The sequence below is a fragment of the Euphorbia lathyris genome, chromosome 7, assembly GCF_963576675.1.
Source record: "Euphorbia lathyris chromosome 7, ddEupLath1.1, whole genome shotgun sequence".
Classification (NCBI taxonomy): domain Eukaryota; kingdom Viridiplantae; phylum Streptophyta; class Magnoliopsida; order Malpighiales; family Euphorbiaceae; genus Euphorbia; species Euphorbia lathyris.
The window spans coordinates 18,922,606-18,994,694 of record NC_088916.1 but is presented as its reverse complement, the minus strand read 5'-3'; the positions used below and the strand labels follow the sequence as shown (position 1 = coordinate 18,994,694).

General features: G+C 36.2%; 2 protein-coding genes across 3 annotated transcripts; both read right to left on the bottom strand.

The window, feature by feature from the left end:
• Positions 1–26,191: 26,191 nt before the first annotated feature.
• On the bottom strand, positions 26,192–28,974 carry LOC136235998 (uncharacterized). 2 transcript variants are annotated; one of them, XM_066026126.1, is made up of 6 exons: positions 28,659–28,974; positions 27,474–27,544; positions 27,315–27,383; positions 27,097–27,223; positions 26,753–27,012; positions 26,192–26,661 (listed from the first exon to the last, which is right to left on the bottom strand). In XM_066026126.1, exons 1-6 carry the CDS (start codon positions 28,872–28,874, stop codon positions 26,472–26,474), a joined length of 933 nt encoding a protein of 310 aa, XP_065882198.1. In that variant the 5' UTR covers positions 28,875–28,974; the 3' UTR covers positions 26,192–26,471. The 2 variants fall into 2 exon arrangements, with proteins under 2 accessions (XP_065882198.1, XP_065882197.1); XM_066026125.1 differs by having other exon boundaries at positions 27,315–27,544; positions 28,659–28,973.
• Positions 28,975–40,954: 11,980 nt separating this feature from the next.
• On the bottom strand, positions 40,955–43,151 carry LOC136201425 (serpin-ZX-like). Its single transcript, XM_065992090.1, has 2 exons — positions 43,003–43,151; positions 40,955–41,784 (listed from the first exon to the last, which is right to left on the bottom strand). The coding sequence occupies exons 1-2, from the start codon at positions 43,108–43,110 to the stop codon at positions 40,990–40,992; spliced, it is 903 nt and encodes a 300-aa protein (XP_065848162.1). The 5' UTR covers positions 43,111–43,151; the 3' UTR covers positions 40,955–40,989.
• Positions 43,152–72,089: the final 28,938 nt, after the last annotated feature.

The following is a 72,089-nucleotide window of genomic DNA, read 5'->3' as shown; positions in this document are numbered from 1 at the left end:
GTCTTTCGCAAAAGCTTCTTTGAAGGACTTCTATTATTTAAATAGACTGCACATGTTACTGCTTCTGCCCAAAACTCTTTTGGCATACCTTTGCACTTCATCATGCTTCGAGTCATGTTAAGAATGGTTCTATTTTTCCGTTCCACGACACCATTTTGTTGAGGAGATCTTGGAACAGTAAGCAATCGACGAACACCATTATAATCACAGTACTGATTGAATTTCTCAGATGTGAATTCTCCTCCTCGATCAGTTCGCAATGATTGAATCTTCAAGCCGCTTTCATTCTCAACTAGTGCTTTAAATTTTTTAAACACTTCAAATGCTTCAGATTTTGCCTTTAAAAAATAAACCCATGTTTTGCGAGTATAATCATCAATAAATAATAAGAAATATCGGCTTCCTCAATGTGAACTTGGATTAATTGGACCACAAATATCTGCATGCACCAATTCAAGTGGTTTTGATGTGCTTGACAAAAACTCCTTCGGAAGACTCCTTCTGGATTGCTTCCCGTACATACACCCTTCACAAATCTGACTAGGATGATTTATAGAAGGTAATCCATGCACCATTTGTTGCTTGCACATTTGCTCCAGTCCACCAAAATTCAAGTGACCCATCTTGAGATGCCACAACCATGCAGAATCTGACGAAGCTTTGAAACACATAGGACGATCACTACTGATTTTTAATTTGAACATCTTGTTTGCAGACATAGAAACTTTTGCAATCATTTTTTTCTTTCCATCTTTCATGACCAGCCCATTCCTGTTCATCTCCATCTCATAACCTTTCTCCAAAAGTTGTCCAATACTCAAAATATTGGATTTCAAAGATGGAACATAATAAACATGAGAAATAAATTGATGATCTCCATTCTTCAGTTTGATAAGAATGTCACCGTTTCCCACAACTGGAACTTTTGTTTTGTCACCGAAAGAAATATTTCCTTTCTTAGATTCATCAAGCTTATAAAAAAGTTCTATATTTCCCGTCATATGATTGCTTGCTCCCGAGTTCAGATACCAAGACTCCTTGCTCCTTGCTTCATCTTCGCTACATGTCAGTAACAAAGTTGATTCTTCATCGTCAACCTCGACAAAATTGGCCTGTTCATCTTTAAAAGGTTCAGATTTACACTCAGCAGCATAATGCCCAAATTCTTGACAATTGTAACATTGCACACGAGATTTATCACGACCATGCCAATTATTTCCACGACCTTGGAAATTGTTGCCTCTACCATGTCCTCTTGCATTCCATTGCTGATTATTTGCGGCTTCATTATTGTGGAAATTTCTACCACCTCTACCTCTTCCATTATATCCACGATTCCAGCCACGGCCACGGCCTCTGCCTCTTGATCTTCCTCTTACTCTTCCTCTTCCATATCCACCTTCAAATTGCTTCTTTTCTTCTTTATCGTTCAAATCAAGTTTCGCTTGTAACACCTAAGCCACGGGTTCTTCTCTGTTTTTTAATCTCTCCTCATGGGCTTGTAACGAACCCAAGAGTTGATCTACAGACATAGTCTCCAAATCCTTTGATTCTTCAATGGTAGTCACCACGTAATCAAATTTCTGAGTCAAAGAACGAAGGATTTTTTCTATCACAAGAACATCCTCCATTTTTTCTCCATATCTCTTCAACTGATTGACAATTACCAAAGTTCTATTAAAGAACTCATCAATTTTCTCTGACTCTTTCATCTTGAGTTTCTCATACTCACTTCTCAAAGTTTGCAAACGCACCTTGACTACTTTATCTTTCCCCTTAAAGGAATTTTCGAGAATCTCCCTTGCCTCCTTCGCTGTTGTTGCATTCGAAATTTTCAGGAACATATTCTCATCCAGACACATGTGGATTAGAGAGAGTGCTTGTTGATCTTTCTTCCTTGTATTCTTCAAATTTGTCTTTTGAGTATTTGACAATTCCTCCTCATTCTGTGGTTGATCATATCCAGTTTCTACCAATTCCCATACATCTTGGGAACCCAACAAAGCCTTCATTCTAATGCACCAATTATCATAATTCTCCTTTGATAATTGTAGATATTTATAAGGGATCATTCCATTCATCATTGTAGAGAATTTTTGCTGGCTCTGATACCAATTTGTTGGATAAAATAAATAAACTTTCAAAGGTAACAGAGGAAGAGTATAATTGATGGAAAAAAATTCTCTTACCTTACTACTTGTATTGATGAGTATTTATAGATTACAGACTTGACTCTTGGTAAACAACATTAACTCTCTGTAAATACAGATACATAAATGACTCTTGGACACTCTATAAATACAGATACAGAAATGACTCTTGACAATACGCTGTACCAAATTAAAGACTATTAATTACAAGTTTATTATTTCAACAATAATAATAAATAGTCCCAAATATCAGTTCAATTAATTATTCTGGAGGACGAGTTTGCTTGACTTCATTTCCATTATATTGTAACACTAATTTCTCCTCAATAAATTCTTGATTTACTAACATTTGGATTCTTTCATTTAACAAACTGAAATCGTCTTGGCTCTTTATAAGGCTGAGACTGACATACCCGTTCTCTGCCCCAGATATGTTTTCTTGGTTAATCTCTTCATCAAATGTTACTTTGAGTGAATGTTAGTGCATATGGATGTCAGCTCTATATTCCATATCCCTTTTCCTTTTAATAAGACTAATATGAAAGCTTTGATCTATTATGTTCTCTGAGTTCATGAAATATTATTAAAATTATGATTTATGTTAACTTGTTTTTTTAGAATACAGTAAAAACAAGCTCTCTCTTGTCAATAGATAAACAAAATTTTATCATGTGTTTCACATGTAATCTCGATAGCTCTATCCTTACTGAACTATCCAATATTTAAAATCCAAACCAAAAGAATATAGGTTAGTAGCAGGTCTAATCCTTTCAATCCAAGCTTGAATTGAATCCCAACAAAATACTCTTCCTAGACTTTAGGCCACATACACCGGTGACATTTTGTGCTTTTTCAATACTGGTATTCAAAATTTCAAGGTTGTAACTCTCCAACTGAACTTTTAACTCTTCTGTTGCCACGTGAATATCGTTTTTAAGATCTTGGATCACAACGCGAATATCCTATGTAATACGAATCGATATTAAATCATATTCATAATTTATATTTACTTTTAAGTTAGAAATATCATTCTTAGGTGTTAACTCACATTGCATTTGCAAGACTCCGTACTAGTTCCATATAAAAGTTTAACCTGCAAACACTAGTACAAAAATGCTTACTTGTGTCTCACTTTTTCAAGTTGTTGTGTCGCACAAAGTGCGACACAACAGGGGTGCGACACAAGAACTTTGCATCGCTTTTGAGAGTGACACAAGCTACTCATCTGTTGTGTCGTTTATCACACGCGCGCGATACAATAGAGCGATACTTCTTGTGTCGCGCTTCAAGGGTGCGACACAAGCTCCCGAGTTAATCTGGTACACTTTGTGTCGCTCCTTCACCACGCGCGACACAAAATATTGATTTAAAAAAAAATTACAAAATTTTCCAGTATCCAGCATTAAATTATAATCAAAATTTACTTGATTCTACATGATATTATAAAACATACACAATAAAACTACAAATACCACATTGCATAAATATATACATATTCAAAATATAATCAAAACTTAATTTCTTCAAGAAATAGTTGTATATAACAATTAATTCAACTTGTCATATTCAAGTTTGTAACCAAAAAAACTAGAAAGATGAACAAACACTAACAACTTCCACAAAAACACTTAAGCAAATATCAGTTCAAGTGTAACCGAATTTGCAGATCGCTTAATGACGACGATATCAGTTTCATCCGTTGAGCAGATGCGCTTCCTGGAGGAAAAGGAAAATATCATTTAGAAGAGAAAAAGGCATCAGACTATAAAAGGGCAGACCGGTCGCATTACGCGTCCCCGCTGAGCGAGGGTCCGGGGAGGGGTCCCACCACAAGGGTGTATTGGGGGCAAGCCTTCCCTTGCCAATTTAATTGGCAAGAGGCCGCTCCTAAGACTCGAACCCGTGACCTCTGGTCACACGGCAACAACGTTTTACCGTTGCGCCAAGGCTCGCCCTCTGAAGAGAAAAGGCATCAGACTATACTGAAGGAAAATTAATGTGGATATAATTGATAATTTATGGTGTTAAATAAAAGAAAGAAAGAAAAGGTTACAGATAGCCAAGTCTTTCCCCAAGAGCTAATAGAAGTTGCTCCACCATGATCAAGAATCTATTTACGAGCTCTTTCACAAGCATTTTGAATTCCACCGTCTGGTCCTTCTCCAAGTATTCTCATACATATATAATTTAATAATGTACTGAACATCATACTATGTCATTCTATGTGTAATCCCCATCCTCCATCTCCGTTTTGCAATTACAATCACTTATTTAGAAATAACAATTCCAGACACAAACATATATAATTTGCAACCCAATAATTTTTCTTATTTTGTTATCATATAACCAAAAATTAAAAACATTCTCATTTTGACACGATTTCATTTTGTATTTTTATATTTATATATATGTCATATTCTCAATTAATTAAGGACATAAATAGGTATTTGACGTGGCCATATAGTTCCTTAAATAAAAAGGATAGGATAGGATATCATATGAAAATAATCATATGGATAATGCTTTTATATATCACAATTAATTAATTAGGTAGAAATTTGATGGAAAGAAGTGAAAAACGTACCTGATGGCAGTATATGTAACGAAGGATCTCTTTGTAATGCTCTCTAGTAAATACAGTATGAAGATGACCTGTAATGTAAAGATAAAATACCAGCAATCCAATCCAATATATGCATAGGAATCAGAGAAAAACAAATGAGAATGAGTATATACCATACCATAGGAGGTACAAAAAGCATAGGCCATGAGTTTTCAGCACACCAATGGCCATCACTAGCTTGCAACGCATAAAACAAGCGAACACTCCTCTTTAATGCAGTTGTGGCTGCCTCATATCTAACTTGTTCATCTTCTTCTATTCTCACTGCTTCTATCGTCTGTTTGAATCTTTTCTCCCTTGGGAACTGTACATGTTTTAGTTACGTTACGTATCACCAACAACAACACAATTAGTTAAGCTAAATTAATGAAACTAGCTACCTGAAATTGCCAAATGAGATCAGAGATAGGCTTAACATTAAATCGATTGTTCCAGAAATTTAGACGAGCTTTTTCAACACCATAAAGCTTCTCCAATAGCAAATGAGAAAGAGAGTGTGACAAACCCGTGCAATGGACTCTACTGAGGGAGTGCCAAGCAAATCTGTTATGATATCCAATTCATGCACTACATTTTTTCCAGGAAACAACGGTTTCCCAGTTAGCAACTCGGAAAATATACATCCAATGCTCCAGATATCAATAGTAGGGGTGTTCTGCCAATTAAAAATTCCACAAAAATGCATTACCATAAAATCTTAAGGGAACTATAGTTTACTCAGAACTGTCAAACTGAAACAGGACAAAAAGAACTTCTTAAAACGTGAAAATGTAATCAAGCTAACATTGATGAATACAGCAAGATGCAAACAACACGTTGGTCATGATTCATGTGCCATGCCACACTATGGACGCATAACAACATGATGGGATAACATGATTTTCCATGTCAAATTCACATAGAAGATAGCAATTTATATAATATAACTGTTGTTAACTTTACTAGTGCCATGGACCCATTTGAACTAAAAGCTCAAGCTTATAGTTCAAGACCCAAATATCTACTGTCATTGGTTCCATTTCAAGAACATTTGCTATAAAATATTGTATGACAAGCAATTATACCAAATTGTCACTAGATACTTTGCTGCTCTGCCCTGTTGAAATTTGAAAATGCTTTGGAGAATTCCTTCACGTTTATACCAAAAAATACAAAATCATTTCTAAACATAAATAAAATCCATGAAATAAATCAAAGAAGATATCACTATTTGATGACAATGACCAGTTCCATCTTCATCATTACTAGCAACTGAACTTGCATAAAATCGATTTAGTCTACCAACCTTGACACTAGCTAAAACCTAACTCCCTCCACCTCTCACCTTAAACAATCACAAACACGCACAACAAACATCAATGCAGTACTCAATGGACTCGATATTACATTAAACAGAACAGGACAAAGTATAATCTCGATAAAGATCGGCTATCAATATGCTCAATTGTCTATCAAAATAACGTCTATGAGTTCACCAAACTTAAATCAGTAGACACTGCACCTCTTTGGAGATATTTACCTTCAGTGAAATAGAACAGATCGATGGAGGAAGAACTGATCGATCGCAATAAAATCAATTATTTCAACTGTTGGTTTACTATTTACAAATTCCAAATACACGAATAGTGAAATGATATAAATATATTGCATACCTTTTCACTCTTAGTACCTCTCATTTTCAAAATCGTGTTGTGAACTTTATTAACAACACTAGCATCCCAAAGTTGTATTGTTGGAATCTCTTGTTTGCTCATTGATAAAATTGGATATCTAATAGATGTATGTGCCAAATAAAAAATCTATAAATTTTATAAAAAATAGCACTATTAATATCAATATTAAATAAAATTTTAGTGTAATACATGCAATAGAAAAATACAACCGTTAATTCTCCGTTTACCATCACTATAATCACTTCCATTGAATTTTGAAAGTCCATCTCGAAGACACTGTAATGTGTACTCAGCCCAATTCATACTTCTAATTTTAGACATGTCATTTAAAAGGGCAAGATTTTTTTAGGGAACGTGCGTACTTGAAGATGGGGCAATAATTGTACTAAGAGCAAACAAAAAAAACTTAGCTTGGAATTCCTCACCACCAGGTAAAATTTTGAGCTCATCGTACAATTCCATGACATTAACCATTTTATCATGAATATTTAAACGACTCAAGATATTAATGCCATAGTCACCTAAGAACTCTTTAACATCTTGACCTTTTGAAGACATGCCTAAAGTTCTTTCAATATCTGTAGCAGCAAGTTTTAATGTGCATCCATGAACATGGAATTCACATTTATCCGCATCAAAACTATTTGGAAGATCTACAATCAATTTATTTTTCAAGCTCTGACTCGGAATTTTAAGAAGACCACCTAGTCCAAGTTGTTTCACGACATTAGTCTTCTGTTTATCAAAACTCAATACAAGTTTCACAAACTTACGGATAGAGCATCGACTTTCGAAATATACCTGAAAATAAATATCTATTTTAATGATTGTCTTGAATTTATTTCTTTAATCATATTAATAACAAATTAAATGTCAACTACATTTCTTATAAAAATACAATCATCTTACAAAATAAAATATATATATATATATATAAAATGTTATACATACCTTAGAAGATTCAATGTCGTGTTTTTTACCGATCATTTTCTTCGAAGGAGTACTACTAGAATCAACATTTATTTTTATCTTACTACTTACAAAAGATTCAAACATATAATTTTGGATTGAAGGGAACTCAACTAAATTATAAATTCAACACATTTGTTATATCTAGACTAAGAGAGAAACATAAATCGTCGATAAAATCACTATCCATGTTCACCACTACTTCAATTTATAGATTTGAAGTTGAGAATCTCGACTGAAACAAACTTGGTTTAATGAAGGTGAAAATAGCTAAGAATCTCGATTGAAACAATGAGCCACATTTTTCAATTTTGTGATATACATTCATTTTCAACTGACTATAACCATTACAAGAAAGAGGGGTTCTAACTACAACCGAATTAGTTGCAATGAGCTTATGTTCGTCATTTGCATCCATATTACCAAAATTAACATACACCAAAAAGGTATCAATGTATCGGTAGTCATTTGCGAACACAAAAATGACTGGACATGTTTTCTAATATCAAAATATAATAAGGGCAACACAAAAATGAGTGCACATGCCTGAACAAGTTTTCTGATATCAAAATTTAATATTCCTAATACATGAAGTTACTTCTTAGTATGAAGATACATCTCCAATAACTATGGGACTTCATTATCGGAAGGACCTTATATTTTCCTATGCACCCTAGTGTTGCATTGAGCAAAGCAAGCATTTGCAGCAAACGCGGATTATAATACCAATTTGTACAAAATTTTAGGACTTGCTAATAGCTTTTACTTTGTCATTATATTGTAAACCATGAAGTTAATATTAATAATTTTAGTGTGAAGTCTTATTGTGGAAAGAATTTTTGACTAATGTGTCCTATTGTAAACATATACTGAAAAGCTTACACACCAGTTATAAGACTTAAAAACATAGATAACTAACAAGAAAGTTTCACAGGTACCTTAGAACATAACAGTGTTATGTAATAAGATGGATCAGGACTAAACTCCCAATAGCTTTCTTTTCAACTTTAATGTAGAAGTATTAAATAGCAGCTTTCTTTCAGAAAGTAATCAAAACCAAGTATGCTCAAAGCAAAGACGAAAATATATAAGCCTTAAGAATAATAAAAACCAATTAAGGAGCTTAAAATTCAGAAATTGAAAATTAATGTAAAAGGATGTCATCAAAAACAGAATTGATGTAGTAATGGTCCACGCATTTACCAAGTTTATACTGATGAACGTGAGAGGGAATTATCCGAATTTACAGGATTTATAACATCCATTGATGCAAAAGACTGTGAATCAACAAATTTACCTCCAATGAGATTCGTGACCCTCTGGCGCATATTAGTCAATAAGTTAAATTGCAGCATAAGCACAAGGATTCCTAACAAGGAACACATAGAGAAAAAGAAAGAAAGACTATCTGACACAATAAGTAATTTTTTCCCTCTCTCATCTAAGCATGTGCAACAAATTTTTCTGATCAAAGGCATATAAACATTACATTAGAACATACCATCGGGTAGTGCTGCCTCCAAGATGACTCATTAACCAAGAGATAGTTGTTCCTTGCAGCAGGTTTTTCAGGTCTCAGTTACCTGAAATGTCTCACTGCAATAAATTTTAAAAAAATAATAATAAGTATTAACATTTATCAGGAGAAATAATGTTTAAATTCTTCGACGAACCTAACAATAACAATTCATTGCCACACAATTCAAGAATATGAAAACATATCTTCATGTAGTATTTTAGTTATCTACTCCCAGGGCACTTGACATCAAAAATCCATCCATTTTTCACCTCATTAGATCAGGATATGCATACAAGTAACGTAGAATCAGAACATAAACCTTGGAGTTAGCTGCGAAAATTCGTATCCTATAGGTGAGTTATCAGTAATTATGGCATCACATGGAACTTAGTGAGCTTAATAACAATTAGTAATTACACACTTCAAGGAGAATCCACAATACATTGGGTAATACAAAAGCATTCTTCAGTCTTGCCAAGATTCTGCCAAAGAAAGCACTCTAAAAGCTCTGTATGCAGATTTCATCTTCAAATTACATGGCTGTACAGAGAAGGGAGGTCTTTCAAATGACATGAAAGAAGTTTAGACATAAAAATTGCACCAGATGCATTGTTCAGATCTAAGAGCGATAGGGAAACAAATCTCAATGAAGGATAACAAAGGATGACCAATCCCTTGCCATGAGAGAGCCTAAGAACTTATTTAGGATTCATCATCAAAGTTCACCATTTTCTTTAGAAGATATGGTTACTTCTCTATTGTGGTTATCCATCTGGATGAGTTGGTATCATGCTAGGTTCTTCTAGGGTAAATTCAGAACACTTTAAGCAGATTCTACACAATTAGTCTTATCTTAAGTGATGCACTTTGTTTGCTTATGGATACATGATATGTCTTGTTTCCCCGTAGGTGATTTCTGGAATGTTTAGATCTGTGCTGGTCAGGTTCTGGAAGAGGAAGCTATGCACCATTCATTTTGTGGATTGAAGAAGGGTTTTCACTGCTCAGCCTATGCCTTATTTATTATTGATGTTATCATGCTATTTTGAATCTGATTGACAGAGAGATTATAAATGAGCGTTGATGGTGTTGGGGACAAATTGAGGGGACTGAATCATCAATTGCAGGGTCAGAACAAGACAGTTGAGGATGAAATAAAAGATAGGCATGAAGGGCCTCTCCAGGCCCCTCCAACTGCACTGCAAATATCTCAGCAACAACAGTCTCAAGGTTCAATAGTTTGTTGGGAGAGGTTTCTCCATCTGAGAACCCTCAAGGTTCTTTTGGTGGAAAATGATTATTCTACACGCCATGTTATCACTGCCCTGCTTCGTAGCTGCAGTTATGAGGGTTTGGATTTTGACTCATTGTGACTGAATAGTTTATGCTTTGTTCAGCTAATGATTATAATGAAAATAGAGATATGCATACAGAATTATAAGCTTATTATTCCTTCTCAATCTTTATTTTATGTTTTTTTTAACCAATTGTGAAGAATGAGCTCATCAGAGATTAAGAATGAGAGAAAATGAAGCTGAAAAAAAAGAAAGATCTAAGAATAACAGTTTCACTGCTTGAGTTAGATAATAACTGCTTTTATTGTCAAATTTATTTGATGCTGCTACTGGTTATTGTCGGATATTGGACCTTTAACTATGGGCTTAAGCTTTTAGTTGAAACGGTTCCATGACATGGTATCAGAGCATCATTGATCAAGTGGTCAAGATTTCGATTCCTAGGATGCTGGGTTTGAAATCTAGCACTTGTTCCCTCCCTCATACTATAAGGAGGTGTTTGGTTCAGTGAACAACACATCAGGAATCGGAAAGGGAATCAAGTAACTCCATTCCTGTTGTTTGGTTAAACAAATTAGTTATGGAAAGGGAATCCAATTCCCATCAATCTTGGAATGACTCATTCCCATCCACACCCACGTTAATCACTTTTGATTCCCATCCGGAATCATGTAAACAAAACAACATGAAATTTTTCTAGTTCCGTAAATTTTCCCGAATCACTTTTGTTGCAGAAACTTTCATCTCCCTAGTTGCATAAATTATCCTTAAGCTGTCTGTCATACATTTTTTTTTCTGTTAGGAGATTTATTCTACGAACAGGTTCCTTTAGAATTGTTAGATTTAATTTCTAGAATGGGAAAAGATATAGATAAGAAAGAAAATTTGACAATGGTGGCTGAATTTTTTTAAAATCATTATGAACCGGAAATGTTGGTATGCGGATTTACCACATCTGGAAAATCTAAAAGCCATGAAATCTTGCTCAACGTCCAGGTTTTAAAGGTTATTGATGTGAATTAGGATAGATAATAAGTTGAAAAACTTTATTTGAATTATAAAATTTATATTATTTTGAAACTAGGTAATTAAATCTTATCAAATCTAAATATTGAATTCTGATTTTGAATTAAACCAAACAAAGGAAATAAATTTTCATTCCAATTCCAAATTAAACCAAATAAAATAAATAAATAGTGATTCTGATTTCGTGACATTCCGATTCTGATTCCAATTCTGATTCCGAAGTTTGAACCAAACGCTCCCTAAGGGAAACATACTACCCAAGAACCAATTTGCTAAACCTATCTAGATCATGAGTATATACAACTCTCTCTTTGAATTTTTATTTGTTCTGCTTCGTGATCAGGTATTGCTTAATGACTTGGTGTTAGGCATTTTCCATGATGAGGTATTGCTTCTTTCCTACTTCTAAGTAATTATTACGCCACCATTCCTCCAAAATTTCGAAGTTTATTTTGGTCCCTGTTTTTATTCAAGTTCGGTTCAATTAGGTGTTTAATTCCTACCGTTATGAATTAAAACTCTATTTCTAATTCCTATCTTTTGTCTAACCCAAACTCTGTTTGCTAAAAGTCCAACCAGTAAAGATTTGATGTGCACATTTGAGCTGAATAGCTGATTAGGCTAGATGATATGATGTGTTAAGCTAGCTCAACATGGGCGATTATCTACTTTTGACATCAATATGTTCACGTACAAAATAAATGTACAATGTCTTATGAATTCTAATATTTTTATCTTTACATATGATATGAGTGTTCTTCTCATTATTGTTCTTGTGTCAGTTACTGAAGCAGCAAATGGATTACAAGCGTGGAAGATACTAGCAGATATGAATAATCAGATTGACCTTGTCCTATTAGTGGTGGTTATGCCTAGGTTATCTGGGATTGGTCTTTTGTACAAGATTATGAGCCACAAAACACGAAATAATGTTCCTGTCATCAGTAAGTGCTCAGTCTCATTTTTTTCATTGATTGTTCTGGTATAGAGTCATCACATCAAATGCCTTTTCCTATAGATAGAGTCATCCACATTATTTGAAGCCCCTATTGAACCTACTGAACCTTCAACTTCAATCTAAATGAAGCCTTATAGAACCTATTAAGTATGTTCTCCTAACAAATTAAAGCCTAATTGTACAATCACTGCTTGAGTTAGATAATAACTGCGTTTATTGTCAAATTTATATGATGCTGCTACTAGTTATTATCGGATATTGCACCTTTAACTATGAGCTTAAGCTTTTAGTTGAAACGGTTCTATGACATGGTATCAGAGCATCTTTGATCAAGTGGTCAAGGGTTCGATTCCTAGGATGCTGGGTTTGAAATCTAGCACTTGTTCCCTCCCTCGTACTATAAGGGGAACATACTACCCAAGAACCAATTTGCTAAAAGTACAACCAGTAAAGATTTACTGTGCACATTTGAGCTGAATAGCTGATTAGGCTAGATGATATGATGTGTTAAGCTGACTCAACATGGGCGATTATCTACTCTTGACATCAATATGTTCACGTACAAAATAAATGTACAATGTCTTATGAATTCTAATATTTTTATCTTTACTATGATATGAGTGTTCGTCTGATTATTGTTCTTGTGTCAGTTACTGAAGCAGCAAATGGATTACAAGCGTGGAAGATACTAGCAGATCTAAATAATCAGATTGACCTTGTCCTATCAGAGGTGGTTATGCCTGGCTTATCTGGCATTGGTCTTTTGTACAAGATTATGAGCCACAAAACACGCAATTAATGTTCCTGTCATTTGTAAACGCTCAGTCTTATTTTTTCATTGACTGTTCTGGTATTGAGGCATGATTATTTAGTTATGACATCTATTTGAATTGATCGGAGTTTACAAATCCATGTGATATGTCTGGGAAGCTTTAAAGCCATACATATTAGCTTAGCTCACATTTAGCCTTAGGAAAAGAGAAAGGATGGCCCAGGAATTGGTTTGGTTTTCTCACAGGAAGAGACGATATGGCTGGCAGGTTAGCAGGTATGTCTAAAAACCAAGCTTGAGGTAATGAATCTTTCACTCCAAGCAGCCTATAGATAGAGTCATCCCATTACTTAAAAGGATGCTTGCTGAAGCTAAACAAAAGGTTGATCTTCTATATGAAGAACTTCTTAAATATTTAGGCGTTGAGTTCGAAAGAAAATAATTGAATTAGAAGAAACCCGAAAGTTGGAAGAGGCCTTTTCTAGAACGGACTGTCAAGCCGAAAAAACACAGAATTTTAGGCAAAATGCTGTTTTAGAGCAACTGGAAAAGCAAATGAAAGCACTCGATCAAATGCCTTTTCCTATAGATAGAGTCATCCACATTATTTGAAGGCATACTTAATCTTCAATTTCAATTTCAATCTAAAAAGCCCTATAGAACCTACTAAATCTGTTCTCCTAACAAATTAAAGCTTAATTTTACATTCAAATGCAATGTAAATGAATCCCATAAGATTAAAATCAATTGCTCAGATTTCTTACCTTCGTTTTGGAGTACAGGATGATCGAAGGGGCCTTTTCACGCTGAAATTACAGAAGAGGATGCTATCGAATGTGCTCTTGTCACAATTGAATCAATAGTCAAGATACCCACGATTATTATTCCCACAGAAGGAGCTCTTAATGTTTTTCACCTTATTTGCTGCTCTAGATGTCACACCCGATCCTAAACGACCTCAATCGGCATCGAGCGTGAAATAGAAAGATCATAATCAATACTTAGGAGTCTCCAATTTATCCAAATATCATTATATTACAATTGCAATACCAAAGTTCTAACCATAATTCTAACAATAAGCAGCCAACTTCCAAACCTCGCCTAATCGGTCGGTAACCTTCTCTATATCCTGTCATTTCTCACCTAAAAACATTAAAACATTTAAAATCGTGAGACAAAAATCTCAGTAAGAAACTATCAGCTATAAAAATCAACTTTCCTTAACATAGTTACATATATACATTTATAAAAGATTTAATCAAAACCTTGTAAAATATACTCAAAACTTAAGTTCATATAACTTTATATATATAATGCATCTTATCAAAACGAATCAAAACAAATAAAAGTTTCATCAAACCAATTCATAATCAAATAAATGTTTTATCAAACCAACTCGTAATCAATCGTAAAACCTTATATCAAAATCAATCATAACCGAAAATATAATCCAAATAACTTAAAACATTGTATCCATCCTCGAGTTTTCCCCTTAAGTATCAATCCATAACCACATATATAGTCGAGACGTCTCTTAACATTGCATATCTCATATGGTCTTACCCAACACTTCGCTGCCATACCCAATAGGTCTTCACACTGTGTACACAGGCCATGTCCCTCACTGAACATGGTCTTCAAATATAAAACCACCGATCCGGATAACTCTAGATGGATATAAAATCATAAAATCATAACATGCTCAAATCTCTTTTCACAATCAAATCCAAACTATTTAATAATCATAAATCATTTGGCTACAATTAGCTCTTTTGTAAAAATAACCACAATTATTCAAAATATCAATCCTTAATCAATAAAAATTTCAAAAGTAATCAATCAAATTAAACCTTAAATCAACATAATCAAGTAAAATATGAAATTCACATAGAAGCATAGTCAATAGCTTCATTTGAACCATAATTTCACAATAAAAACAAAATCGTGAAAACCTTCAATTTTACAAAATTCCTGCATAACCCTAAAATATCAATTTTATGGAAATTCTTTGATTATATATATATATATATATATATATATATATATATATATATATATATATATATATACATAAAACTCAAAATATAGTTGATAGTTACTTACCTTGGTCACTAACTGAAGAAAATATACCCGTTCAATTCGCCTCTAAATCCTGTCTAAGCCGTTTCTCTCCAAACATTGCCGAAACTCAAAAACTCTTCGGTTAGGTCTTAGATCTATGCATAAGGATGCTATGGTTCCAATTTCGAGTGATTCGGACGGTCGAATCTCCGTAAATCAAAAAAACGGTGGAGAAACGGTTTAGAGAAAACTGATAAATTGAACAAGAAAAGAAAAGGAAAAAGAAGATCATCCTCGTCGAATTCTCTGGAAAGAATTTGGATGATATATATCCAAATTTAAAAAATATCACGTTTGATTTTCCATCTTTCTATAATCTTTTAAAAATTATTCTAAACTTTTAATTTACACCTAAAACCATCAAATTAACTCCAAATTTTTTTCATAGCACCAAATAAAAATCACACACCTAATAATTATAATATATATTACCCTCAATATATAAATTCTAGAAATTTAGACACGGACGTGACACTAAATGCTATCGAATTCGAGTTCTTTTTTTCCTTCAAGCTGGTGCTCAAACTTGAGAATGATAGAAATTGGCTAAGGAGTCTGAATGTAAAGGAGGGAGAGGTTGAGGTGTGAAGTCCAAGTCGAAGATGAAGGTGTAGGGGATAAGAAGAAAGAGAAGCTCTTATTCCGTTTAGTTCAGAAGAAGAAGTATCGTATTTCTTCGACTTCGCCACTATCAGAGAGAGGAGAAAGGAAAATTGGAAGAGACCGGAAGAGAAGGTAGCAAATTGATCCGTAAAAACTTTAAAAAATAACATGTGACTTGTCTTTGTATCATTGGTTTAAAAATAACAAAGTAATTTTACTTTGTTTTTAAAGGAAGTGGGGATAGCGGGCACCCTGTTCACAAACTCTGAATTATTATATCATTAACTCTATTATTACTTAATTGGTTAAATCTTTTTAAGTTTAATTTTTTAAATCACTCATTTGATTGTTTTGGTTATACATGTAATTTTTATTATATTATTATCTATACTAAATTATGCACATATAAATCTCGTAATAACATATCATTAAATTATTAAACTATATTATCTTTGAGTTATATTGCATCTATATTAACTATTTACATTTATCTGATAATCTAAAATAAATTTCTTAAAATGCCAAATTCATATAAATTAAAACTAAAAACATCATTTAAAAAAAGAATATGGATAATTACCAAATCTTTTCTTAACGGTTTAATTTAACAAAAGAAAAAAAAATATGAGTTTTTGATAAAAGATAGAAAATCACCTTTGTTATCGTAAAAAATAATTCAAACCTGGTTTTATTTGTAATTTTCTTTTTTTTTTATAAAATCTGCATGACCCATGAATACTGTTATCGCTAATAACCTTCACAAATAATATAATAATAATAAACTTAATATATTAATCACCTAAACTTGTCCAAAAAAAATAACCAACCTTGAACTTTAAAGGATACCATGTTAGTCCCTAAACTTGTTTAAGGAGATAAATATAAATACTTAATATGTCAATTAAAAGCTTGAAATGGAATGTGAAAAATATCAAATAAATACATGTCATATCTATATCACTTTTATTCTCTAATCCTTCCTTACAACCTTGACTTTCTTGCTCTTTCATCATCATTAACCCTATTTTCAACAGATTAACCATCAAAAGATTTGTTGGTTTTAATAGAAGAAAAGAAAAAATATAGAAGAACAAAGGAAAATTATATCAAAGATGAAGAAAAACCTTTAAACCCACCTGAATGTGATTCGAACCCATGACTTCTAGAGTCATAGATAAGCTCAAACCCAAAAGGCTAAGAGCTTCACCATTTGTGATATTTCAATTTTCTAATTACTATTAATATAAATAATTTAAATTCAAATATTCTCTCCTACAGTGACAACTAAGCGAAAATAACTTTAAAACACCCTTTATGAATTCCCTTTCCGCTATTCTATATAGTATAGATTTGGTTTATACAGTAGTTTGAAGGTTTAAATATTGTGTTACTTATCACAACAAAAAATTAAATTTTTTATAAATTTTTTAGTTATATTGGTTTAAATATTATTTATTAAAGTTAAATGAATGGAATTTGAATGGATCTTTACACATTTTTTGGGGTCAATTACATGAATATCATAATTAAGTACAAAATTACAACTAAGTTATATTACCAAACTTAATTCTTAATATGTCATTACTTTTTGTATATTATGATTTTACATCATAATTTAAAGATTCTACACTCCAATTCATAAACCATAAACCGTAGAAAATATATTCTAGACTTCTAATTTATAAATTTCAATCCTTAAATATATTAAAAGTTCTGATTTTAACTAGTTTGATATTATCTAAAATTATGACATGATATAGTTGTAAATAGTTTTTAAAACATGAATTTCTATGTAATTTTCTCTATTTTTTTATCGTTATATAATTTGTTTTCGTTGGGATATTTTGTATATTATTTTATTATATCTATTAAATATAAATATTTTTTTCAGTTATATTAGTTCTAATGCTATTTATGAAAGTTAAATGAATGAAATTTAAATGGATCCTTACATTTTTTTTTTGCCAATGTGTTATAATTTTTTTCCCAATTATATTGGTTTTAATGCTATTTATTAAAAGTAAATAAAGGGAATTTGAATGGATCCTTACATTTTTTTTCATTGAGATATTTTGTAACTCTTACTTTCTTTTATTACTTTAGTTAATAGGCTAGTATTTGATAATAAATAATGTGTTAATATATTATTCATGATATAGAGATTATTAAAACTCATTAACTCATTTATTCTTTTTGTTCCTATAGTGTCAACTAAGCCAAAAAGCCGTTGAAACACTTCTTGTAAATTCTCTCCGCTTCTGCTATTATATAGAGTATAGATATATGTATAAAAAAAATGTACACATAAAAACATAAAATAAAATAAATATATTTATAACAATAAAATGCTCATGTTTTAAATTTATAACACGCATCACGTTTATTTATATAAACGAATACTACCATGAATAGATTTTTCATAATGTCAATATGTTTGAATTAACAGTATATCAACTGAGCAATAATCCAGTGAATGCAGCCGCAGTCTTGTAAAACTCAATATCAAATGAATAAAAATTATTATTTTTTATTGGGAGAAGTATCAAATCCATGAATAAAAAATTAAAACAAATGATTATAATTTTATCCTAAAAGTAGTATGAGACTGCACATGCCACACACATCAATATCAATCTACTTAAAAAGTTATATCAAAAGACAAGAAATGAAAGGATATGACGATCCAATCAAATAATTTTCATTTGAAATTGTTGGCCCAAAAAATAAAATAATTATTTTTATGTATATAAAATGCTTGGGCTATGATTTTAGGATATAGTTTATATTTTTGTCTAGAAAATAATAAAAAATACACGTGTAAAATGACCTTCAACCCATGAGAGAGTCCGGCACCACGCAGGGCGTGTTCTCCAATACGCGGGACGTATAGTAGGCATTCGAAGAAATCAAACTTCAGAAGCATCAATACGCGGGACGTGACACCAAAGACGCCACGTGTAAAATCATCAACGAAACCCACCAGGTTCAGAGGCTTCCATACGCAGGGCGTTCTTTTGCATACGCAGGGCGTATTCCCTTGCACGGGACGTAACACCAAGAGGTGCCACGCGTAAACATCATCAATGAAACGCACAAGGTCCAGGAGCCGCAACACGCAGGGCGTACCCAGACATACGCGGGGCGTACTACCTCTCTCGGCAGCAGTTGGAAGCAGTCAACAGCAGTTAGTGGAAGTTGAGGAAGTTAAGTTAGTTGGTGATGTGGCAAGTTAGTGGGGAGTTAGTTGATGACCAAAATGACCAAAATACCCAAATACCACTGAATAATTACCAAAACGTCACTCCAAAAAACTATAAGTAGACCCCCTCCCCTTCATAAAAAATCACTCAACTCAACACACAAAACCCCCTCTCAAAGCTCTAATGCTTAATTCCTAGTTTCTTAGTTCTTCATTCTTCAAGTTCTTCGAGTTCTTCGAGTTCTTAGTTTTCGTTCCTTTTTCTAGTTATATTTCTAGCTTTTTCAGTGTTCTTTAGCTTCAATCCAAGCCTCTCTTCGAGTTTTTTTCGATTAAATTTAGTATTTCTAAGCCATTACTCTGCCCAATCTTTCCCATTTCCAAAGCAATTTTCCAGATTCGTCCAATTATTTTCAAAGCCCAATTTCGTCCAGTTAATGTCATTTTTAGCCTCTGATCCCTTCAACAAAGTTGTTCCTGACATCCTGAATTTCAATCTAACATATTTATTTGCCCAATTCCGCGCTCAGAAACTATAGTTACACGTTGATCTTTACAGCCCAAATTCTTTTAGCCATTCTGCCCAGAATTTTCCAGAATCGACTAGTTGTTTTCAATCCTCAATTTCATCCATTTACAATTCATTTTAACCGTCGATGCCTTATAAAAGTTTGTTCCTGGCCTCCCGAAGTTAAATTTAGCCTATTTAATTGTCCAATTTCGAGTTCCTAAACATCCAATCAAGCCCACCAAAGTCAAGGGTTAAATCTGCCTCATTTGCCTACCAACGTTTTGACATTGCCAAGATCATATACCATACGGGCCCGACCGACCACACCACTCCAAGAACGTCGAACCAACATCAAAATTCAACGTCCAGCCGAGATAGCTATTGTGGCTCTGAGTTTGTCGTGGAATTCCAATTTTAGTTTAATTGCATTTCAAACTCCTTGTATTGATTTGTTCTTCCAATTCAATTGATCATCTATATATTTAGTATAGAAATTCTTCAATTGTAATTCATTATTCAATTTCATGTATTCAAATATTTGTTCACATCAATAAAATACCAATTTTCCCAGAATCTCGTGTCAATTCTGCACTTTAATTTCCTTTATTTTTCCGTCTTCAATTTATACGCTTAGCTTTAAATAAAAATAATTAATCTAGCAAAGTTTCTATAATGGCGCTAGAGACCCAAGAGGGACTTTTTCAATCCTTGTGTCCCTCGCCAATCGTTTCGTTTAGAATTCAAGTTTTGGCGCGCAATTCCACATACTCAACCGCTTTTAATAATTGAGAAATAATTTCTCTGGCACGCCTGCACCCTAACCACACGTGACAATGTTGAAATTAGCATATTCGCAAAATATCGCTAACAGAAATAAATAAAACTTATAACTTATAAATTATAAGAATTGAAGATAGAAGTGAATATATGAAGATGTTAAAATTTAATTTAGGGTAAATTATAAAACTAGGCCAAATGGGAGGTCCATTTACATATTTAACTCATTTACTCAACATACTACATATCTAGATTGTTTTTGTGTGACTTTCCCAAAATACCCCCAATATTTACACGAGTCTCTCTTTCTCCCGCCTGACTTTGCAGATTCAATTATATGCGAAGTATGCGAAGCTAATATTTGGTTTGCTTGATGAATTTAATTAGCATATGCGAAGCATACGAAACAATTGTTTGGTTTAGTTGATGAATTTACTTAGCATATGCGAAGCTTGGATGTGTTTTTAAGCCAATTCGCGAAGTGGTATATAACAAAAAAAATGCCAAACAACAAAAGATTCTAACATTAAAATCATAACATTATCAAAATTTGCAACAAGATTGCCACAATAAACTCCTAACAAATCACATCATAATACATAGGCTCCTATTTACTACTGATGGATGCATATGTCTCACGGTACAGAACGAGATTGCTAAAATAAACTCCAAATAAATCACTTCATTATACATAGACTCTTATTCACGACCGATGGATGGATGGCTCACGATACATAGGCTCATATTCACCACGGAGGGATGGATGTGTCCCACGGTGTAAGCTCTTATTCACCACCGATCGTTGGAAGTCCAGGCCTTCTGAAATGGATGTCTCTCATGGCACCCCAGCACGCGGCTTCTAGAATGAATATTATATATTCAACCACCTTTAAAGAAATTTATTCATGTTAGGCAGAAACAAAGAAAGATTTGGCTTCACGAAATGAGGATTCGCTAAGTATGCGAATCTAAATGTGCAAGGAAGAGGGTGATTTTGCTTAGCGAAACAATGATTTCGCGATGTTTGCGAAGAGAAATGTGACGCTCTGACTTCGCGAAACAATGATTTCGTGGAGTCTGCGAGAGAAATTTACCGAATTACCTCGCAAACTTCGCGTAATCATCATTTTGTGAAGTTAAATCGACAAATTTCTCCCGTTAGAGTGTGCGAAAACGGCATATGCTATGTAAATTTAAGTGAGAAACGCAGGAAAAACTGTATATACTTACATTTTTCGACGAAAACAATATAATAAATTGGGAAAAACAATGAAAATAACATAGAATCACAATTTCTTCGATGGTCACATGAAGAGAGAAACCAAGTAACAAGCAGGAACAGGAAGATGAAGAACCATGGCTTCGCTTTCTAGGATTAGGAAGTTGCAGAATCAAGAGATGAAGAGAGGAAAAAGAGAAATACATGGTGATTTGTAGAAATGGTGTAGATTTCTTGCAATTTAAAAGAAGATAAGAAGATCAAAAGTCTTCGACATTAATGGATGAGAAGTGGGAAGGTTTGGGGTACTATAGAAAAGTCACACAAAAACAGTCTAGATATGTAGTAGGTTGAGTAAAAGGGTTAAATATATAAATGGACCTTCCATTTGACCTAGTTTTGTAATTTACCCTTTAATTTATTATCATTTATGGCACACATAAAACTGTTATAAGAACTTAATTATTAAATTACTAATTCACTAACGTATGCATGTTTTTTGTTCTCCTTCAAAAGAATATCAACTTGATACATTGGTTCACCAGAGAAAATTCTTATATAAAGATGACTAATAAAAACTCTTGAAATACTAATAATTTTGTGCAAACCACAATATAATGATTAATAACTATAAAAGTCAATGTTGCAAAACCAATTGTCCGAATATTCTATAATTAATGTATATTTTAGGATTTTGGCTATCAAAAGTTATTTTTATTTACCTTTCATTTTGAGTTCATATCTAGGATAATCCAAATCGTTTCAAGAATAAACATCTTATCGAGTATATTGGACGCTTATAATCTCTCAATCTAAAGGATTAGACAAAAAAAAAACTTAACTTCTTGATAATAATAATAATAATAATATAAAATCAATAACTAAAAATGAGAAAGAAAAATAGAATGGTAATCATGACCAAATATGATTTATAATTGAAATAAATTTCATTGTAAGTATAATGTTTCAATACCTCTTTAATTATTTTCTTCAATATGTTTTCGACTTCAATGAACAACTATTTTATGAAACTTTGTATCTATTCATACCAAAATGCATAAAAATAAAAAATTCAAAATTGATCTATCTCCAATTAAATAACAATCGAGTTCAAATAAAGTGGAATCCAAAACTTAGTTAGAGTTAACAATCCAAACGATTACGCCTAGTAACTTATATTAAAAAAGAATAAAAATATACAAAATATTTATTTTAGTCATTTTGAAAAAAAAAACAAATAAAAAACATAGATAAGGTAGCGAGATGTGTGGAACAACGCAATTGAGAACAAAATAACTACTCCATATGAAAAATATTGAATAATTACCTTGGAAAACATAACGATTTCCTATAATTTTTTACACCTTTGTTTTTCCCGATTTCAAATCTTTATTTTAGTTATTTTGAAAAAAAAAACAAATAAAAAAACATAGATAAGGTAGCGAGATGTGTGGAATAACAAATTAAGAACAATATAACTACTACATATGAAAAATATTGAATAATTACCTTGGAAAACATAACGATTTCCTGTAATTTTTTACACCTTTGTTTTTCCCGATTTCAGTTGTCCATGCCTAATCTATTTCCATCAGATTTCTTCAATTGAAGATATCAAAATCTAAATTCTAACAATTCTTGAAAAAATTTATATTAATACAAATTATCAATGGAAATTGCTCCTAAATAAATCTGGATCTCGTACTGAAGTGAGAACAAAATTATAAGACTCTATTATTTGAAGTAAGAACAAAATTATACATAATCAAAATTAAAGGTCAATGAAGACTTTGATTTTCGGTGGTCAATTAATATAATGATGGAATACTATCTATTATGCTTTATATATAAGTGCATTTGTGAACTTTTAATTTTATTCGCTTTGTGTTTTTTCATCTTTCTGTAACTCTTACTTTCTTTTATTATTTTAACTAATGGGTTATTAATTGACAATAAATAATGTATTAATATAAGTACTAATTAGATAGAGATAATTAAAACGTATTCATTCATTTATTCTTTTTGCTCCTACGATGTCAACTAAGCCAAAAGACTCTAAAATACTTATTGCAAATTCTTTCTGCTTCCGCTATTATATATAGCATAGATTTGAGGATAAATAAGCACTAATACTATCAAAATTTAATATACTCTATCAAATAAGTTTATAAGAGTATCTTTAATGGTTAGATGTAGGGACTAACTAGCAATTTTTCTATATTGTGTGGTTGTAACCTTCATTGGCTTTGTCAGCGAAAAAACTAATAATAAGATACGTTATTTGAAGTAGAGATTGTGTTTTATTTTTATTTTTTTAATACACAATCTATTTGTTGTAACAATCTAAAAAGTAACTTATTGTTGATCCAAAATAAAATAAATTTTATTTTCATATTTATAGCTTATGTTTAATTTTATAGTATACTTTCCAATTTTTATAAATAAAAATAAGAAAAATAAAAGATAAATAATAATAAAAAAATTGCTAACCTCTAGCTCGGCGAGCTAGAGGCCAGTCTTCACCCGGAGTCCGTTTTCGGTCCATCCGACTTCTCCAAATGCACCCGAACGCAACCAGGAGCTAACCTACGAAGCCTAGCCCATCCCCACACCTAGGCTCAGGCCTTAAAAGTCTCTCTAACCATAAGGTAGTGGGGTGATGTGGCATGGAAGTTGGTGGTGGTTAATGGAAGTTGAGGAAGTTAATGAGGTGGCAAGTTAGTGGCTAAAATTAGAGAAAACAAATAAGGGTTAGTTGATGATTAATAACTCAAAACTCCCTCTCAAAATGCTATAAATAGACCCTCCATTCTTCATAATTATTCACTCACTCAACACAACAAAAACCCTTTCTTGAAGGTTCTTTCCGATGTTCTCCTTTTAAGTTCTTAGTTCTTAAGTTCTTCCTTTTTGTTCTTCATTTTTCTTAGCTTTAATTCCTTCTTTTACCTTGCCTTTAGCTTTAATTCCAGTTCTAATAGCCTTCTTTCAAGTTTTTTCAATTCAATCTAGCACTCCTAAGCCTTTAGTTTGCTCAATCCTTAGCTAGAATTCAGTTTCCAAATTAATTTTCCAGATTCGTCCAATTATTTCAAAGCCCGATTTTGTCCATTTAAAGTCATTTTTTGCTTTCAATCCCTTGAAAAAAGTTGTTCCCGATGTCCTGAGGTTCAGTCTAGTATATTTATTTTCCCAATTCCGTATCCAGAAACTCTATTTACAAGTCAATCTTTACACCTTAAATTCTTTAAACATTTTGTTTCCAGTTTTTCCAGATTCGTCCATTGATTTTCTAGGCCTATTTTCGTCTGTTTAAAGTTTGTTTCAGCCTTCGATCCCTTCTAAACATATGTTCTTTACATCCTGAAGTTAGATTTAGCCTTTTGATTCACTTGATTCCATGTTCGTAAGCACTCATACGGTTCCCCCGAAGTTGAAGGTCAAATCTGCCCCATTGTTACCTACCATAAGTGAGAAATTGTCAAGATCAATTCCACTCGTGCCAATCAACCGCGGTGTTCCGAGAACCTCGAACCAATACCAAAATTCAACGTCCAGCCGAAATAGCTATTGTGGCTCCGAGTTTGTCGTTGAATTCCAAATTATTATTATTATTTGCATTTCAATTCCTTGTATTTGATTTGCTTTTCCAATTCAATTGAATTAGCTATATGTTTAGTATAGAAAATTTTCAATGGTAATTAATTTCATTTTTTTATACTTACTTTGAACACATGTATTTAAAACTTGATTTATTTCAATAAAATACCAATTTTTCTAAAATCTCGTGTCAATTTCGCACTTTAATTTCCTTTATTTTTTCGTCTTTAATTTACCCGCATTAGCTTAAATAAAAATAATTTATCTCGCAAAGTTTCTATAACGACGCGAGAGGCCCAAGAGGGACTTTTTCAATCCTTGCGTCCCTCGCCAGTCGCCTCTTTTAGAATTCAAGTTTTGGCGCGCAAATTCCATAAACTTAACCGTCTTTAATAATTGAGAAATAATCTTCTCTGGCACGCCCGCACACTAACCACACATGACAAGGTTGAAAATTAGCGTTACTCGCAAAATATCGCTAACACTTATATATTTTTTAAATAAAAAATATTGGGGCTTGTAATTAATTGGGGATTCTCTATCTTCATTGGAGACCCGCCCTGTTGGGGATGGAAAATCCCCCGTTTGGGATCCCCATGGGACGGAGATGGTTTATATATTGTCCCAACAGTCGGGGGCAGGACGGGGATGGTTATAAGTGTCCCATACCCGTCTCCGAATGTCTCCAATGGTGATCTCTGACTAAATAGCCGAATATAGAAAAAAAAAACTAAAAAATATATATATGAACTTGTTTTTATTTTATGCTTTGAATCTCTGTTTGTAATTGTTTAATTATTTTCTATGTCTAGTAGTTTATGATTTTATATGTCCATGAAATAGTAGTTTATGAACTTTAATAAAAATTATACACTACTAATTGATATTTTACAAAAAAACAAAAAAAAAAAAAAAAATTATAACTTAAACGGGAATGAGGATGGTAGCTAAATTTTTCCAATTTGTAATTCGGAGACGGAGACGAACAATCCCCGAAAAACCAATAATCGGGGATGGTTAATGCAATTCTCATCGTACCCCGTTTACAACCCTAAAAAATATGATTTGGATGTGAAATTATAACTCCTTTTTTTGGAAAGACACAAATTATTAAATATTATACTAATATATAGATCAACGGTAATAAAAAGTTAAAATTGGGAAAAAACATAAACCAACGGAAACTCTGTTTTTTTTTTTTCAATTATAAATTATAAATTCAACACGAGCCTTTATTTTAACTTTAATTTTCTATTGTCTATTTTTGTTCTAATGAAGAATAATCAAGATACATTTACCCAAATATCATTCTCAAGTCCAAATTCTCCAAACCTTAAAATGCCAAATTAATATTATCTTCATTCAACTCGGCCAAATTGAAATATGCCGTACATCCCGAACCCCACAACTTCTTCAATCCCGAACACCCCTATCTGTAAATGAATATGCCCGGTAATCACCAATACTGTAAGGGATATGTAAGGTCCTTGAGACTTTCCACATCAATCCCTTGGAAGCATTTCTTGGTGTTCAGCTTGGCTTTCAGTTTCTGAATGAAATGGAACAAAAAGTCTGTGGTGCTAACATTGATCCCTCTTTGCTCAAAATAATCTTTGAAAGCCTCCTGAAATCCAGTACACCTCTCACTGCCAAAATGAAAACAAAGGTTAGGAAAATGAAATCCCTATTACTAATGTCTCAACTGGAATTTAACAATATTTTGAATACCCTACGTACTTTGCATACATGGTATCAATAACAATCTTATGTGGGCTATCAGGGAAAGCAGTAACTGAAAACTCCAGAGAATTCTCAGAATCATCCCCGCAAGAAATACGGACACGCAAAACTAGATCTCGAATATCATCACCACCGCGTTTCATTTTATTAACTCTAACTCCAACTTGGATTGTCTCATCTTGGTACTTCCTTGTAAGAGTTAGTTCAGAACCATCATCTTTAATTTCAAAAGGCAATCCATCTCCGATTCCTTCTACCTGAAAACAAAAGGATGGTTTAAGAACACATCAAATATAAGGCTTCGTTGGATAAAACTTATGTCTTGAAGCCAAAGACTCTACCAAGTGAGCTATAGGAGAGGACGCACGAGTCCGACAGTAATCAAACAAAAATTTCATTGTGCACAAATTGATGCCTCTAATTGCAAGAAATTGTTCGAATCGCTCCATATTTGTATTAAAATATTTGCTTGGAAAACAAAAATGAAAATAAGGTTAGCAAGATATTATCACAATTTACTAAAGTCTTAGCCAGTGGAGTTTCACAATATTTGGAATACCTCGTCGACAACCGTGTACAAACAACTGAACCGGGTTTAGCAGTCATGTAAAACAGCATACGTTGATTCCTGCTTTTACCAATATAGCCAGTCATTTCGAAACTTGAAGGATCATGTTCAAAGAGGGGAACCGAAATATCAATCACCTCATCTTGATACCTTCTTTTAAGGCATACTAATGAACTACTATGTGCAATTTCAAAAGGAAATCCATCTGGTATAGCTTCCACCTGCTCAAGGGATCATTGAAAACAAAAGGTTTAAAATGTACCTATCAAAGAATCCAATAACAATTTCTAGTGAATAAAATTCAGTGTAGGTATGTATAACATTCATTGTCAAATTCAGGCACAAAATTTTAGTGATAAAGGAACTTTTAAAGGAGTACATAAGATGCTCATGTGATTGTAATAGATGATAAGGATGTATATATAGCTTTCTTAAAGAAAGCCTCAGAAAAATAAGGCCTGTGGATCATTGAACGATCATAATAATTTTGTGATTGTCATCAGTCTCAATGTCAATGATGCCATTTTTATGCTTACAACAATTAGAAAGCATTCAAACAAAATAATGGAGCTCAATGACCAAAAGCTTCTATGCTATGTGAGTATATACAACAACAAAGCCTTAGTCCCGAAATGATTCGGAATCAGCTAACGTGAACCATCATACAAAACCATGAAATCAAATCGTGTCAACGACATAAAATCTCTCTCCACTCCGTCAAATTCCACTACCATATTTTACTCAATTCCTAATAAACACATATCACTCTCGATTAACCGTTTCCAAGTTTTCTTAGGTCTTCCCCTACCCTCACCATTACATGCCTTTGCCACTCTTCGTCTTACATGACCAAATCAATTTAGTCGGTTTTTACTCATTTTATTCTCAATAGATGTAACCTCTATTTTTATCCTAATTATTTCATTACTCACTTGATCCTCGTCTTCGTCACCGAGTGAATGTGATAGTGTTTCAGTGCATAACAATCCATACAATACAGGTCTAATGGTTCCCTTCCCTTAGCACTCCTACACTTCGGCCAACCAGATTTAATCCTATAAGTAACATCCATTTGAATAATAGACCCTAAATATAGGAGCAATCTGAGCTCCGGAAAACTCTCCTCTAGGATAATTTTTCGTCTCATAGACCAACACAATATCATCTCCAAATAACATTTACCATTTTACACCATCTTAAATGCGAAACCTTGATCCACTTGCTATGTGAGTAGATAAAAATTAAATATAGTACACAGACAAGATACAAATTGCCATCTACATATTAAAACATCATTCAATAAATAAGAAAAAGCAATAGATAAACTGAACTGACATCATCGGATGGCTGGGGTGTATCGACATAGGCTACAATTTCGCGAACAAGATTCTCACCGGTAGCCGTCGAGAATCGTAACAATGGAGGAAATTGTCTACCGAGAATGTAGCTACGACTGCGGTCTTCAATATTAAGCACAGGGGAGATTGCTCCCTTATACCCGACACAGAGAATTGAAGCAGAAACTCTGCGAATAAAGGAATTGAAAGCCATTCTCACTATCTCAAGATGGAAAAAAGGGTTTGCACAATTTGATTGGATTTTCAGGAGTTTGCTTCAGTTATACGGGTTGGGGGCTCACTGAGAGTGGTGAAAAGACTACTATATCCACGGATACTCTCTCTTATCAGATTCTAAGGAATTACCCGTATTATATACGGGTAGGATCAAAAACATCAAATGGTCAAAGGCTGTATGAAACACAAATTAAGTCATATCATGAATATCATAATTAAGTACAAAATTATTTAGGGTCAAATACATGAACATAGTATAAAATTATAATTAAGTCATATCATCAAATTTAATTTTTAATATGTCATTATTTTCTATATATTATGATTTTACACCATAATTTAAAAATTCTAGACTCAAATTCATAAACCATAAGTCCTAGAAAATATATTCTAGACTTCCAATTTATGAATTCCAATTCTTAAAATATATTAAAAGTACTGATTTTATAAGTTTGATATAATCCAAAATTATGACTTGACATAGTTGTAAATAGTTTTTAAAAGTTGAATTTCTGTGTAATTTCCCTAATTATTTATTAAGTCTATTAAGTCTATCGTTTAAAAAATAATTTAAACTAAAATTAATAAGTGTTTTAGTGGTTAATCACAAAATTTCCATTCAAATTGGATTTAAATTTTTTAAATTAGAGTATAAACCATACTTTGTTTCTTAAAAAATAATGACACATTCAGAAATAATTTGGATGATATAATTTAATTGTAATTTTGTAATCAATTATAATATTATGTGAAAATGACTAAAAATTATTTAGGTTTTAAGGTGTTCAAATAATTAATATTTTAATTTTAAAAGAGATCCAATTGATTTTTTTGAGTATAGATTAAGGTTAATTTAAAAATTAAACTCATACTTGACATTTATGATATTCAAACTTTTGTCAAAGAACTTGGTAACATTGTTTCCTTAAAATATTTTCATAAATGACATTTAACACATTTTGGATGGAAAATTAATCGATTTGTTAATTTTTTTTACCACATAACATAATTTTTAACACATAATATATATATATGTGGCAATTGATTTAACTTTCTTACTATATAGATTTAATATGTAGATAAATATAGAATTAATTATGAGTGACCTTCCAATAGAATGTACAACTAATAAAATATATGAACCCCACTTATTGTTGAATTACTTTTGTACCCCTTATTTTTTCACAAAACTCATTTGTAATTATAATTTTCTCTCTCTTTCATCCTTCTCCATGTTTTTTTAAAACTCCTTTATTCTCTTTCTAAATTCATCTCTCTAACTCTACAACTCCTCCTTCCACTAGGGTAGAAGTAGTTGAACCTCGAAGCAAGAATAGAGAAACTCGTAGGATTTCCCCTTGAAGAGAAACTTTCTCCTCAAGGATTTTTTTTTAACTCGTAGGATTTTTTTAACTTTCTCCTCCCTTTGAAGAGAAACTCGTAGGATTTCCTACGCTTGTTTGGCGGTGGTAGCTTCGGCTACTTTCTCGAACATTAATTCATTCAAACCTTGATGGATGAGAGTAAGCGTCTTTTGATCACTTTTGCAATTTTTTTGCAGAGTATCTTTTTATGCATAGGCAACGCTGCCTCGTTGGCTGGGACTAAGTAGCATTTTTCAACAATGTCCCGGACATCTTGACATCCGAGTAACTCCTTCATTCGAATACACCAACTTGAATAATTGGTTTTGATAAGCTGAAAGTATTGCGAAAGACAGACTCTCGTAGCGTGGCTCTGATACCACTTTGATAAAACAAAAATTGACAACTGATTCAAAATATGTATAATAATGGAATTAATACTTAATTACTTCTTATTACACTAAATAAGAATACAACAAATAACTCTCTGCATTCTATTTTTCTCTTGGTACACACTTTTCAAATGAAATAACATGCTCTTTATATAGAACTTAGATAATAAAAAAATTAGACACATGTACACCACAAGACTAAATCTAACTTACAACCATAAATTAATTATTATTTTTTACTAGTATTTTGTTCCGACACCTATTCCATTATGCATTGACAAATGCATGTGAATTCACATTATTATATTACATGCGTTAATAAATGTTTTTGACTCATATATGTAAAGCATGTCTTCACCATTAGTTCAATATTTATTTTTGTTTTTTTATTATTTAATCAAATTATGTTTATTATATTTTAACATTACTTTTTTTTTTTTAAACATGTCACTCATCATTTATCTACTGTTTATCACCCGCGATTCGAATGAGAAAGTTGAAGTTTCTAATAGGGAATTGAAATCCATCTTGAAGAAGCAGTTCAAAATATGTATGGAAAGTCCTTCATTTGATATGAAGAACCGAATGTTTCTAATAATTTATCCTTAAAGGGGACTAGAGTTCAAAATAAGATGATGCATTATTGGCATACATAACAACGTAAAAGATAATCATTTAACCGCAAATATATAAGCTAACCGTGGAATTCTATTCGACAAAACGACAAGGCATTAAAAGTTAAATACACAATCTATTTGATGTAACTTATCTGAATCACCAATATATTGTCATACTCTATGGAATATCTAACTTTCCCGAGACATTCCACATCAAATTTTTTTGGTGTTTAGCTTTGCTTTCAGTTTTAGAATGAAATGGAATAAAAAGTCTGGTGCTAACATTGATCCCTCTTTAATAATAATTGGGGTGCACATAAAAATCTGCAAAACTGAAAACCAAAAATAAGGTTAACCGAAACCGATGGACTAGTGTACGGTTTTCAATTTTAAAAAATAGTGGTTAATGGTTACGGTTACGGTTTTCATATTCTAGAAACCGCGGTTAACCGAAACCGATCGAATTCAATTAAATATATAAAAATATATTTATTTAAATTCATATTTATGCATTTTTTTTGGTAGGATAGGAAAGGAAAAAACAACAAAAGCACCTAACAAGGGATTAGCCTTGGAAAGCTAACCCCAATCCTATCTTCTAAAAGGAAAGGGAAGATAAAACCCGGGGGATCAGAAAGGGTAGAGACTCCAAGCAACCCGTCATGTCCTGCTGATGCCAAGCGATCCGCAACACGGTTTTGCTCTCTAAAGACGTGACAGAACTCGAAACTCTCAAAGGAAGAGCAAAACCTTCTAATAGCTCTTATAAGGTTGCTATTTTTCAAACTCGGGGCATGATTGTCATTAATCATGTTAATGGCCTCCAGATTATCCGACTCAATGGTCAGACTCTTCACACCTAGCCTACCAGCAAGCTTGATCCCAGTGAGGATGCCTCAGAGCTCAGCAGAGAAGGAGGATCCCAACCCCAAATTCTGGTAAAAACCAGAAAGCCAAGCTCCTCCAGCATCTCTGAGAACCCCTCCTGCTGCAATCTTACCATTACTGAGGCAAGAGCCATCAGTGTTCAGCTTCACTACCCATTCTCTTAGCCTTACCCAACTCACCAGATGGACATTTTTAATCAGGGAAGTGCTGGCCAGGGACTCACCCTTAAAGCTATCCAAAATGGAGGAGAATTTATTAGAGAAGAACTCAACTAGGTTTGGCAAGAAAACAGCTTTATCACCAAAAATTTCCTCATTCCTCCACTTCCAAATTTGGTGACAGACAATGGCAAAAAAAATGTCACCATGCTCCATGAAAGAGAGAAGCTTACCTCTAATACCATCAGAGAACCAATTATCCATAGGATGGGCCAAGAAGGAAGATAAAGAATTGGGAGGCAAAATTTTCCTCCAAACCTCTTTACTTCTTGAACAATCCCTCAGGGCATGGCCTAAGGACTCAATATGGTCCATGCATCTACTGCAAGCTCCAGACTCAGATAAATGCCTCTTGTGCCTATCCAAATTAGTCAGTAACCTGTCTTTGACTCCCAGCCACAGGAAACTCCTAATACGATAAGGGACTTTAAGGGCCCAGATGGACTCCCAAATATCCGATGAAGGACCAGACACAAGGGGGGAAAAAGTTTCAAAGGCAGACTTGCAAGAGTAAGCTCCATTATTAGTCAGAGCCCAACAGTGCCTATCCAAGTCTTCATCATGAATACTTACTTACCTTGATGCCTCGAATATTAAGAAGGGTCTCAAGACCTAAGAAAGGCTCAATCTTGGCCCAGATCCAGTCCCCTTCAGAGTCCACCACATCAGCAATCCTCCAGTTCTTGATTTCACTAGGCAGGGGAGCAGTACACACATCTACCAAAGGTTTGTCCCCGATCCAGGTATCAAACCATAAACTAATGGATTTACCATTGCCCATTTCCAGACCAACCCCAGAACAGAATTCCGCAAACACGGTGCTAATCCCTTTCCAAAGAAAGGAACACTGGACAACTCTCTCCTTGGGGCCTCCGAAGATTTTATCTTTCCGATACTTACCACACAGAAGGAAAACCCAAAGAGAAGAGGGGCACTGCCACATCCGCCAAAGGAGCTTCCTTAATAAAACTCTATTGTTATCCTTAGCTTTCCTAATACCCAAACCACCAGAGACTTTGGGTTGGCACACCTCACTCCACGGCACAAGATGGACTTTCCTACCCGCCTCAACTTCCCCCCATAGGAAACGACGGTTGATCTTGTCCAGATCATTAAGCACAGGGGCCGGAAGCATACAAGATTGCATGATATGATTAGGGACAGCACAATTAACAGATTGCAATAACATCGTTCGGCCAGCTAGAGAAAGAGTACTAGCTTTCCAAGAGGCACACTTAGAATTGGCTCTATCCAAAGTATCTTTAAAGGTAACCTTAGACACTCTTTCACTGTGCAGAGGAATACCCAGGTACTTACCAAGAGACTCAGTAAGAGGAATACCAGACAAATCACTTAATCTTTTGCAAACTCTCGGATTCATATTCTTCGAGCATATCATCCTCGATTTCTGGATATTAAGCTTCTGACCGGAAGCCAAACAAAAACGCTTAAGGATGTCCATAATGACACTCAATTGATCCTCTTTACCTTCCAGAAAGATAAGGACATCGTCTGTAAAGAATAAATGAGTCACCTGGGGACAGAAGCTATTAATAGCTACCGGGTGGAACCTCCCAAGATCAATAGCATCTTGAATAAGGTGAGATAACCTCTCCATAGCAATAACGAAAAGGAAAGGACTCATAGGGTCACCCTGACGGATACCCCGGCCAGGAGAAAACTCCTCAGACATATCCCCATTCACCATGACTTGAAACACAGGAGAAGAAATACAGGCCTTGATAAGCTTCCTCCAGCTTTCCGGGATCCTAGCTCTCTCCAGACTTTCCATAAGGAAATTCCAGTTGATACGATCATAAGCCTTTTCCAAATCAAGCTTCAAAGCCACAATGCCTTTCTTCCCTTTTCTAATCTTCATCGTATGGACCATTTCTTGGGCAATCACCACATTGTCCATCATTTGTCTACCGGGGACAAAACTTCCCTGATTCTGACAAATGATCTCCGGAAGGATGCCCCAGATTCTATTAGCCACAATCTTTGTAACCGTCTTATAAAGGACATTACAGAGACTAATGGGCCTCATATGCAGGAAGGAAGAAGGCTTATCAATTTTAGGAATAAGGACAATGAGGGTTTTATTAACCAGCTCAATGTCCTTAGACCCATTGAAGACACCTAAGATGAAATCATAAATACCCTCCTTAACCACCTCCCAGTGTTTATGGTAAAAGCCAGCTGGCAACCCATTAATCCCCGGAGCTTTAGACGCCCCAATACTAAAGACAGCTTGGTCAATCTCTTTACAAGAGATATGATGAAAGGCATTCTGAATGCTATCCTCACTGATCTGAGGGAAGGTAGCAGCAGAATGGGCCCTATCCAGCTGGACAGGATCCTCCTTGAACAGGTCCTTATAGAACTCAAAAGCCAAATTACGACTCACCTCGTCTTCATAAACCCACTCCCCATTAGAATTCTTAATGGCTTTTATCCTATTCCTTTGTCTTCTGATCATAGTAGAAAGATGGAAGTATCTGGTGTTCCGATCCCCATCTCTAATCCACGACTTCCTGGATTTATGAAACCAAAGAAACTCCTCTTGTCTAAGCACAGCCTCCAACTCCTTCTGGAGAGCTCTGAGAAGACCATCCAAACTGTGATCAAACCTCACCTCCAGCCTACGTTGGATACCCTCCATCCTCCTCAATAACTTATTCTTCCTCCTAATAATATGACCAAAGACATGCTTATTCCACCCTAACACCTTCTCTCTGAACCCATCTGCAGCTTGCAAGACATTCGAGTGAGGAATCCAGTTATCCTGAACAAACTCCTTAAAATTAGGATGGGACTCCCAAGCCAACTGATACCGAAACGGTCTCCTCCCTTTAGGTCGGTTGCCTCTCAAAAGTCTAAACAAAATATGACAGTGATCCGAATGACGGAAAGGGAGATTTAAAACCGAGCTCTCAGGAAAGGAAGTTTGAGCAACCACATTAGCATAGACCTTATCCAAACGAACAAAGGTATTGTTACGTTTCCAAGTGAACTTATGACCAGAAGCCCTAAGATCGGACAACCCACATAAATCCATACTATTCTTGTGGTGGAGGCACCGATTAATATAATGATTGGATCCCCCCCCCCTCTGGTCACTCATAAGAGCTATATCATTGAAGTCACCCGCAATAAACCAGGCCTCAGAAATGCTGACACTCATAGAGAAGAGAACCTCCCAAAGCCGATTTCGATTAGCTAAGACAGGGTCCCCATAAACAAGGGTAAGCAAGAAGGACCTATTCCCAGAAATACTCACTTTACAGTGAATGAACTGCTTATCCATACTAATAACATCAAAGTGAATCCGATCTGGCCTCCAGAAAAGCCAAATCCCACCAGCCCGGCCAGTTGCCTCCGATCTAACACACCTCCAAATTTTAAACTTCTTAACCACTTCATCCGCTTTCTCTCCACTAATCTTAGTTTCCAATAAAGCAAAACAGGAGGGGTCAAATTGTTTAATTAGATCCTTAATATGGATGCGGGTAGCCTTACTAGCCGCACCCCTAACATTCCAAAACAACAAATCCATAGAAGGGAGGACAACTGACCACACCACCCAACCTAAACCAGGTATTTACTGGGGGCTCCTGAGAGCCTCCCCGAGGATCCCGCAGGTCCCCTCTTCTCATAAGGAGCCAAAGAGTTCAGGATACCCTTTTGTTTACTCTTCGGCTTCTTCAGGTTAGGTTTAATAACCCCCATAGCTTTACCAGGCCCAGGATCCCCACAAGAAATAGGATTACTAACCTCAACCTTCTCCTTCATCCTATGGGTATCCAAGACAAGGGATTCCCCCTGGTTATCACCATTGGAAACAAAGAGGGGATTAACAGCATCAATCATCACCTCAGAAGGAACAGAGGAAACCAGACCAGGGATGTTATGCTCCATCTGCTCCCTACTCTGGACAGGCAAATGAACCTCCTCAATAGCTAAGGCTCCAAACCTAGACCCAGATCTCAGGGCAGAAGAGGGTCCAGCTCCCTCCTTAGCCTTGGGCTTAGGCTTTTCCTTCTCAAAAGGAACATCCAAAGGTTTAGGAGAAGCGGACTTCCCCTTGCAGGAGATATCAGGAGGGATGCTCTGAGCAACTGGAGGTTGAGTCCTTCGACGAGCGGTCCTTTTAGCCACCATCCAGGGACCAAAGTTTCCATCTCCTCCCTGGATAACCCCAGTATCACTCCCATTATCCACAACAGTCTCCTCAATGACCCTCTCCCTCTTGGGACACCCTTCTTTCGAATGACCGTACATTCCACACTCATAACAAATGTTATGTAAACCCTCATACTCAATGAAAAAAACCTTGTCCTGAACGCAGAACTTAGACAATAAGGGTTTCGCAAGATCAACATCCACACACACCCTAGCAAACTTACCCCTAATGGCTCCTATGGTAGTCTTATCCACATGGTGGACCCTCCCTACCAAACCACCAATTCTACTAAGAACCTTCTCACTATAATACTCAATAGGAAGGCCCGGGAACCTAACCCATGTCAATATCCTATTCACCTTACAGTCATGAGGATTAAAATTGGGGACCCAAGGCCTTAAGGCCAAAACATGGTTTGCAATAATATACGGGCCTCCCATGATCACAGTATTATAATCCTCCACACTGGTAAATTTGATGATGTAGTAGTCATTTTCAATGTCAGTAATACTGACTTTCCCTTTCTTCACCCACTGGGAATGAATCCTCTGGGAAAAATAGTTAAAACTAATCCTCTTACCCAGCACCTTCACTATTAAAGACACCTTCCACTTCTCTCTAAGTTCGCGCTTCTCTGCTGAAGACAATCTGAGAACCGGACAAAGAGGATCATCCTGGGCACCTTCATCATCGTCAGAATCAGAAAACAGATTCTCCGACTCTCCTATCATTTGAACCTCTTCAGGACCAGGTTCTTCATCAACCACCCCCATAACAGTATCTCTCCAAGACCCTTTACCTACCCCATTTGAACCTATAACATTCCTGGGAGACAGCACATTCCCCTGACCTTGGCTAACATACATAATCTTAGGAGAATTATTTAGACCCAAGACATCCAACCCTCCAACAGCACCTCCAACCAGACCAACAGAGCCCGGGAGAGGACCGATAGAGGCAGGCCTAAAGCCCGCAACACCTGCCCAGTGTCCAAAACCGGCGCCCGCAGAGGAAGGCCAAACCCCGACACCTTCGGCGGAGCCACTCGGCTCCTCACAAGAGGCAGGCGGCCTCTTGGCCGAACAGATAGCCGAGGAGGCAGCCAGCCCCCCGCGAGCCCCATCCGCAGCCGATCCAGCAGGATCAGGCCCCCCAACGCCCTCCTCACTACCCTTCTCTTCCAACCCCGTGCCATCCCCAAAACCCCAGATCCCAGCCGCAAAAGCCCTACCGTCCCCCCTAACAGCCTCACCCAACCCAGCCAGGCGAGTCGCAACCTCACCACCAACACCAACAGCCGGCGATCTCAACCCTTCCCGAGACCTATCCCGCAACCTAGACTCACCAACCCACCTCTCCCCAGCCGCCGAAGCCTCCTCCAACCCCCTATCACCCCCCGATCCCCGATCCGCACCTTGTCCCGCCTCCGCCCCCCAATCCCCCGGCCCCTGCCCCGAACGACCGCCAACCCCGTCCAAAGCAAACCCTAGCGCCGCCCTCTCTCTTTCGCCCTCTCTCTTTCGCCCTTCTCTCTCTTTCGCCATTTATATTTTGTTGTATTGAACTTTCAATTTTAAATTCATATTTATGCATATAATTATACATTATTCCACTTAAAATAAATACAGGGATCAACAGCAAAAATTTAATAAAAAATACTAATTATTTCCGGTGACTAAGACTCAATGATGGAATATTTCGTCCCAAATGTCGTCGTACTATCAGTTTTTTTCACAAAGTAGATAATTGGTGAAATTGATATACATGGATAAGGCTTAGTTGGTAAACACGGAGGATAAGAATTTTGGTCTAAAAAATATAGTAATTTAATGCCTTAAAGAGTTGCTACAATGGAAAAATGCAGTGTTCAATCCATAGTCCACACGTACATAATGTCTCTCCATTGTTATTTCTTCAACTCGTCATTGACCCGTTGTTCCACTCACAATAAATAAGAGTTAGTTCATTTTTGTACAACGGGTGTACAACTTTTGTCCTATTTCATAAGAGGTCGTTCCTAAGACTCGAATTCATGACCTCTTGGTCACACGACAACAACATTTACCATTACACCAAGGCTTGCAATGATTAAAAAAATTTCTCTTAGATTCCTAGTGCCATTATAAAAACTTTGCTAGATAATTTATAGCTATTGCAAACTAAGTAAAGGAAACATAAATGCAAAATCGACATGAGAATTAATGGAAAATGGTCTGCTTTATTAATGTAAAATAATTTGAGTACAATTGTTCAAAAGCAAATAATTACGATTGAAAATGGTCTCTATATCAAAATATAGCTAAAACAATTACATGATTAAGCGTAAATAAAGCAACAATATAAATGGAAATTGAAATAACAATAGCAAAATTAGAATTTAAAATGAAAATGACAACCTTGGAGCCAAAAGTTGGCCATTCTAATGAAGCCTTGACTTACAATCAACATAGAATCCACAAGCAATACGAGCAACTTGAGCGATCGAAGCGAGGCTTACTTGTCCGGTGAGTCTTTGAGATTTGACGGATGGAGTTGAGACGAATAACTTAAATGGGAGAATATCACAACCAAATTTGAGATGGTTGTAAATGAATTTTCGGACATGGATTAAGGTGAAGCAGAAGCCTAAAATGAAACTTAGAATGTTAAGAACAAGTGTGAGTAAAAATTGAGGATAGAAGGGGTCGGAAATGTAAAAATGAAATTACTGGGTAGAATGTGTAAAATGGATTGGGTTAAAAAAATGAGTTGTAAAATGAGTTTTCGGACACAGAGTAAGGTGAAACAAAAGCCTAAATTGAAATTTGATATGTTAGGAACGAGTGTGAGTAAGAATTTAGGACAGAAACGGGACGTAAAGTGTTGGAAATATCAAAACGAAATTGTTAGATATAATGAGTAAAATGGATTGAAACTAACTTCTTATGAACTTTAAGCTATGAAAACGTTTACTTTAGACTCTGGATTGAGAATCTGAAAGATTGGAACTTGTAAATGAATTCTTAAATGAATGAATTGAGGCTGAAAAAGGAGTTTCTGAAATGAATTTAGAGCTTAGATCTATAAAGAACAAAGCTTAAATCTATATAAATTTTGGCATAGGTTAGGTATTTTTGTTTTGTTGGTTTGGGGGTTGGAAATGATGTTTTGGCTTCTGTTTGTAGATTTTTTTCGGGATGTGGTAGCTGTAAACTGTAAATTTTTCCCACTATTCCTTGATTCACTCACACCATCTTCTCACTTTTTGCATTCATCTCATTTTTCCTATTTTTCTCACATCACTTGCCACTTTTTCCATCTCTTGTGTGATTCGTGTGTTTATAAATATGGCATTTTGCACATGTTTAAAACATGTGTCAATCTTGAGGAGTGACTCATTGGCTTGTTGAGATGTTTCGATATCCCGAGCTTTAAAACGTGGTTGAACCGATTCAAACCTTCTGTCGCACATGACATATGAGCTAAACCACACTGTGTGTGGCCCTTTGCGATACAACCCAGAGCTATTCTAGACAGATACTTCTCTTCTCTGACACACGGTGTGTGCCTAATCAACACGTCGTGTGGAAGTGTTCGAGCTATTGCATAGGTAAGTCCTCTAGTTCACACGACATGTCAACTTAGTCACACAGCATGCGAACCGTATTGTTACAAAAAAAATAAAATCACACATGTTTGATTATTGTAGACCTTATATATTTCTATTAGATACTTATTAAAACTAATAATATATATATATATATATATATATATATATTTCTTTTTTTTGTGGACTAACAAAACGCCTGTTGCGTGAATTATTTAATACAATTTGTTATGGTAAATAATTTATTAGTCTCCACCTTTTTACATAACATGCTGTTTAATTACTCTATTTTGAAAAGTACATTATAAGAAACCTATATTTTATCAATATTAACCATTTGGTACTTTTATCCTTTTTTTTTTAGATTTTTAACCCAATATATCTTAGCTTTGAGAACAACCATGACAAATATAACGGTTAAAAGTCTAAAAAAATAGACAGAAAGACTAAAGAGTTAATATTGACAAAAGATAACAGTGTAAGGTAAAAAAGTGGAAACTAATAAATTATTTATCCGTTTATACATGATAAGTCCAAATTTATCGTCCCGTCCTAAACCTATAAAAGGTCGGGACCGGCAGTGGAGTAAGCTCATATATAAAAGAAAATGGAGTTAATACTCAATGTGTAAAAACAACAAATATCAGAGGATTGAGCACAAGGTAAATAATAATACTTGGAGTTCTGAATTCATTTCACAAACTCTGTAGATAATTTCTAAAATACTCTCGGAACAATATAATTTATAATGAAAAATACTCTCTTTAAAAACTGTATTCAATTCGTCAAAAATCCTCCACAATATTTGCTCAGAAACAATCTATTATCTTAAAATTCAGTGATACTATAAGAGGGGATTGAGAGCAGCTCCAACAAAAAGAGGAATACCAGAAATCTCTTCTTTGATCATAAACAAAAACGGATGGTCTGCTACAAAACTTAGTTGAGATGGCTCCATACAAGGCATGATGCTTCCAAAACAAACTTCAAATGCAGTAACCGCAGTTGCAATTGTGCCTTCCTCATTTACTTCGATATAACATTTCTGAAATGCTTTTGACAAATAAACTACTCCGAATAAAGTTTCAACTATCTCATAAATCTCGGCTTTCATCCGATCAAAAGGCAAATCCAATCCCAGTTTGATCATGCTCTCACCAGCATCTAATCCATATTCATACTTCAACTTCGGCAACCACAGTTTATCAAGTTTGACTTCTCGAAGCTTGCGATTCTCAAGTAAAAATTTTGGATCAGAGTGGAACTTTTCTACCAGTTCTTGTAGTCCATCTTTCTTATCAGGAAGAAAGATATACATGGCGTAGTTTTTTCCACCGAATTTGCCAAATTTGTATTGCATTTTGAGTAGCTTAAAACCGTCAAACGATCCATAAAAGTTGTAACTATTTGATCTCTTCATGAACGGAACTCTCACGGTTTGTCCATTAAGGAGATGAAAATCTTCATCTCTAGTATCTAAGGGATCAAAATTTTGAAGCCATGTTCCTTTAAAGTAGAGTGCACTTGCAAGTACAAGAATTGCTTCTTTACTGAAGAAATCTTCTGAAAGAAGTTCATCGATGTGCCATTTCGATACTTCTCGTGCCCAAGAATTGATTTCATTCCTGAGTTCCTCCTTCTGTGGAACCAAAACAATATTTAGTTTGTGAATCCTTTATCAACATTATTGAATTGTAACTAAAAAAGAAAAAAAATTAAACATATTAGAAAGACAAACTTGAAATGTTCAACACTATTATCATTATTTCATATATAATCATGTAAAATATATATTAATTAACATAGGAAATATGTTAGTTCATGTGATAATAAGATAATAGAAATATATAAATGCAAATGTAGCATTACAAAAATAGTGCAAATTTAGTCATAGCCTACCAAATTGTGCAAATTGAAACCAAATGTTATGGAAAATTTAAAAAAACTGGTTTATCTAACACAAAAAAAAAAAAGGCGGCCTGGTTGCACTACGCGAGGGTCTGGAGAGGGGTCCCACCACAAGGGTGTACCAGAGGCAAGCCTTCGCCTGCCAATTTATTTGGCAAGAGGCCGCTCTTAAGACTCGAACCCGTGACCTCTTGGTCACACGACAACAATTACAAAAAAAAAAAAACTGATAAAATTTGGCAGCATATAAGTTAATAACAATTTTTCTTTTGTCAAACTGTCTCGAATGTTTAAAGTCTCACTAATATACTCACAAATGATCAACATTATCTGGAATTAGAATGTTCAATGCGACACTTAAATAATAGTCTAATATATAGGGAAACGAGGCTTTGTAAACATCATCAGCCAACTGTTTGAAACGAGGCTTTATTGGGAAACGTTGATCCACCCATATGGCATTAACCAAAGAGATAATCGGTCCGTCGTAGCCACTGCTTGGATTTTGGTAAGAGGAAGAAGAAGATTCCCTGCGGCTGCTTGGATTTGGGAATGACGAAATAGGTACCGCAGGACTTACATGTCCCCAGGGTTTGTTTTGATTTTGATATGACGGAAAAGGTACCTCGGGGATGAAAGGTCCGCCGAGGCTGTGGGGATCTAACGAAATAGGTACGGGAGGGATGAAAGGTCCCCGGGGGCTGATTGGATTTTGATAGGACAGGAAAGGTCCGGTGCGGGTGCTAGGGTTTTCAAGTAAGGGATAATTAGGAGATGGAAGATGATGAGTATCGGCGGCGGCGGCAAGTTCCATAAAAAAGGAAGACTGAGCGTTGAGATGAGTAACAGAATCGGATTGAAGAAAACCTAGCAACTGCTGTAAAGTCTGACCGGTTGAACCGGAAGCCAACATATTCAAAGCTATATGAAAAGATAAAGGAGAAAATACCAAATTGCTTTTGCAGGCATGGTTGATTTCTTTGAGAATGGAGTGCGTAGCAATTCGTATCCCAAACTCCAAATTGTTGTTTTTCGTTTGAGATGTTCTGGTCTCCATAGTAATCGATTAAGAAGAAGACGATGAATTGATCAATAAACGATTTTGAGAGAAAAAGTAGTGAATTAATTCTCTAATTTGAGTCGTAGTCAACTCAACCGGAATTTATATATTTATAGTGGTTGCTGTTAGCAGTTGTACTTGCACTAATATTCCTATATATTTAGCCTTTGTTTTCTGAGATGATTAATGGAAATAAATGAGATTAATGGAAAGCTAATTGATTACTTTGTTTTTGACAAAGTAAAGCTTACTTTGTTTTTTTCACTTAAGTTCATCCAATGGTGATAAAAACAAAGTAAGATTTACTTTTTTTAAAATAAAGTAAGCATAACCTAACTCTAATTTATCATATTCACTTTATTTAGGTATTGTTTTTTAAAAGTAAATAAAATTAAATAGATATTAAATGTTTATTTTTTGATTTAATACATCATTTGTCCTTTGAACTTGTTCAAAAAACTTGATTGGGCCTCTAAACTTTTAAAGTATCCCGATAGCCTTATGAACTTGTATAAAATATTCATTTAGTGTCACGTTCGTATCCAAAAATATTATTTATAATGTGAGATTGGACTATATAATATTTTCAAGATCATTGATTAACTAGTTAGGTGTTAAAAGTGTATATTGAGAGTTATTTCAATATCAAGAGTTATATCAATTATTTAAAGTCATAAGATCAATTTGGAATTTATAAATTTGGATGATTACTATATTGTATTGGTAAATTGTATTAAGTAAGATTTTAGAAATGTCAAAGTAAAATAAAAAAATAAACGACAACTTTTTTTTTTAGTAGAAGCATAATGTCCTGATTTTTTTTTTATGTATTCATTATATTTTATAATGAAAAATTTATTTTGTTAATTTTTATTTTTCATGTATATAGTATAAATTTATATAATATGCATGTGTCGCTTAAGATTAAATTTATTCTACATATATATATATGGTATAAATTTTATATTGTACCAAGTAGATGGCATGTGTCATTTAAGAAATCAATATTATAGCATGTGTCACTTATGAAAACATCTTTATGGAAGTAAAAATCATTTTTAGAAAATGATTAAAAAGGAGATATAGGGAAGTTTTTGAAAGGTTGTCTCGGAGAGGTATAAAAAAAATAAATAGATAAATATTAGAAACCATGAATTACAAGAGGAAGAAAATTCATATCCTTCATGTTGTTCTTCCTAAGAGGATTCTTGGTGGTGCTAAAGGATCATTTATTTATTTTTAAACCCAATCTTCTTAAATCTCTGTGGGGTTTAATTCCGTGCTTGTATACGGCGGTGGAGATCCGAAGTCTTTCACGGGGTTTTTTCTCGGAACTCCTAGTGGTCCGAATTGAACATGCACTGCGGTGTTCAAAGGTAAAATTGTATTTAGGTTCCTGTTCTTGATTTCTCATGTTCTGAGATTTATACTGACATAGTTTCCTGATATATGATATATGTTATTATTGTCTGAGTTCTTCGATCGAACCAAGAGCGCAGGTTTTTGAGGTTTTCTATTTGGGGTTCGGATTGAAATAGGATGAAGGAGGAAGATGACCTCCTCTACTGATTTTCTGGGATATTTTTTCTTTCAGATTAGGAACATGGTTTTCTTTGTTTAATAACATGAGTTGTTACAGTAATTGAGTTGGTTCTTGGTTGTGAGTTATTCTTGTGTTTGGATCTGATTCTAGCTGCAAAATACTATGTTTGTCTTGAAATTAAGTATCCTTTTTAATCCGAGTCAGCTTATTAAGAATTTTGAAGAGTAGTTTCCACGAGTAGAAAAAAATGAGAAACAGGCAACATTTCTTGTGTTTATATAATTACAATATAAGTAGTTTCACATAATTAAGTACTATAAAGAAAAATATTGTTATTAAGCAAAAGGTCTATAAACAATTATTTATTTATATTATAGTTTCAAAATGATATTATTAGTAAAAGGTAGGATGCTGAAAATTTATCTTAAATGCATTATTATTAACGTGGGACTACAAAATTTTAATAAAACGGTTCTTAGGTAAAAGAGGCGTGTTAGACCTTGGGTTAATTCGTTTTGTAAAAGAGTCGTATTAGACTTGGTTAATTCGTTTGATAAAAACGGTTCAGTGATAAAAAAAAATGGTCGAGTTAGATTTGCAATTTGGTTCGTTTATGAATCAATATGTATATATATTGGTCATTTTAGCACGTTGGGATGATTTTGAATATAATCGGGTATATTTGATAGAATGTGTAGTTTTAGAATTAAAATTTTGAAATTATATTCTATGGTAAAACAAAATGGTTTAAACCTTGGTTGAATTGGTTTGGTAAAAAGAGTCGTTTATAGGGTTAAATATGTATATACCGTGAATAATTTAATTCGAAGAATGAATTGCATAAACAATTTATCATTTCAAGTAAGTTATAGAGATACAAGGGTAAATAAAAAAGAAACAGTGTGTAGTAAAATCTAAGAAGAACTATGTGGCTTTGATTTCCATTTTAAATTTTAAATGACGTTGCGTTTGGGATACGTAGGAAGCTTGATAGAGTTATCAAGTCCAAGCCAAATAAACAATAAAATTTTAGATAATTTGTGATAGAGTTTCTTACGAATTGTTAGGAAATTGGTTTAAGATATATTCCCTTCATGCCCGATGCGGTTAAGGGTCGGGTGTGACATTTTGGTATCAGAGCCTAGGTTAAATTCTTCGGACCTAACTTAAGGTATATAAGAAATATGAATTCATGATAATAGTTCATAAAGAAATTGGAATGAAATTTTGGAGTTGACACTATAATAGAGAATAATTTTAAATTTAATATCAATATTGTATTCGTTAAAGTATAAAATATATAATTATATGATATATATCAAATATTTTTCTGAATCCTTAGTAAAAACATATGACCAAAGGTTTTCTAGAATTTGGACATTTAGGGGGTTATGGAGGTATGATATAAATAAAAGTTCATGGGTTGATTTTAAGTTTTTATTATAAGTTTTGGAAATTTTTATGAAGTTAAGGTTAGGAGAATCTAAACTGATAGTTTGTTATGTTTCATTTATAATACAATAAATGTATTATTGAGGCTATTTTAATTCTTATTTGTAAGAGGGGTTTGTGAGAATTTATATAAAATTCAATTTAGAAGTATATAGTGATTGGGCATGAAAAAAAAGGAAGGGAAATAATTTGGAGAGTGGGTTTCCATAGAATCTTTAGTGTTCCGAATTCAATAGGGTTTTCGATTCGATTTAACTATTCTGGTTAAAAAGTTTCTAATCCGGTGATTGGAAATATGCTGCTAAGAATATTTGGATTTAAAATTGTTTTAAATGTTATCGGTATAATATTGGGAATAACTTTAACTTTTACAATTTACTTTGTTAAATTAAAATTATCAAAATTTTCATAAACCGACTTTTATTTGTGATTTATGGCTTAAATTGAAAAAAAAAGAGTATATTTATGAGTATTTTGCGTATATATTTTAAGTTTTCGGTTTTGATAAGCTTATGTTGAATTTTGGGTTATGAAATGTTGGACTTTTGATAAGAGAAAATTTCAGAATTAATGTTGGAAACTTTTTAAGATTTTTCTATGAGAAAAGAACTTATGTATATAAGTTGGAAAAAAAGTATTTTTGGTATCCATCAGAAGTAGTCCGAATAGGTGAGTTTTATTATCTAAAGACCATATTTAGCGAGAAATGTGGCATGTGTACACAGTCTAAAGACCTAATCATGTATTGGCAGCGAAGTGTTGGGTAAGACCAATACGGGATTAGGCAATGTTAAAGAGATGTCTCGAATATGTTTATGTGTTATGGATCGACATATGAGGGGATACTCGACGATGGATACAATATTGAAATTTGATTTGAAGTTTGGTTTTAGTAAGGTGTTAATATAATGATCATTATGTTTTGAATATGTTTGAATTTGATGGTCTTTATGGAATTTTGATTAAATTGCTATTTTCATGGAAACGTTTATATAAATCAAAGTTTGGTTGGATATTTGGTATTTTAATAACAAAATGTTTAGTATCCATCGGGAGTAGTCCGGACCGGTGGTTTCGATATTTAAAGACCATATTCAGTGAGGGACATGGCATGTGTACACAGTTGAAAGACCTATCGGGTATGACAAATAAGTGTTGGGTAAGACCATACGGGGATAAGCAATGTTATGAAATATCTCGAGCATGAATATGATTAGAGATATGATAAAGGGGATACTTTCTGATGGATACATATGTTAAATTGATTAAAATATAATGTTTTTAAAGAAATGCTTTGTTGAAATGATATTTTGAAAGATATTGATGAACGATGAATGAGTATATTCGACTATTCAATTTAATTGACTATCCAATTTAGAGAGATTTGAAAAAGAAAATTTGGGATTTAAAATAGATGAGATTGAGTATAAGATTTAGGAATTTTGAGGACAAAATTTCTTAAAGAGGAGAGAATTGTCACGTTCGTATCTAAAAATATTATTTATAATGTGAGATTGGACTATATAATATTTTCAAGATCGTGGTGAAGCTCTTAGCCTAGTGGTTGAGAGCTTACCTATGCCTTGGGAGGTCATGGATTCGAATCACATCCGGATCTGGTGGGGATTTTTCTTTCTTCTTTAATGTAAGAGCATTGCGCAAAATTTAAAAAAAATATATTTTCAAGATCATTGATTAACTAATTAGGTGTTAAAAGTGTATATTGAGAGTTATTTCTATATCAAGAGTTATATCAATTATTTAAAGTCATAAGATCAATTTGGAATTTATAAATTTGGATGATTACTATATTGTATTGGTAAATTGTATTAAGTAAGATTTTAGAAATGTCAAAGTAAAATAAAAAAATAAACGACAACTTTCTTTTTAGTAAAAGCATAATGTCCTGAATTTTTTTTATGTATTCATTATATTTTATAATGCAAAATTTATTTTGTTAATTTTTATTTTTCATGTATATAGTATAAATTTATATAATGTGCATGTGTCACTTAAGATTAAATTTATTCTACATATATATATGGTATAAATTTCATATTGTGCCAAGTAGATGGCATGTGTCATTTAAGAAATCAATATTATAGCATGTGTCACTTATGAAAACATCTTTATGGAAGTAAAAATCATTTTTAGAAAATGATTAAAAAGGAGATATAGGGAAGTTTTTGAAAGGTTGTCTGGGAGAGGTATAAAAAAAAAAGATAAATATTAGAAACGATGAATTACAAGAGGAAGAAAATTCATATCCTTCTTGATGTTCTTCCTAAGAGGATTCTTGGTGGTGCTAAAGGATCATTTATTTATTTTTAAACCCAATCTTCTTAAATCTTTGTGGGGTTTAATTCCGTGCTTGTATACGGCGGTGGAGATCCGAAGTCTTTAACGGGGTTTTTTCTCGGAACTCCTAGTGGTCCGAATTGAACATGCACTGCGGCGTTCAAAGGTAAAATTGTATTTAGGTTCCCGTTCTTGATTTCTCATGTTCTGAGATTTATACTGACATAGTTTCCTGATATATGATATATGTTATTATTGTCTGAGTTCTTCGATCGAACCAAGAGCGCGGGTTTTTGAGGTTTTCTGTTTGGGGTTCGGATTGAAATAGGATGAAGGAGGAAGATGACCTCCTCTACTGATTTTCTGGGATATTTTTTCTTTCAGATTAGGAACATGGTTTTCTTTCTTTAATAACATGAGTTGTTACCGTAATTGAGTTGGTTCTTGGTTGTGAGTTATTCTTGTGTTTGGATCTGATTCTAACTGCAAAATACTACGTTTGTCTTGAAATTAAGTATCCTTTTTAATCCAAGTCAGCTTATTAAGAATTTTGGAGAGTAGTTTCCAGGAGTAGAAAAAAATGAGAAACAAGCAACATTTTTTGTGTTTATATAGTTACAATATAAGTAGTTTCACATAATTAAGTACTATAAAGAAAAATATTGTTATTAAGCAAAAGGACTATAAACAATTATTTATTTATATTATAGTTTCAAAATGATATTATTAGTAAAAGGTAGGATGCTGAAAATTTATCTTAAATGCATTATTATTAATGTGGGACTACAAAATTCTAATAAAACGGTTCTTAGGTAAAAGAGGCATGTTAGACCTTGGGTTAATTCGTTTTGTAAAAGAGTCGTATTAGACTTGGTTAATTCGTTTGATAAAAACGGTTCAATGATAAAAAAAAATGGTCGAGTTAGACTTGGAATTTGATTCGTTTATGAATCAATATGTATATATATTGGTCATTTTAGCACGTTGGGATGATTTGGAATATAATCGGGTATATTTGATAGAATGAGTAGTTTTAGAATTAAAATTTTGAAATTATATTCTATTGTAAAACAAAATGGTTTAAACCTTGGTTGAATTGGTTTGGTAAAAAGAGTCGTTTATAGGGTTAAATATGTATATACCATGAATAATTTAATTCAAAAAATGAATTGCATAAACAATTTATCATTTCAAGTAAGTTATGAAGATACAAGGGTAAATAAAAAAGAAACAGTGTGTAGTAAAATCTAAGAAGAACTACGTGGCTTTGATTTCCATTTTAAATTTTAAATTGTTGAAACACCTTTCCACGGGATTTTGATTTGATAAAATTAATTAAGTGAAATTAAATATTCTACAACACACTAAGTTTAAATGCTTTGATTTATTGTTACTAATGTGTTTGTTCAATGTTGAGTTTATAATCGTTATAAGACATAAAGATCATAAGGCCCAAGCCCTATATGGAAGTCAAGGCCCAAGTCAAACAAGCCCAAGATCACTCAGCCCGCGTATTTCAAAACGATGCCGTTGAGTATTGAAACGCAGCTCACCAATGAAGGATCGAGAAGATCCACGTAGACAACTTCGGCATGAAGCTGCTGAGCTGTCTCGACAAAACGTACAAGACAGCCGCTGACCTCAAGGCAGCTTCCAGACAAAGTATTTCCTCTTTTAGTAAAGATCAGAAGACGCAGCAAGCTGTCTGGTTGACGTTACCTATAATGGAGGAACATACTGCCACACTGACCGAAGAACAGAAGATGCTGGAATCTGATTGGCTAAGAGAACTGCTGAACAGACTGAGTGAAAGCGACATGAATCCGTTTTCCTCCAACGGTTATTTCGAAATTCGAAATAACCAGAAGCTCTCACAGCTCTCTATAAATAGAGCATTCAGAATCCACATTCAATAGAGAACTTTGAGCAAAAGTCGTTACGCTGACCAAACGTGTACAAAAGTTCTCCATCAAAAGCAAAGCAAATTCTTACACTACAAGCTTATTCATTTGTGTAAAAGTCTAGAGTGATTGATCCTCAATCATCTAAAGTGTTCTAGCAATTGTTGTTTAGGACAAATCTTAATCATTTCTAGGAATAGAAAGGAGAGGCTGAGTACTCGGTTTTAAGTACTCAGCGGAGAGATTAGGATTGAGTAGAAGTATAGAGGAAGGTACTCTTGTCATACTCAATTGCTGATATTGTAAAAGGTTTGAGGCTCTACCTTTAAAGAGCTCAGTAGAGGATTCGAAATCTCGGAAGTGTTCCGGGGACAGGACGTAGGCTTAGAAGAAGCCGAACCTGGATAAATCTGCTGAGTGAAGTATTTCTAAACCTTAACTCCTTATTTATACTGCTTGCTTAAAACAAACTAAAACTGACCAAGTAAAAGAGGTCAAGCTGAGTTGTGCGCTGCCAACGAATTAGTTCAAGAATAGACTCTAAGTGCTATTTCCTGACCTAAGCAACGAAACTGACCTAGTCACTAGTTGACTAAGCCAGTGTCTTGTCGATTGATCAGCGCCGCTGTCATATAATCTTTTCTTAAGAAAAAGAAATTTGCCCTAATCATTTAAAAAAGGTAAAATAGTTCCTAACCCCCCCTTGGAACTATATTTGCAACCTTACAAGGGACCAACAAGTGGTATCAGAGCCTAAAAGCTCATTACTAAAGGTCTAACAACCTTGAGTTGATCCATACCATGGGTGAAAACAGCACTCGGTTTCTCCCTGGAAACCAGACAACTCAGATATTACCTGAGGGGCTGTCCATTACTAGGCCTCCCCTATTCTTCGGGTCAAACTATACCTTTTGGAAGAATAGGATGAAGAACTTCATTCAAGCTACAAACATGAGTGCCTGGCTATCTATAGTCCAAGGCCCGTTTGTACCTGTGAAAGTTGTTGCTGGCCAGTCAGTTGTTAAAGTTGAGGTTGAATGGACAGAGGATGATCTCAAGAAGCTACAAAATCATGCTTCGGCTATCAATATGCTTCACTGTGCGCTCGATGCTGCAGAATATAACAAAATCTCAGGTTGTGAGTCGGCACAAGAGATCTGGAAGAAGCTGGAAGTCACCTACGAGGGAACAAACAAAGTAAAAGAATCCAAGGTGAATCAGCAGATGAGACTGTACGAGCTGTTCGAGATGAACAATGATGAGGGCATTTCAGACATGAACGCAAGGTTCACCAACATCATTAATGAGCTCAAGAGACTTGGGAAAATATTCACTGAGGAAGAACAAGTCAAAAAGATACTCAGGAGTCTTCCAAAAGACTGGCAAGCAAAGAAGACAGCAGTTGAGGAAGCTCAGGATTTAACCACCTATAAATATGACGAACTCATCGGTTCATTGCTGACCCATGAGATATCCATGAAAAACTTTAAGGTGAAGGAAAAATCTGATGAAAAGAAGCAGAAGTCACTTGTCATGAAGGCTGACTCCACTGACGGGAGTTCAACTGATGATGAGGAGATGGCTATGTTCACAAGAAAGATGAAGAGGCTGTTCAGGAAGAACGACAAATATTCTAAAAAGCCTTACAAAAAGTTTGATAAGTATACGGCTGACTCAAGCGACAACAAATACAGAAAGGACAGCTCAAAGCCCATTACATGCTTTGAGTGCCATCAATATGGCCATATTAAGTCAAACTGCCCCACGCTGAGGAAAGACAAGCAAAGTGGGAAGAAGGCAATGGTGGCTACTTGGAGTGACAGTGATGAATCTTCATCAATAGAAACTGAGGCCACCGAGTCAGCGAAGATATGCTTTATGGCTGACGAACTTGCTGAGCCATGCATTTCTGAGCATGCTGACCAATCTGATGAGTCAGATAATGGAGAGCAATCTAATGAGGTAATCTCACTCTCTCAACTCAGAAATGAAATGGGTAACGCCCTGAGTGATCTCTATACACTTGTTAAAAAGTGTAACAGGAAGATTAAAGCACTCAGCCGGCGCTGTGATGAAGTAGAAGAGGTCAAACTGAGTGACCTCAGATATCTTCTTTAGGACAACTCAGTTTTGCATGAAAATATGAAAACCATTCATGAGTCTGTCTCTGAAGTCCAGTCAGTTTCAAAGAAACTGAGGAAGGATGTCACAACCATTCAGAACTAATTAAAGGTTCCAAACAAAAACAATTTTCCGCTGAGAACTCAGTATCAAGGTACACAGTACTAAGGTACTCAGCAGAGACGAAATCCCCAGCGAAGAGTCCAATGTGACTTTTGTGGGAAGTTAGGACACACTACTAAAGTGTGCTGGCACGCTCAGCACTAGGGTGCTGACAAGTCAGTAAAAAATCCTAAACAGAAGGTCAGTTGTGACTTCTGTGGAAAGAATGGCCATACTGTCCATATATGTCGCCATAAAATAAAATATGATGCTATACCTGTTGCACCTAACAAGTCAGGACCCAAAAAGAATTGGGTACCTAAAAGTAACTAGTTACAATACAGGTAAGCCTGAGATGTGCCGAGAAGTCAAAGATGTGGTATATTGACAGCGCATGCTCAAGGCATATGACGGGTGATGAAACTCAGTTCATCACGTTTGAACGTAAACGAGGAGGAAGTGTAAGTTTTGGAGACAACAAGAAGGGTAAGATAGTAGGCTCAGGAATCATCGGAGGTAACCCTACTATTGAATCTGTCTCCCTAGTCAGCGGACTCAAATATAACTTACTCAGCGTAGCTCAACTATGTGACAATGGGAGAAAAGTTATATTTGATGCTACTGGATGTAAAATATACGAGGGTAAAACTAATGAGTTAATTTTAACTGCCCCTCGGATAGATAATGTCATTATGCTAGACTTAGAGAAAAAGTTTTCAAAAACTGTGTGCTTAGTAACAAAGGAAGAAAATTCTTGGCTATGGCACAGGAGACTTGGTCATGTAAGCATGGACCTCCTGGCCAAACTAGCAAGAAAGCAATTGGTTGAGGGCCTGCCTGAACTTAAATTTCAAAAAGATCAATTATGCCACGCTTGCCAAGCTGGAAAACAAACCAAACAATCTTTTCAGAGTAAAAACATTGTCTCAACTAAACGTCCGTTAGAATTACTACACTTGGATCTCTTTGGTCCAGTCCAGCCGCTGAGTCTGGGTGGAAGAAGATTTTCCTTGGTCATTGTAGATGACTTCTCTCGGTATACGTGGGTTATCTTGCTGACCAGCAAGGATGAGACCTTTGAGACATTTTCAAACTTGGTTAGAAAAATTGAAAATGAAAAAGACCTAAAATTAGCTCATATCCGTAGTGATAACGGTGGAGAATTCAAAAACCAAAAGTTTGTTGAATTCTGTGAAGCCAGCGGCATTGACCACAATTTCTCTGCTCCTAGAACGCCTCAACAAAATGGGGTTGTTGAAAGGAAGAATAGGACTTTGGTTGAAATAGCCAGGACAATGCTGGATGAGCATAGGCTTTCAAAGTATTTTTGGGGAGAAGCTGTTAACACAGCATGCTATATTCTAAATAGGGCTCTAGTCAGACCTATACTTAAGAAAACCCCTTATGAACTTTGGAAAGGACGAAAGCCTAACATTGGATACTTTCGTGCCTTTGGCTGTAGATGTTTTATTTTAAATACCAAAGATAGCTTAGCCAAATTTGATTCAAAAGCTGATGAGGCTATCTTTCTAGGCTACTCAACAAACAGCAAAGCATACAGAGTTTTTAATAAGAAAACCCAAGTATTAGAAGAATCTATACATGTGCAATTCGATGAAACTGACCCTGCAGGAAGATACCAGCCGCTGATAGAAGATGAACCAAACTCAACACCTGCTGTTCAAGAACCAGCTACTGAGTCCTTCACAAAACGGCTGACCAAGAGTAAGAGTGAACCTAAAATTACTTTCACTGACCAATCTACTTCTGCAGAGAATGTTGAAACACGAGTAGAACAAGACATGAATCTACCCAAGGAGATAAGAGGCCCAAGAGGGCATTCAGAAAATGCAATTCTTGACTCAGCTGGAAATACGCTGATGACAAGGAATCAACTAAGGAAGTATCTCGGCAATGTAGCTTTCGTCTCAGTTCAGGAGCCGAAGAACTTTGCCGAAGCTGAGCATGACGAATTCTGGATGAATGCCATGCAAGAGAAACTCGACCAATTCAGGAGGAATAATGTATGGGAGCTAGTGCCACATCCAAGGAGCCAAAAGACCATTGGAACAAGATGGGTCTTCAGGAACAAGCTGGATGAACAAGTAAACGTAGTCAGAAACAAGGCAAGACTTGTAGCTCAGGGCTACAGTCAGCAAGAAGGTATTGACTATGGTGAGACCTTTGCCCCAGTGGCAAGGCTAGAAGCAATTAGGATTTTATGTGCATATGCATCTTATATGAATTTTAAACTGTTTCAAATGGATGTTAAAAGTGCATTTCTTAATGGAGTAATAAACGAGGAGGTCTACGTCAATCAGCCTCCAGGGTTTGAGGATCCTAAGTTCCCAAACCACGTTTACAAACTCAAAAAGGCTCTGTATGGCCTCAAGCAAGCACCACGTGCTTGGTATGAGAGGCTGACCAACTTCTTACTGACTAGAAATTATGTCAGGGGTCAAGTTGATACAACCTTATTCATTAAGAGAAAGGGTAAAGATACCCTGCTGGCACAAATATATGTAGATGACATCATATTTGGTGCTACTAATGAATCTATGTGCAAGGAATTTAGCAAGCAAATGCAGACTGAATTCGAAATGTCAATGATGGGAGAACTCAACTTCTTCCTTGGACTTCAAATTAAACAAGGAAAGAATGGCATATTCATCAGTCAAGCTAAATATGCCAAGGAGATATTGAAGAAATATGAACTAGAACATTGTAAGCCAATATCCACTCCTATGGGCACTGACACTGTCCTCTGTGCTGATGAAAATGGTAAGTCAGTAGACAGCAAGTTGTACCGAGGTATGATTGGCTCTTTACTTTACTTAACAGCAAGTAGACCGGACATTCAGTTCTCAGTATGTTATTGTGCTAGATATCAGGCTAACCCTAAGGAATCCCATTACATAGCTGTAAAAAGGATCCTTAGATATTTGCAAAGCTCAGTTAATGCAGGTTTGTGGTATCCAAATACTCATGACTTTACACTCATTGGATACACTGACGCTGACTATGGCCGAGACAAGCTGGAAAGAAAAAGCACCTCTGGAGGATGCCATTTCCTAGGAAGTTGTTGATAGGGGTCAAAAACCCCTATCTTTGGGTACGGTTTTAGGACGGTTTTTAGGGTTATTTGGCTAATAAGCGAGCAATTCTGGCATTTAAATGCTTTTGTGTGAGTTAGTTAGGAATTGAGAACATTCTATTTACTTTTCGTCGTTTAGGCTCGTTTTGTAATCAATTTAGGCAAATACGGCCGAAATAGCATGCGTATTAGAATTCCGTTATCTTTTGAAGCTAATTGGTCCGTCAAAAGTCGCACCAAACGAAGCGTTTTCTCAAAATAAGCGATTGACGGATCAATTTGGCTTTTGGACTAATGTTTTCCGGAGTTTTTATGCGTGTGCAGGTGTGAAGTCGGACGAAAAAGGTCGCGGAACTCATCGAGCTTGGATCGAGCGCGCTTCGGGCGAAAACGCTCGGCGAGCAAGGCCCCAGGGGCCATTTCTGCTCGCCGAGCAGGAGCCTGCTCGCCGAGCAGGGGGCTGCTCGGCGCGAGCAGCCCTGCTCGCCGAGCAGCCTTTCCTGCTCGGCGAGCAGCCCTGTGGGAATTGTTCAAAAAGACCAATTCCGCCCCCACGAAGCCACATTCGACCCCACGTCTTCCTACACCAACTAGGACACAAAAATAGGTCAAAACGAGGCCCGAGACGCATCTATAAATAGGGTTTTTCAATTGTAATTCAATATCTTTCGTTTTTGTAAATTATTTTAGCTTTCCCCTTGTAATTCCTCTTCATCTTCTCCATCTTCCTCAACCTCCATTGAAGCTCCTTCAAAGCTTTCTACCGAGGAATTATCAAGGTCTGTCCTTAAGATCAAGTCGCCGGCTGCAGAGTAAACAGGTTCCCTAAAAGGGATTTTTGTATCTCCTTTTATCTTTCCATGTTTGTATTCTTCGATACAGTTGCCGAACTTGACTTATTGTATCTTGTGACAATTGCTTTCGCCTTTAATAATAATTTAGCTCTTGTTTTGTTCTATGTTTATTGTTTAATCTCTGTCTCACGCTTTATTCAATTGGTTTAACTCATTCAAAAGCCCCAAAATCTAGTAGGCACATATTGCGAGCTGAATCTGACCTAGTCAGAGCCTAGGAGATTGACGACCTCTTAGTTGATTAAGCGCCAATTTACTGAGCCTTAGACCTAGTTTCGGCCTTAGGGAATCACGCGCTAGGAACCTCAGGAGGGTAAGTAGGGTTAATCGCCTTGAATACAAGTGACTCAGATTAGGTTTTTATTCAATAGACTTGATAATCTATCTTTATTATTATCGTTCATACCATGTTCCTTCGAATAGTTTCATTAATGAAAGATCAATTAGGGGTAGAGTAACTTAGTTAGGCATAGAATAACTTAGCTAGAATTAGATAACTAGTTAGAATTAGATAACTTAGCTAGGATTAGCATAATTCAACCTAGGAGTAGATTAATTAAACAAACTAAACTCAAAACCCCCTAAGCCTAGATAACATCCGAGATCGAGTAGCTCGGTACTTGCAGAAATAAATCCTATGGACGATAACCTGGACTTAAACCAGAAATTTATTACTTGATAACGACGGGGTACTCACTGAGGGATAAGTGTACCCCGTCGTTATCAAGTAATAAATTTCTGGTTTAAGTCCAGGTTATCGTCCACAGGATTTATTTCTGCAAGTACCGAGCTACTCGATCTCGGATGTTATCTAGGCTTAGGGGGTTTTGAGTTTGGTTTGTTTAATTAATCTACTCCTAGGTTGAATTATGCTAATCCTAGCTAAGTTATCTAATTCTAACTAGTTATCTAATTCTAGCTAAGTTATTCTATGCCTAACTAAGTTACTCTACCCCTAATTGATCTTTCATTAATGAAACTATTCGAAGGAACATGGTATGAACGATAATAATAAAGATAGATTATCAAGTCTATTGAATAAAAACCTAATCTGAGTCACTTGTATTCAAGGCGATTAACCCTACTTACCCTCCTGAGGTTCCTAGCGCGTGATTCCCTAAGGCCGAAACTAGGTCTAAGGCTCAGTAAATTGGCGCTTAATCAACTAAGAGGTCGTCAATCTCCTAGGCTCTGACTAGGTCAGATTCAGCTCGCAATATGTGCCTACTAGATTTTGGGGCTTTTGAATGAGTTAAACCAATTGAATAAAGCGTAAGACAGAGATTAAACAATAAACATAGAACAAAACAAGAGCTAAATTATTATTAAAGGCGAAAGCAATTGTCACAAGATACAATAAGTCAAGTTCGGCAACTGTATCGAAGAATACAAACATGGAAAGATAAAAGGAGATACAAAAATCCCTTTTAGGGAACCTGTTTACTCTGCAGCCGGCGACTTGATCTTAAGGACGGACCTTGATAATTCCTCGGTAGAAAGCATTGAAGGAGCTTCAATGGAGGTTGAGGAAGATGGAGAAGATGAAGAGGAATTACAAGGGGAAAGCTAAAATAATTTACAAAAATGAAAGATATTGAATTACAATTGAAAAACCCTATTTATAGATGCGTCTCGGGCCTCGTTTTGACCTATTTTCGTGTCCTAGTTGGTGTAGGAAGACGTGGGTGTTGGTCCCTTGTAAGGTTGCAAATATAGTTCCAAGGGGGGGTTAGGAACTATTTTACCTTTTTAAAATAATTTGGGCAGATTTCTTTTCTTTAAGAAAAGTTTATCTAACAGAGGCGCTTAGCACTCAGCAAGACACTGGCTTAGTCAACTAGTGACTAGGACAGCTTCGTTGCTTAGGTCAGGAAATAGCACTTAGAGTCTATTCCTGAACCTTCTCGTTGGTAGCGCACAACTCAGCTTGACCTCTTTTACTTGGTCAGTTTTAGTTTGTTTTAAGCAAGCAATGTAAATAAGGAGTTAAGGTTTAGAAATACTTCACTCAGCAGATTTATCCAGGTTCGGCTTCTTCTAAGCCTATGTCTTGTCCCCGGAACACTTCCGAGATTTCAAATCCTCTACTGAGCTCTTTAAAGGTAGAGCCTCAAACCTTTTACAATATCAGCAATTGAGTATGACAAGAGTACCTTCCTCTATACTTCTACTCAATCCTAATCTCTCCGCTGAGTACTTAAAACCGAGTACTCAGCCTCTCCTTTCTACTTCTAGAAATGATAAAGATTTTGTCCTAAACAACAATTGCTAGAACACCTTAGATGATTGAAAAACAATCACTCTAGACTTTTACACAAATGAGTAGGCTTTGTAGTGTAAGAATTTGCTTTGCTTCTTGCTTGCAGAACTTGTAGAGATTTGGACAGCGTAATGGCTTGATCAAGTTCTGTGTGTTGTGAAGCTTGTGATGGCACTATTTATAGAGACGTCTGGCCATTCGGTCATTTCGAATTTCGAAATAACTGTTGGAGGGAAACGGCTATGTGTCGTTGTCATCCTGACTTGCACAGAGCTCTTGGCCAATCACAATCGTGTATCTTCTGTCCTCGGTCAGCACAGCAGATGGTCTCTCCTTTTATGGTAAAGTCAACTGGACAGCATACTGTGTCGTCTGAACTTTACTAAAAGAGGAAACACTTTGTCTGGAAGTTTTCCTTTGCCGGTCTGCTGTCTTGTACGCTTTATCGAGACTACTCAACAGCTTCATTGTGAAGTTGTTCCTGAAGGTCTTCTAGATCCTTCTGTTTGCTGAGTTGCGTTTTTGTCCAAAACGACAACGTCTTGACATACGCGGGTCGAGTGTACTGAGTTGTTTGACTTGGGCCTTGGCTTCCGTATTGGGCTTGGGCCTTCCAATCCTTATGACTTATAACATTTATACTCAACATTGAACAAACACATTAGTAGAATAAATCAACGCATTTAAACTTAGTGTGTTTAGAATATATATTCTAATTTATACTTAAACAATTTTGTCAAATCAAAATTATGTGGAAAGGTGTTTCAACAAACTCCCCCATTTTGATGTTGGCAAAACTGTTCAGCAAGGAACTCAGTATGAGCTCCCCCATGATAGTTGACCTTATATTATTTAGCAAACTCCCCCGTAAGGGTTGCACTACTGACTTAATTTTAATTGCAGCATTTAAGAATTTAAATGAGTGATTCTAAGGTCAGTTTTTAGGTGAAGGTCAGCTATATTACATATTCTATTTACTCAGTGTTAAGCGGAAGTTTTAGATAGACAGAGCGCGCTGAGCAAATTATTGTTCAATGAGTTCTTTATCAGAATGTTTCATAAGATCATAGTATGATGTCAAACATGTTATCAGCATATCATTTAGTCAATAAATATTATAAGTGTTAAGCATAGCTGATATAAACGAAGATACATAATAACTCAGTACTTAATAGCATATATCATAACTCAGTATTTGAATATGAAAAGGAAGTATGATATATAGATAGAAGTCAGCAGTTGCACAGCAAAAGAAATAAATTAGCACATATAGCACATATTACAAAAATTAAGACCTAGCCTAACTATTTCTTTTTCTTGCCCTGTGACTGACTTCTCTTGTACTGACGTTGCTCATGCTGAGCTCTAGCAGCTTGCGCTTTCTCCCCCGTTTTGTCAACTTCAGGGAGCTTAAACGCATCGGTTAAGACAGCGCGAGTCAGTTCTTGTGAAAGCTCTTTGAGTTTGTCAGCACTTTCATTGACCGCATAAAAAATGCCAACGCCATCAGCGGATACTTCGACTGGTATATGAAGATCAGCAGCACTGAGCATATTCACACTGAAGGCTTGTGCTTTGGCTTGCCAAATGAGAGCTTCAGTGAGACCAGCAAAGACTTGGTGGAAGGTTTTTAAGAGTGCTGAGTCATAATAATGACGATGGATATTGTTATGACGGATGTGAGTGAAGGATTGCCGTGCAAGAGATAGCAACTCATTTTGCTTCATCGAGTCAGTATCCATCTCTTGCTTGTTGAGATTAAGGAGCCGGATGGCCTCACCAATTTGCTCGACTGAGCACTGACTATAGGATACCATTTGCTCATTTGTCTTAAGTTGCTCAGTATGAAGCTGAGCAAAGAGCATCTTGAGTTCTGAGGAAGTGGCATAGTCAGTGTTCACATCAGACAACTTCTGAACTTGCTGATGAAGTGAGTTCAGATGTTGAATTGTTGACAGCTGTATCTCTGCCAACTTAGCAATTGAATCCTGCTTAGCTTGCTGGGCTTGTAATGACAGGACGACATTCAGCAGATCCTTGAGTCCCTTGACTTCGTTGAGAAGTAGAGTGACTTGAGAGAGCTGAGTTGCGTTAGGAATTGAAGAACCAGCAGCAGGTGAAGCGGAATGTTGAAGATCGTGGATGAGTGCTTGCACTGAGTCAAGGAGCTTTTTACCGGACTCAGTGGTATCCCGATGTACATCAGTATGACCAGAAGAAAGTGGGGTGAAAGGAGTACCCTGGTCAGTGACTGGATGACTTAGCTCAATCTGCACTTGAGTTGGAGGTAAGTTTGATTGATCAGCAGAGAGGTTGTTGATGATGGAAGTCATAATCCGAACATTGTCTGTGCTGACGGCAGAGGGATGAGGAGTCAGCATTATGCTTGAGGAAACAGCATGGGCAGTGCTTGGTTCAACCTGAGTTGTAGAAGTGGTTGAAGTGTTATGCTCGGCATGTTCCTGTTGAGAAGAAACAGAGGCTTGTTTTTCCAACGGCGTTGTAGTAGAGGAAGTTGAGGGCCGTTTGAAAAATTTTAATTTGACGGTAGAAGGATCCTTTGTTGTCTTGGAGAGGACAAGTTCAGGAATGGATGGTGGTTGCACAGGAGGGTCACTGACTATTACCTCACTGGCCTTAACCAGTTTTCGCCTTCTACGTGGTGGAGTGGTATGATGAGCAGGTTCTATTGAGTGAGTAGGAGAAGGTTCCTTTTGCTCAGTCTGAATCTGGTCAGCTTGCTTTTCAACTTGTTCAACTCCCGCAGCCAACTCAGTGTCAGCCTGCACAGCTCCACCTGCTAACCCAGGGTCAGCGTCCTCAGCTTCAATTTCGCTGGCATATTCTTCAGACTCCTCAGCGTCATTCTGACCGCTGGTTTCATCATCTTCTTCTTCTTCCTCAGTATTATCTCCATCAAGTTCTTCCTCAACTTGGGAGATGAAGTGGTCATCTAACTGGACCTCAGTTCCCTCAGCATCAGTACCTTGGCATTGAGTGAAGTGAGAATCACCCGGTACAATAAAATCCGTCGGTATGACGTCGAGAGGGGCCAGTGTTGAAGACTTCTGCTTCTTCTGAGGGAGCTCAGCAGCTGCCTCAGTGTTAGGCTCATCTTGCCTGCTTATCTTCTCAGCTGACTTTCCAGCTGACCTCTGCCTCTTTGCTGGAGACACAACATTAGGTGTCTCAGCAGATTTTCTCTTGCGAGAAGCTGGGGCCTTAGTTCTTCGCCCTTTCTTAGGCTCAGCTATAGTCTCCTCAGTCTGATCAGCTTGGCCAGCAGCAGCAGCAGCTTTTCCTTTCTTCAAAGGCTGCCCATATTTCAGTGCCCTCAGCGAGGCAGCTATGATTTCGGTTCCTCTGAAAGATTCCTCACCTTCAAGGTCAATCTTGTTGTCGATGAGGATCCTGGTAATGATTGATCCCAACCTCATTGTACCCGTGCTGCGTAGGAACCCAGCAACTAGGAAGACCGGCATGTTGATGGGGGTGTACGTCAGCATGTGCCATATGAAGCACTGTTCAAAGTTCGTTGCTGAGGTCGTGCAGTTTATCTTAGGGTAAATGAAGTAGCTCAGCAGGTAGTGAGCCATCTTTTGGTGCTGTCCCATTGAAGATGCTGAGATCTCGCCTGAGTGACCCTCAGGTTTGCAGAAAGTATGGACGTAGTCGGTCTTGTCCTGATCTCCAGACTTCCTCAGCCTCACTCCCTCAGTTTTAAGTTGGAGGAGATTTCCTATGTACAGAGGGTTGATGAAGATCGTCTTTCCTTTTACTTTAGTGCTTAGATAGTCAGGGGAGTCACTGGCAACCATGAGATTGTGGTAAAACTCCCTTACCAGGTCAGGATACGTCTCATCTCTGACGGAGAACAGCCCAGTCCATTCGTTCTTTGCAATCCATTCGGAAAACGGTTGTTCATGTTGGACGAAGTGCTCAGAAACCCATCTGGAGGGCTCAACTTTCCATTCGAGAACACTTTCGAAGACTTTGGAGTAGGTTCGTATTTTCACAGCTTTCTCTTTTTCAGAGTTTTGATCAGTTTTACCCTTGCTAGAGGTGGAAGGGTTTCGTGAAGGTTCATCGGAGCTGGACTTATTTTGGCCGGCACCGGAGACGTTGAAGGATAGCTTAGTCATTCTTCTAAGATGGAGAGAATAGAGGTATTTGAGAGAGAGAAATTTGGGTGATTTTGTAGCCTTAAGGATTTGTTGAGCGTAAGGAGTAAAAGATGGGGAAATGCCCATAATTTATAGATGAGTTGAACGGTGTGGATCTTAACCAAATCCATGTGTCAGTTGCCTTGGGATCATGTACCGACAGGGATCTTGGCATTTATGACACATTACGGCGAATACGTCATCCTAGGTTATACGCGTGCTTGGAATTTATGCTAACGGATTAATCACTCAGTATTTAGAATGTCAAGCGTTTGATATTCTGAGTGGTCAGTGCATTATTTAAGGATGATTTTAAGTTCAAGTTCTAAACTAATTTACTCAGTGTGCAAGTTTACTCAGTATTGTATATTCAGTCAGTTTCAATGAGATACTCAGCAAACATAAAAAAATCATTCAGCATGTAATTCACTCAGTATTCAATATTCATTTAGCACAGGAATTTACTGAAGAGGATTAAACATACCAATTGCTTTTCTCAGTATGCTGAACTGCTCATGAGCCAGTGGCTTCGTGAAGATATCCGCCAGCTATTCGTCCATTGGGACAAAGGTCAGCTTGATCTCATCTTTGAGTACATAGTCTCTAATGAAGTGATGTCTGATGCTGATATGCTTCATTCGGCTGTGCTGGATTGGGTTCTTTGAGAGGTCAATTGCACTCTTGTTGTCGCATTTGACTTCAATTGTCTTTGTTTGAACACCATAATCTTCAAGTTGTTGCTTAATCCAAAGGACTTGAGCAACACAGCTTCCAGCAGCAATGTACTCAGCTTCAGTTGTGGACAGGGCTACTGACGCCTGCTTCTTGCTGAACCAAGATACAAGACAGCTTCCTAGGAATTGGCATCCTCCAGAGGTGCTTTTTCTTTCCAGCTTGTCTCGTCCATAGTCAGCGTCAGTGTATCCGATGAGTGTAAAGTCATGAGTATTTGGATACCACAAACCTGCATTTACTGAGCTTTGCAAATATCTAAGGATCCTTTTTACGGCTATGTAATAGGATTCCTTAGGGTTAGCTTGATATCTAGCACAATAACATACTGAGAACTGAATGTCCGGTCTACTTGCTGTTAAGTAAAGTAAAGAGCCAATCATACCTCGGTATAACTTGCTGTCTACTGACTTACCATTCTCATCAGCACAAAGGACAGTGTCAGTGCCCATAGGAGTGGATATTGGCTTGCAATTTTCCAAGTCATATTTCTTTAAGATCTCCTTGGCATATTTGGCTTGACTGATGAATATGCCATTCTTTCCTTGCTTAATTTGAAGTCCGAGGAAGAAGTTGAGTTCTCCCATCATTGACATTTCGAATTCAGTCTACATTTGTTTGCTAAATTCCTTGCACATAGATTCATTAGTAGCACCAAATATAATATCATCCACATATATTTGTGCCAGCGGGGTATCTTTACCCTTTCTCTTAATGAATAAGGTTGTATCAGCTTGACCCCTGACGTAACCTCTAGTCAGTAAGAAGTTGGTCAGCCTCTCATACCAAGCACGTGGTGCTTGCTTGAGTCCGTACATAGCCTTTTTGAGTTTGTAAAACATGGTTTGGGAACTTAGGGTCCTCATAACCTGGAGGTTGATTTACATAAACCTCCTCGTTTATAACTCCATTAAGAAAAGCACTTTTGACATCCATTTGGAATAATTTAAAGTTCATGTAAGATGCATATGCACACAGTATTCTAATTGCCTCTAGCCTTGCCACTGGGGAAAAGGTCTCACCGTAGTCTATACCTTCTTGCTGACTGTAGCCCTGAGCTACAAGCCTTGCTTTGTTCCTGACTACGTTTCCTTGTTCGTCCATCTTGTTCTTGAAGACCCATCTTGTTCCGATGGTCTTTTGACTCTTTGGATGAGGCACTAACTCCCATACATCATTTCTTCGAAATTGATCGAGCTCCTCTTGCATTGCGTTCATCCAGAATTCATCGTACTCAGCTTCAGCGAAATTCTTCGGTTCTTGTACTGAGACGAAAGCAACATTGCTGAGGTACTTCCTGAGTTGATTCCTCGTCATCAGGGTATTCCCAGCAGAATCAAGGAGTGCACTTTCGGAGTGCCCTCTTGGAATCCTTATTTCTTTGGGTAGATTCATGTCTTGTGCTGTTCGTGTTTCAACATTCTCTGCAGAAGTAGATGGGTCAGTGAAAGTAATTTTAGGTTCACTCTTACTCTTGGTCAGCCGTTTTATGAAGGACTCAGTAGCTGGTTCTTGATCAGCAGGTGCTGAGTTTGGTTTATCTTCTGTCAGCGGCTGGTATCTTCCTGCAGGGTCAGTTTCATCGAATTGCACATGTATAGATTCTTCTAATACTTGAGTTCTCTTATTAAAAACTCTGTATGCTTTGCTGTTTGTTGAGTAGCCTAGAAAGATAGCCTCATCAGCTTTTGAATCAAATTTGGCTAAGCTATCTTTGGTGTTTAAAATAAAACATCTACAGCCAAAGGCACGAAAGTATCCAATGTTGGGCTTTCGTCCTTTCCAAAGTTCATATGGGGTTTTCTTAAGTATAGGTCTAACTAGAGCCCTATTCAGAATATAGCATTCTGTGTTGACATCTTCTCCCCAAAAATACTTTGGAAGCCTATGCTCATCCAGCATTGTCCTCGCTATTTCAACAAGAGTTCTGTTCTTCCTTTCAACAACCCCGTTTTGCTGAGGCGTTCTAGGAGCAGAGAAATTGTGGTCAGTGCCGCTGGCTTCACAGAATTCAACAAACTTTTGGTTTTTGAATTCTCCACCGTTATCACTACAGATATGAGCTAATTTTAGGTCTTTCTCATTTTCAATTTTTTTAACCAAGTTTGAAAATGTCTCAAAGGTCTCATCCTTACTAGTCAGCAGGATAACCCATGTGTACCGAGAGAAATCATCTACAATAACCAAGGAAAACCTTCTTCCACCCAGACTCAGCGGCTGGACTGGACCAAAGAGATCCAAGTGTAGCATTTCTAACGGACGCTTAGTTGAAACAATGTTTTTACTGTGAAAAGATTGCTTGGTTTGTTTTCCAGCTTGGCAAGCGTGGCATAGTTGATCTTTTTGGAATTTAAGTTCAGGCAGTCCCTCAACCAATTGCTTTCTTGCTAATTTGGCCAGGAGGTCCATGCTTACATGACCAAGTCTCTTGTGCCATAGCCAGGAATTTTCTTCCTTTGTTACTAAGCACACAGTTTTTGAAAACTTTTTCTCTAAGTCTAGCATAAAGACATTATCTATCCGAGGGGCAGTTAAGATTAACTCATTAGTTTTACCCTCGTATATTTTACATCCAGTAGCATCAAATATAACTTTTCTCCCATTGTCACATAGCTGAGCTACGCTGAGTAAGTTATATTTGAGTCCGCTGACTAGGGAGACAGATTCAATAGTAGGGTTACCTCCGACGGTTCCTGAGCCTACTATCTTACCCTTCTTGTTGTCTCCAAAACTTACACTCCCTCCTCGTTTACGTTCAAACGTGATGAACTGAGTTTCATCACCCGTCATATGCCTTGAGCATGCGCTGTCAATATACCACATCTTTGACTTCTCGGCACATCTTAGGCTTACCTGCATTGTAACTAGTTACTTTTAGGTACCCAATTCTTTTTGGGTCCTGACTTGTTAGGTGCAACAAGTATAGCATCATATTTTATTTTATGGCGGCATACATGGACAGTATGGCCATTCTTTCCACAGAAGTCACAACTGACATTCTGTTTAGGATTTTTTACTGACTTGTCAGCACCCCAGTGCTGAGCGTGCCAGCACACTTTAGTAGTGTGTCCTAACTTCCCACAAAAGTCACATTGGACTCTTCGCTGGGGATTTCGTCTCTGCTGAGTACCTTGGTACTGTGTACCTTGATACTGAGTTCTCAGCGGAAAATTGTTTTTGTTTGGAACCTTTAATTGGTTCTGAATGGTTGTGACATCCTTCCTCAGTTTCTTTGAAACTGACTGGACTTCAGAGACAGACTCATGAATGATTTTCATATTTTCATGCAAAACTGAGTTGTCTTGAAGAAGGTATCTGAGGTCACTCAGTTTGACCTCTTCTACTTCATCACAGCGCCGGCTGAGTGCTTTAATCTTCCTGTTACACTTTTTAACAAGTGTATAGAGATCACTCAGGGCGTTACCCATTTCATTTCTGAGTTGAGAGAGTGAGATTACCTCATTAGATTGCTCTTCATTATCTGACTCATCAGATTGGTCAGCATGCTCAGAAATGCATGGCTCAGCAAGTTCGTCAGCCATAAAGCATATCTTCGCTGACTCGGTGGCCTCAGTTTCTGTTGATGAAGATTCATCATTGTCACTCCAAGTAGCCACCATTGCCTTCTTCCCACTTTTCTTGTCTTTCCTCAGCGTGGGGCAGTTTGACTTAATATGGCCATCTTGGTGGCACTCAAAGCATGTAATGGGCTTTGAGCTGTCCTTTCTGTATTTGCTGTCGCTTGAGTCAGCCTTATACTTATCAAACTTTTTGTAAGGCTTTTTAGAATATTTGTCGTTCTTCCTGAACAGCCTCTTCATCTTTCTTGTGAACATAGCCATCTCCTCATCATCAGTTGAACTCCCGTCAGTGGAGTCAGCCTTCATGACAAGTGACTTCTGCTTCTTGTCATCAGATTTTTCCTTCACCTCAAAGTTTTTCATGGATATCTCATGGGTCAGCAATGAACGGATGAGTTCGTCATATTTATAGGTGGTTAAATCCTGAGCTTCCTCAATTGCTGTCTTCTTTGCTTGCCAGTCTTTTGGAAGACTCCTGATTATCTTTTTGACTTGTTCTTCCTCAGTGAAGATTTTCCCAAGTCTCTTGAGCTCATTAATGATGTTGGTGAACCTTGCGTTCATGTCTGAAATGCCCTCATCATTGTTCATCTCGAACAGCTCGTACAGTCTCATCTGCTGATTCACCTTGGATTCTTTTACTTTGTTTGTTCCCTCGTAGGTGACTTCCAGCTTTTTCCAGATCTCTTATGCCGACTCACAACCTGAGATTTTGTTATATTCTGCAGCATCGAGCGCACAATGAAGCATATTGATAGCCGAAGCATGGTTTTGAAGCTTCTTAAGATCATCCTCTGTCCATTCAACCTCAGCTTTAACAACTGACTGGCCAGCAACAACTTTCACAGGTACAAACGGGCCTTGGACTATAGATAGCCAGGCACTCATGTTTGTAGCTTGAATGAAGTTTTTCATCATATTCTTCCAAAAGGTATAGTTTGACCCGAAGAATAGGGGAGGCCTGGTAATGGACAGCCCCTCAGGTAATATCTGAGTTGTCTGGTTTCCAGGGAGAAACCGAGTGCTGTTTTCGCCCATGGTATGGATCAACTCAAGGTTGTTAGACCTTTAGTAATGAGCTTTTAAGCTCTGATACCACTTGTTGGTCCCTTGTAAGGTTGCAAATATAGTTCCAAGGGGGGGTTAGGAACTATTTTACCTTTTTAAAATAATTTGGGCAGATTTCTTTTCTTTAAGAAAAGTTTATCTAACAGCGGCGCTTAGCACTCAGCAAGACACTGGCTTAGTCAACTAGTGACTAGGACAGCTTCGTTGCTTAGGTCAGGAAATAGCACTTAGAGTCTATTCCTGAACCTTCTCGTTGGTAGCGCACAACTCAGCTTGACCTCTTTTACTTGGTCAGTTTTAGTTTGTTTTAAGCAAGCAATGTAAATAAGGAGTTAAGGTTTAGAAATACTTCACTCAGCAGATTTATCCAGGTTCGGCTTCTTCTAAGCCTACGTCCTGTCCCCGGAACACTTCCGAGATTTCAAATCCTCTACTGAGCTCTTTAAAGGTAGAGCCTCAAACATTTTACAATATCAGCAATTGAGTATGACAATAGTACCTTCCTCTATACTTCTACTCAATCCTAATCTCTCCGCTGAGTACTTAAAACCGAGTACTCAGCCTCTCCTTTCTACTTCTAGAAATGATAAAGATTTTGTCTTAAACAACAATTGCTAGAACACCTTAGATGATTGAAAAACAATCACTCTAGACTTTTACACAAATGAATAGGCTTTGTAGTGTAAGAATTTGCTTTGCTTCTTGCTTGCAGAACTTGTAGAGATTTGGACAGCGTAATGGCTTGATCAAGTTCTGTGTGTTGTGAAGCTTGTGATGGCACTATTTATAGAGACGTCTGGCCATTCGGTCATTTTGAATTTCGAAATAACCATTGGAGGGAAACGGCTATGTGTCGTTGTCATCCTGACTTGCACAGAGCTCTTGGCCAATCACAATCGTGTATCTTCTGTCCTCGGTCAGCACAGCAGATGGTCTCTCCTTTTATGATAAAGTCAACTGGACAGCATACTGTGTCGTCTGAACTTTGCTAAAAGAGGAAACACTTTGTCTGGAAGTTTTCCTTTGCCGGTCTGCTGTCTTGTACGCTTTGTCGAGACTACTCAGCAGCTTCATTGTGAAGTTGTTCCTGAAGGTCTTCTAGATCCTTCCGTTTGCTGAGTTGCGTTTTTGTCCAAAACGACAACGTCTTGACATACGCGGGCCGAGTGTACTGAGTTGTTTGACTTGGGCCTTAGCTTCCGTATTGGGCTTGGGCCTTCCAATCCTTATGACTTATAACATTTATACTCAACATTGAACAAACACATTAGTAGAATAAATCAACGCATTTAAACTTAGTGTGTTTAGAATATGTATTCTAATTTATACTTAAACAATTTTGTCAAATCAAAATTATGTGGAAAGGTGTTTCAACAGTGGGGTCGAATGTGGCTTCGTGGGGGCGGAATTGGTCTTTTTGACCAATTCCCGCAGGGCTGCTCGGCGAGCAGGGCTGCTCGCGCCGAGTAGCCCCCTGCTCGGCGAGCAGGCATAGCCTGCTCGACGAGCAGGCCACCAGGCTCCTACTCGGCGAGCAGGCATAGCCTGCTCGGCGAGCAGGCCTCCAGAGGCCTGCTCCGCGAGCAGAAATGGCCCATGGGGCCCTGCTCGCCGAGCGTTTTCGCCCGAAGCGCGCTCGATCCAAGCTCGATGAGTTCCGCGACCTTTTTCGTCCGACTTCACACCTGCACACGCATAAAAACTCCGGAAAACATTAGTCCAAAAGCCAAATTGATCCGTCAATCGCTTATTTTGAGAAAACGCTTCGTTTGGTGCGACTTTTGACGGACCAATTAGCTTCAAAAGATAACGGAATTCTAATACGCATGCTATTTCGGCCGTATTTGCCTAAATTGATTACAAAACGAGCCTAAACGACGAAAAGTAAATAGAATGTTCTCAATTCCTAACTAACTCACACAAAAGCATTTAAATGCGAGAATTACTCGCTTATTAGCCAAATAACCCTAAAAACCGTCCTAAAACCGTACCCAAAGATAGGGGTTTTTGACCCCTATCAAACCTCCTCGCACTTAAAACTTTACTTGTCCCCAAGTAAACTAAAAACTAAACTCGCCATCACAAGCAAGCTAGAAAACTTCCCAGTTTGACTAGGTGCTTGACACAATTTCGAGCATCTGTAATTACATGCATTCGGAAATACAAAGTAGAGACACGATATCCAAAAGCCGCATTTCAATTACAATAGGTCATAGTTTTAAGCAAAAAGGACACATGTTCAATTAAACGAGCTTGAGGGGATCGCTAAGTAAAACACCTCATCATAGGTAGTTCACTCATTCACACAATTTTTGGTGGCTAAGGTGTTTACTCTCGGCTTATGTTCTTGCTTAGGATTACGTTGATTTTGCACGTTCATCCGAGTTCCTCTACTATGCTATATGACTCCGATGATATCAAAAACAGCCTCTAATTGGGGTTGTAATGTGGTTAGAGGGTTAAAGGTACAACAAAGGTTAAATGTTCTAGTGCTACAAAAACAAAGTTTAAATGACTTTAGCAAATATGAAGTGACTGAGCTTTGTATTCATCCCTTATTATTTTCTTTTTGGGATGTTTTCTTTGAGACGTTTTTGATTTTTCTAAAAACTGGGGAATGGAGTTCTTCCCTTTTGTTCGTCTTTTTTTTTTTTCTCTTTCTGTTTTTCTTTTCCCCTTTTTTTTTTCTTTTTGGGATAGTGATGCTCATTCACTTTTTTAGCCTTTTGGCTTGCTACTATAATGCCATAAACAAAGATAAAGCGCTAGAAGAAAACAAAGGCTCAATTCGAGCTTTGCAAAAACAAAGGTTAAGTAGCGAACCAAGTTGTGGTTCGCAAAAACGGGTTAGAACGAAAGAAAAATCTACAAACTACAAAAATGTCGGCTCAAAGGGGCTTCCTAGAGTGGATGAAAAAGAAAAAAAAAACAAGGTAAAGAAAAGGGTTAATTCTAATGAGGCTGATTCACCGTTTATCATCTCAAATCATTGCATGTAGGTTCAACACAGTATTAGGTGCAAAATCTGTAATCTTCCACAAGTCAAAGCATTCACACAAAAATGTCAAGAAAAAGAGCTTTTTGATGTTCGCTCTTAGGTTCAAATTCAGCTCACAATTCTTTGGGTTTCAATTTTGTGTCTACTAGTTTTTCCCAAACTCAAGTTTAATATCACATGCCTTCAATTCTTAAGTTATCTACCTAAGCAATGATTTTAGCATTTCTTCAAAAGTAGGGTCTAAATGCAAACTGTAGCTCATGCTTTTACAGATACAAGAGTTGTGTCCTACGCCTAAACTAGTTGTCATGCAATTTTAGATTCGGTTTTCAGCCCTCAAAGACAAATAACGAAGTTTAGATTCGAAGGAGGTTCACGGTTTTAGGTCCTAAACATGCAAAAACATAAATAAAGCAAAAATAAAACACCAAAACGCAAACCTAAACTAGACACGACGCAACAAAAATTTAAAATTTATACAATTTTTGTAAGTTTGTCTACCCCTCCTCCTCACACTAAAAATATGCAATAAGTTCCAACATTGCATCATAAATCATGAAGTACGAGTGTAAAAAGTTAGGGTGGAGAAGACAACTTACTGTTCGGCCGCCCATTCTGTGCATGTCTGCAGGCGCAGAACTTGCACGTCCGAATCGTTCTTGCCAAGATAAAGCTTTAGGCGGTGCCCATTTACCTTTTGGGTGGCTCCATCCCTCCCTTTGATTTCAACCATTCCGGAGGGGTGTGCGTTGATGACCGAGAATGGTCCGTGCCATCTACTTTTGAGTTTGCCCGGGAAAAATCTCAGT

Excerpts from the sequence above, each read along its gene's own strand:
- LOC136235998 (XM_066026125.1), bottom strand. The coding sequence starts at position 28,874 with ATGGCTTTCAATTCCTTTATTCGCAGAGTTTCTGCTTCAATTCTCTGT. Across the intron at positions 27,013-27,096 it reads CCTCTCCTATAGCTCACTTG|GTAGAAGGAATCGGAGATGG; the intron begins GTAGAGTCTTTG and ends TTTTGTTTTCAG. Across the intron at positions 26,662-26,752 it reads ATTGATACCATGTATGCAAA|TGAGAGGTGTACTGGATTTC; the intron begins GTACGTAGGGTA and ends TCATTTTGGCAG.
- LOC136201425 (XM_065992090.1), bottom strand. The coding sequence starts at position 43,110 with ATGGAGACCAGAACATCTCAAACGAAAAACAACAATTTGGAGTTTGGG. Across the intron at positions 41,785-43,002 it reads ATGCCTGCAAAAGCAATTTG|AAGGAGGAACTCAGGAATGA; the intron begins GTATTTTCTCCT and ends TTGGTTCCACAG.